The sequence below is a fragment of the Carassius auratus genome, unplaced genomic scaffold (assembly GCF_003368295.1).
Source record: "Carassius auratus strain Wakin unplaced genomic scaffold, ASM336829v1 scaf_tig00014984, whole genome shotgun sequence".
NCBI lineage: Eukaryota > Metazoa > Chordata > Actinopteri > Cypriniformes > Cyprinidae > Carassius > Carassius auratus.
The window spans coordinates 1055-71479 of record NW_020524533.1 but is presented as its reverse complement, the minus strand read 5'-3'; the positions used below and the strand labels follow the sequence as shown (position 1 = coordinate 71479).

Genomic DNA, 70425 nt, shown 5'->3' with positions numbered 1-70425 from the left:
ATGTTAACAGCATGCTTTACTTTTGGGATGGTACTCTGCAGGTGATAAGCAAATAAGTCCAGAGTGTGCAAGTACTTCTTCGTTCTTTAGGTTGGTGTCATTGTCATTGACGCAAGTTGTTTTCAGATGATGCTTAGAATTGAGGTTCATCAGACCAGATTATCTTCTCAGAGTCTGAGGGTCCTTTAGATGTTGTTGGGTTTTTCTTTTTCTTTTTTTTTTTTTTTGTACAAAGTCCAAGTCTGTTTTCATATCTCTTCAGTGAGTAGAGGATTGAGTTTGGCCACTGCCATAAAGCCCAGATCGGTGAAGTGTTGCAGTGATGTTTATTCTTCTGTAGGTTTCTCTCATCTACATATGATCATGGAGCTCAACTATAGTGACCATCCGATAAAACAGAGAAACAAATAGAGACATCATTAGTGTAGCTGCTGTTCCAACAAAGTAAAATTAATTATTTTAACCCAAGCTAAAGAATAAGAATGCACGTTTAATCAGATACGACTGCAGTCACAAAATATGAATTGCATTATTCGAATACTTGCCGAAAGAGATGCGTTTTTAATCTAGATTTAAACAGAGAGAGTGTGTCTGAACTCGAACATTATCAGGAAGGCTATTCCAGAGTTTGGGAGCCAAATGTGAGAAAGCTCTACCTCCTTTAGTGGACTTTGCTATCCTAGGAACTACCAAAAGTCCAGCGTTTTTTTACCTTAGGGTGCGTGATGGGTTGTAGCGTGGTAGAAGGCTAGTTAGGTACGCAGGAGCTAAACCATTTAGGGCCTTATAGGTAAGTAATGATCATTTGTAACTGATACGGAACTTAATAGGTAGCCAGTGCAGAGACTGTAAAATTGGGCTAATATGATCATATTTTCTTGACCTCGTAAGGACTCTAGCTGCTGTATTTTGGACTACCTGTAGCTTGTTTATTGACGAAGCAGGACAACCACCTAGAAGTGCATTACAATAGTCCAGTCTAGAGGTTATGAATGCATGAACTAGCTTTTCTTTTTTTTCTTTTTTTGCATCAGAAACAGGTAACAGGTTTCGTAGCTTGGCAATGTTTCTGAATCATCAGTGCTACAGAAATTATTTTGCAACCTTCCCCAGATCTATGGCTGGATGCGATCCTGTCTCTGAGCTCTGCAGGCAGTTCCTTTGACCTCATGGCTTGATTCTCGCTCTGATATGCATTGTCAGGTGTGAGTCATTTTATAGAGAGGTGTGTGCCTTACAAATCATGTAAAATCAATTTCAATTACCACAGGTTGACTCCAATCAAGGTGTAGAAACATCTAAACAAATTATCAAGAGAAATGGGAGGCACCTGAGCTAAATTTCAAGTGTTGTTGCAAAGGGTCTGAACACTTATGTAAATGTGATATTTGATTGTTTTCTCTCTTTAATAAACTTACAAACATTCCTAAAATTCTGTTTTATCTTTGTCATTATGCTGTACGGAGTGTAGATTCATTAGAAAACAAATTAATTTAAACAATTGTAATCTCAGGCTGCAACATAGCAACATTTATGTAATTTCTGAATGTACTCTGTGTGTGTGTGTGTGTGTGTGTGTGTGTGTGTGTGTGTGTGTGTGTGTGTGTGTATGTATGTATGTATGTATGTGTATATATATATATATATATATATATATATATATATATATATATATATATACTGTATGTCCAATGCACTGTGCTACACATATTATTATTTTTATATATATTTTTTGCTCTGCAGTCAAACATGATTCTCTTCATCAAAATCATCATCAGTTTAAACTCAACTCTAAAAAATCTCAATGCCGAAGTCTCACAGATGAAACAAACCAAGTAACAAACATTTATGATTTAATAACTCTATAAAAATAACATATAGAAAATGAGGACATTAACTTTCTCTGTTTCTCTGCAGGGTTATGGTGTTTAAAACACTGGGGCAGTTTGTGGTTCTTGGTTGCTCCTGGATTCTGGGTTTCTTCACTAATTGCAATAAGGTGTTGGAGATCCTCTTCCTAATCTTGAACTCCCAGCAGGGAACCTTCATCTTCCTGATCTACTGTGTCCTCAATAATAAAGTTAGACATGTTTCCATCCTACTTAATAATAAATCATTTCATTTGTACCACAGACAGTAAATGAAAGAAAAGTAAAGCAGCAGTATTTACTTCTCAAAATTAAAATCTAGTCGTTAAAAAAACCTTTCTGTTTACCTTTTTAATGTAAAAAAAAAAAAAAAATGCAATGCTCCAGTTGCTAATGTAACCAAATGAATGAAATTGCATGAAACATCCTTTGGGATAAATTCTATTTCCTCTGAAAACTGAAACCTGATTTGTTAAAGTTCATGTAGCTGGACATAAACATGGCATTTCTGCCCAGTAAAATGGGTGGGGCCAACTGCATATATAAAGCTGGCACTGCGTGTCATTTCAGAATCTTTCGACTGATGACCAACTGCATTGACTTGCTCGCAGCTTCATAGTATTGTAGACAATTTTCCCGTACTCATTCATATTATCTCAGGAATCCAAGGTTACATTGTAACCAAAGCATTCCATCTCAAAATGCTCTCTCACATTGTGTGAACAACATTTTGGGGAACAATTTCCAATAGCACTGTGCTTAAGAATGGGTGAATGAGAGAGTGCTCCATGAGCCGAGCTCCAGGGAGCCTGATATGAGAGTCCTAATGGAAGCATGAGCACAACAGGCCTGGAATCAGTCAGACCCTCTTCAAAAATATCCTTGACCACTAGCAGGGACACAGGATGACTAGCTGGACAAAATCCACACCTGAAGGGCAGGGACCTCTGGGTTATAAAAGGTAGGTAGACAGTAAAGATCCAAGAGATGAAAAGGAAAAAGATTCTGATGAAATGGCACTCAGTACTGACTTGCATATGCAGTTGATCCTACCCACTTTGAAAGAATAAAATTCTATTTGTTCATGCAGCTACATGAACCATTAACAAATCAGGCGTCAGAATTGGGAGTAAACAGAGTTCCCAAAATGCTTTTCAAAAGGGAACTTCATTTTTGTTCATGAGTTTTGTAAGTCACTCAGCTCCTCTCGTCTCATTCTTGTCCAGGTCAGGCAGCAGTACAGGAAGTTCTTCAGATATCTTTGCAGTATCAAACAACAGGACTACAGCATTATGTTCAAGAAGTAAAAAAGTACTGCAAAAGTGTCAATAATATACAGAAATACAAAGCATAATTAATGTTTTTGAATGTTAGTCTCACTTCTTTTTTGTTAATGCTATATTAAATAAATATATTACTAGTGTACTTAGTAGAGCTGACTAATAATGGCAAAAAAAGAGGGCAACCTTTTCACCTTGAAAAATCTTACTAAATAAATTTAGTTTTCTTAACATAAAAGCTTTGTTTACTGTATATAAACCTAATATTAATTATTGAATAAATGCTTTAAATAAAATACCAATGCTCATATGACTTTAAATACAGAACTGTGTTAAAAGCCTTTTTGTATATTAAAAGGGACTTTGAAAATATGTTTTCCAGCTGAACAATTTATTAAACATGCTGTACTTGTACCTTGTTTTCATGAAAAAATAAATATGGCACTACCTTGACTAAGGTTTATTTCATATTACTTTGTATTATGTTAATTATCTTGTATTCATTATAATTTATTTCAGATATCTTGGTCTTTATAACCGTAACATTGTAGTCAACCAAAGCTGGTAATTTATTGGTGTGGTGCTGTGAATGAGCAGATCTGCAGATTAGAATATAATCTTTGGGCAAAAAAAAAAATAAACAAAAAAACATGTTTCTGGTGATTCTAGTAATATTGTCTAAATTTCTGAAGGATACTGCATGCGTGCTAGTAATGTCCATGTGTACCATATAATTAAATGTTGAAAAGTTTGCCTCCTCTACACCATGTAAGACCACCGCTGTACATGCTCATACTTTTCAGTCGAGAAATCCAAGATTTCTAAAAATCCTTTCTTTGTATTGGTCTTAAGTAATATTCTAATTTTCTGAGATACTGAATTTGGGATTTTCCTTAGTTGTCAGTTATAATCATCAAAATTAAAATAAATAAACATTTGAAATATATCAGTCTGTGTGTAATGAATTAATATAATATACAAGTTTCACTTTTTGAATGGAATTAGTGAAATAAATCAACTTTTTGATGATATTCTAATTCTATGGCCAGCACCTGTACTTTTAAATAACAAACAAATGTCATGTCATCATACTGAGCATGCATTATCTGCAGGTAATTATATTTGCATGAGCTCTTTCTAAACATTTATCTTTAGAATTCTGTTTTTTTACTTTTTGTTGTTGTTGCAGTGGCTCTATAGCATCACTGTTTAAGAGTAATTGGCTGGTGAAGTTGATTTACATATTGTAGAGTTAACAACAGTTATCATTGTAATATTTGAAGGGAATGTCATAACAAATGTCAGTAGACCAGGGAAATTTGTACAAACTTATTTTTGGGCTGTGGAAATACAAATGGAAGACAGGAGAAAATGTACACCGCTGAAAAGGGGCAGAGCTACAATGTCTATTGCAGCTTGATTAAGTGTTTGACAACATTGCCCTCATGAAAATCAACCATGGTTTTAGAATAGTAAGTGTAATTCTCATAAGTGGATGTCTCATAAACGTATCCTAGTTTAGTTACTTGGTGTTTAGTAAGGAAAGGCCTACTTTGCATCAGCAACACAGACTCAGTGACAAATAATTCATTAGAAAACTGATGGCATCTGTATTGTCAACTAGTTTCTGTGTTAATTTATTGAAGACACCAGGGGCCTGTACCATGAAGCTGGATTAGGTGGCTAGCCAGCTATGTTTCAGCTTAGTTTCCGCCAACCTTGGATTTTAGGTACTATGAAAGTAGCTCGGCTTTAATCGGTGTTTGTTGTCATGGTATCTTACGCTGCATGGCTAACCTGCTCCGGGGCAGGTTATGTTCTGGGTTAGAGATCTCAGACTGAAGGTGAACCAATCAGATGTGAGAGAAGTGACACATGTCTGACACAAAGTCACTCCAGTTTATCTTGCTCCAAATTAAAGGTCACTTATGCTTAAAAAAAAAGAAATTAAATAAAATAAAATAAAATATATATATACATATATATATATATATATATATATATATATATATATATATATATATATATATATATATATATATATATATATATATATATATATAAGTCTGGCTTTAATGATAATAACTGAGTCATTTTATGATTTATTTAATTATTGTGATTCATATTATAATTTATCTCTTACACACAAGCAATTTTAGTTTAACAGTTATTATTAATTATTTTAAATAAATATTAATGTATACAGATCATGTAATATAAATAAGCTGTAGTATCAAAAGATTGAACTATTTTAAAAACTTACATGTTCAAGTCTCTATCACTATATGTTTTCAAATGTATAAACTAAGTTCCACTTGTGACTACACTGATAGAGCAAGATCATTTATTTTATTAGTCCTCCTTCATTTTTCATATGACATTTAAATTTGTCATATTTTTCAATCTCTTAACCTTTAGCAAAACCTTTAACCTTTAGTTTTGAATCTCGCTGGGTCTCTCGGGAGAAGTAAATCAAACATGCTTTGTGTTGCAAGCCTCTTGATTGGCTGTTCGCCAGTGATGTCACACATTCATGTGCACGCGCTCCACAAACTCAGGATCAAAGCCTGAATTGACAAAGAAAGTTGATGAACAGCATCATGGTACCAACAAAGCCGGATTGGAGAGATGGTACAGGCCCCAGATATTAACAAACAGAATCACTGAAGGAAGAAATTTTAGGTTACCATTACAGTGGTGAATGTTTAGTTGGGCTCTGGGCCCTTGACTTTTTAACATTATAGTTATCTTATCCATTATAGCCATTCTGTGATTGCACAATATAAATCTGGAATTTTTTGTGTAATCAGACATTTTTAAAAAGCTACTCTGGTCAAAGAAAAAAATATATATATTTATCTGAATAAGCTGTTAGTCATTGTTACTGAGATTCATAAGCTGGTTCTTGATGTCACCATGTGCCTTCTCTTCTGTCTCCACTTTTTTTTATCTGAACAATTAAAAATATATGTATATAATATGAAAATCCTTTAGGTTATACATAAAATAATGTGTGAGATAAGGCTCTAAATGAGTTCAGTGACTTAAATAATGATTATGTAAAAACATAACCAACACCACTCAATCAACTTTTCTCTTGGCTTCTCTAGGTGTAATATCTCAGTTACAGCAACCAAACAAAAGCTAATGTTAAAAAGTCACGGGTCAAGAGTCCAACTAAAGACTGCCATTTTTTAGATTAATATGCTGGTTCTTGGTGTCTTTGTGTGACAAATGGAACTTGAGTTAAAAAAAAATATATATATATGCATTACTTAGATTTTAAACTTTTTTGTCTTTCTATGTGGACACTACAGGGTTTTTCTGTGGCATTGAAAAGGTTAAACATACGATCAGAAGATGCAACCACAAACTAATAAACTGTAAATTAGTTTTGAAACCTAACAGCGATTTGAACTCAATAAAATGAGAGTAAATGCTGAAATTAAGTATCTTTCTGTTGTCTTCAAGAAATACAATTTTGATATTTGAATGATCGTGTTTCATTCAGTTATTTCTGCTTTAAGATTTATTATTTCTAAGTTGACTTAAGTGAAATATGTTAAATGTATTAATGTTCATGATAAAAATATTAGTTTATAAACTTAATAGTAGTTTGCTAATTTAAGGAAGTCAGTTCCTAAAAAATGAAATTAGTTTTAATTTAGCCCATGGTATTTTTTACAGTAGAATACGGTAAAGTAGACTGCAGAAAATAACTGCACAATTAACAGTGACTTGCTAGCAACAGTGTTGCCAGTATTTTACTCTTAATTTACAGGGCAAGGTTTTAGTGTAGATGTTTGACCTACAGTAACCAGACGGCAACAGTGTTGCTAATATATTACTGTAAAAATGTCTGGGAAGGTTTAACAGTGTGAGGCATGAGATGTTAATTTATGTTTATTCACATTAAAAGTATTAGTACAGAGGAAGGAAAGATAATGTTCACTCGTGTTCCACTCTGCCATTTGAAATGATCCCATTACACTGCACAAGTCTGTGGCCCGTTCGATCAGACTCGGGAACCGGAGGAAATCGGGACCACTCTGGTGGATGCTTGTGTTTATACCAGCATGTTTCTGTACCATCCCAGAAGCAGCAACAGATACAGTGATCTGTCATGCCACAATAAAGACTGCCAAAATGCCATTTATTGTTTGAATTTCCCAGTGGAAAAATGATCTATTTGTTCTGTACATCAAAAGACCCGAACCAAAAATATTTGGTACTACGTGTACCATTACACACCTAGTATTCAGTGATGTTAACTTTTTAAAATGTAAAAGATTAGATGGCCAATAATTTTCTCGTATTAAATTTGATAAAAAATTTATAATACTTACCAAAAAACTGTACACAGTACTGTCTGATTCTTTGCAATTATTGAGAAACTATTGGTAAATCATAAACGGTTAATGTTTGATCAAATGACGTCAAACATTCTTCTATTCCTGGGTGGATTTGCATCTTTGATGCAAGATGTAAAGTAGTGGGCATATCTGTGTTTATCTAGTCTGAGCAGAATGGAAATAAAATGATAAGGTTTTTCTCCAGTAAAAGGTGAAGATCTGGGTCCAAAGGTTTAATGCATTAAAAATCACAAAACTGTATAGTGTCAAAGTAAAATGTACAACTACAGTGGTTTATCAAGTCTTCTTATGATCACTTTGGATTATAAACAGAGTGAAATTCACATTCAAATCAAATCAATGATAATTAAGATTATTCACATATAATGTGATCATCTGCAAAGACTTGGACTCTTGGTATCTTGATATATCTCCTGGTGTTTTCAAAATAAATAAATAAATTGGTTCAGTGTTTTTATGAAGACCAGTTTTTGATCACTTTTCTAGCTGAAGTCATTGAAGATGGATGTGGAGCTGTTGTAAAGGAAATGAGCCAAACTGGTCTTTGTATTCCTGTTGGTTTCATATAAAATCATCTTGGTGTGTGTTCTGACTTTGTGCATACATTTGAATACAAATTTTAATTTGAGCAGGAGGAGGCTACAAAATGTGATTCATAAAAGATTCATAAAAGAGTCAAATAGATTCATAAAAAGGCCATATAAATTTCTGAAGCAAACATTTTCAACATTGTCGGGTGAATATCAAATCAAGAAAAACGTACACCAGGTAAGACGCTCTTGAAATACTTAAGTATAAATTGCTTTTAGTTTTCATCTTTATTAGCTGTTTGTGAGGAAATCCTCATTTACAGATCATCTAGCCTAATCTCTGGTATTCATTATGATGATGAACTATCATCATCATTTTCAAAACAATTATACTGCATCATGTGTACTTAATGGATGAATGTGTTAGAGTTTTATTCTTTATATCAAAGGTAATATAAAGTTCTTAATATCGAAGTTGACAGTTTTGTTTTGTTTTAAATAGTGTCTAATTCTGTTATAAGAATCTGCTTCATTGAGAGAGTGAACTGTCACAAACAATTTCAGGCAGTTCTTTACAAACCCATACCATTTAGATCAATAGGCCTAGCTGTTAACGGCTAGTTTTAATAATGGTTATAATTATTTTGCAATGCGGAAATAAAATATTTGTGTGGCTTTCAATTTATTAGTTGCTATAAGGTAAATAACAAGTAAATTAATTTCAATAAACGGTAAAACTACAAACCAGTGTTGATTTCCTACACTATGCTAACCCCCTAAACCTACCCCACACCTGACCCTTACCTTAACCAGTGAAACTGACTGCATGGCAGGACTGGCCCTGAAAAGTCTGGGAATGAAAGTTGCAGTTCAGGTTTATTTTCAACTAGAAACAGTGTTTTATTTGATAATTAAAATTTATTCGTTTCCCCTCTTTAATCTCTAATGAGGGAATGTCCTCTGATTTTTATTTATTAATTTATTTATTTTAGATAAAGAGATAAAACACACTGGTCAGCCAAAATTGACAATGGCGTCTTCTTTTCATAAAGGTGAGTATATTGAAGAAGTGGTTCCCTATCTGTCGGTCACTACGAGTTATGTCGACCGACAAATGGGTCTCACTTGGGAGGCCAATCATCTCTGATTTTAAGAGAAAACGCCAATGAAATTGGCAAGTGGATTAACACACCTGAGCCACTCCCCGTGCCAGCGGGTATAAATAGGGCGACAGGTGCATCCACTCATTAGATTTTTGCTTCGGAGCCGAGTGGTTGTATGAAAGCCGTTATACTCCACAAAGCCATTCATCTGCTGTGTCGGGAAGCTGTTCTGGTTGGCGGTACGGCGCAAACAGCGGTGTCCCTTTCAGCGATTCCCCTGGGCGCTTCAACTAAGAGAGCAGATTTCCTAAAAGAGCAAATCGCGGACGATTCGCATCTTTTTCAAGACGCCGTTTCGTCCGCGTCCTTCTGGATGCGGTCGTTTCCTGTTCTCTGACAACGGCCACGTTCGCTCTCTTCCGTGTCTGGGCATTCAGCACGAAGGCGCGTTCGTGGATGGTTCATGCACGCACTGCGTGTGTGACCATGGCAACGCTGTGATCGCGTCTCCCCTTTCTTAAAGGGAAGGGAGCAGACCCCTCTGTCACTACCCGTTCTGGTTTCTCTGTCTCGAGCAGAGGACCGCCGGCTAGTGCTCTGGGAGATTTGAAGGTGACCGTGAGAGCTTCTCCGCCGGGCCACGCCCCACGGACCTCTTACCCCTTCCGCAGTGTTTGTCCTGTGCAGCTGCTGGGTGATTTTGCTGGGCTGTCTTATGGCAGTCCCAGCGGGTCATTCAGTTTGCCGCCGGAGATCAGATGTCAATTGCAGCATCGGGGGATGGGTTATCGACCTCTGTGGATGAAGATTCGGCGGGGCTGCCCCCCTCGGGTGTTGTCGCCACTGCCGAATTGGACCCAGAGTCGACAGCCATGCTTGCCCGGGCAGCTGTGAGCATCAGGATGGAGGTGAATGCACCGCCAGCCCTGAGTGCTCATGGCTGTTTGATTGGTTCTCGGTGTGGAGCGCGACTCACAACCGCGTTTTACTCTGGTTCCTTTCTTTCCGGATGTGCATGGGGAAGTGATGTAGTCGTGGATGGCCCCTTTTACGGCCGGAAGCAGCTCATTTCATTCCTCCGTCCTCACTACCCTCGATGGCGAGGCAGCTAGGGGTGTGTTGACATTCCCCAGCAGGAGAGTGCGATTGCGGTGCACTTGTGTCCGCAAAACGCCGCCACTGGGAGGGATAGTCCGCGCCCGCTACCAAGGCTTACAGTGCTGCGGGCCAAGCTGTCTCTGCTTTGCATGCCATGGCTATCCTGCAAACCCAACAAGCCAAGGCTTTAACAAATGCACGAGGGTAGGTCCAACCCGAGGTTGATGCAGGAGCTGCGCATGGCGACTGACCTCCCCCTTCTGGGTGACGGAAGTCACAACGCAGGCCCTCGGGTAAGCGATGTCCACTCTGGTGGTCCAGTAGTGCCGTTTCAGGCTCAGCCTGGTCTGTATGAGAGACATTGACAAAGTGCATTTTCTCGATGCTCCCATGTCCCAGGCTGTCCTGTGTGGCGACGCTGTCAGGGGCTGTGCCCAGTAGTTCCTGACAGAACAACAGCAGACTGAGGCCATACAGCACATCTTGCCACGACGTGATCCTCTGGTTGCCACCATTCCGTCGCAGGCAGTGCCTCAGCCTGCTCGTTGCCGAGGGCGCCCCCCTGCGTCCTCCACACCAGCTCTGCCCCGTGCTGAGAGTTCTTCGAGGCCGGCGCGTCGAGCCCCGCGCAGGAGAGCGGCGCCCCCCGTCTCACTCCCGGCTGCAAAGTCCTCGAGGAAGTCGACACGGGCAACTCGGAGATGCGGAGAACTGCTCTTCAGGAGATGGCGGAGAGAGCGCCACTCCCTCCCCCGGAGGAGGGCCGGTTGGAGAATCTTCTGGTTCTGTTCCGCCGCTGGTCGAACGGCCAGTGGCACCCACATTTTCATTGGAAGAGCAATTTCTCCTTCCTCCGAGTTGCAAGGCTTGTGGGCTGACAATGAGCGACGCACAGCTTCCTCATTCTCACCCACGACGCCCCCTTTCGCCAGCGGCCAAGAGGTCGCGGTTTGGAGACGCAACGCCTCTCCACGCGTCTCTGGCCAGTTCCTCCGGGAACACGGGGAGTGTGGTTGCGATGACCCAGGACGCAGTGCCTTCTGGGCCTTCCGGCACGACTCCCCATCGCTGCACCACTGCGGGTATGTCGACTGTCCCTTTGGTGCCACTTGTACGGTATCTGGGAGCGTGGCTTGCGCTGCCCAACCCGTCACGCTGGCTCATCCGGACGGTTCGACTCGGCTATGCGATTCAGTTCGCCCGGCGACCCCCCAAGTTCAATGGCATGCTCGAGACTTCGGTGGCAGTCCAGGACGCCCCTGTCTTGCGCGAGGAGATTGCTGTCCTCCTGGCGAAGGATGCAATCGAGCCGGTCCCTCCAGCCGAGATGAGGACGGGGCTTTACTGCCCTTACTTCATCGTGCCCAAGAAAAGCGGTGGCCTTCGACCTATCCTGGTTCTGCGAGTCTTGAATCGGGCCCTACACAAGCTCCCGTTCAGGATGTTGACGCAGAAACGCGTTATCAAATGCGTCCAGCCCCAGGACTGGTTTGCAGCGATCGACCTGAAAGACGCGTACTTTCATGTCTCTATCCTCCCTCGTCACAGACCGTTCCTGCGCTTTGCTTCCGAGGGTCAGGCATGGCAGTACAAGGTCCTCCCCTTCGGGCTCTCCCTGTCCCCCCGTGTCTTCATGAAGGTCGCGGAGGGCGCCCTTGCCCCACTTTGGGAAGTGGGCATCAGGATCCTCAACTATCTCGACGACTGGCTCATTATGGCCCGGTCCCGAGAAGAGTTGTGCGATCACAGGGACTTCGTGCTTCGGCACCTCAGTCAGTTGGGGCTTCAGGTCAACCGGGAGAAGAGCAAGCTCTCCCCTGTGCAGAGAATCTCTTATCTCGGTATGGAGTTAGACTCGGTGAGTATGATGGCACGTCTCACCAGCGAGCGTGCCCACTCAGTGCTGAACTGCCTGAGTTCCTTCAGAGGCAGGACAGTGGTACCGCTGAAACACTTTCAGAGGCTCCTGGGGCATATGGCATCCGCAGCCGCAGTCACGCTGCTCGGGTTGCTTCATATGAGACCACTTCAGCACTAGTTACACTCCCGAGTCCCGAGATGGGCATGGCGCCGCGGTACACATCGTGTCACCATCACACTGATGTGTCGCCGCCTATTCAGTCCTTGGTCGGACCTTGCTTTTCTACGGGCCGGCGTGCCCTTAGAACAAGTGTCCCGGCACGTTGTTGTCACAACAGATGCCTCCAACTCGGGCTGGGGCGCGACATGCAACGGGCAGGCAGCTTCAGGGTCCTGGACAGGACCTCGACTGCTGTGGCACATCAACTGCCTGGAGTTGCTGGCAGTGCATCTAGCTTTGCGACGGTTTCATCCGCTAGTGCTGGACAAGCACGTGTTGGTCCGCACGGACAACACTGCGGCTGTTTCGTACATCAACCGACAGGGCGGTTTACGATCACGTCGCATGTCTCAACTCGCCCGTCATCTCCTCCTCTGGAGTCAGACGTGGCTCAAGTCGCTGCGTGCTGTCCACATCCCGGGGGAGCTCAATCGTGCAGCCAGCGTGCTCTCACGACAGCTCACTTTCCCCGGGGAATGGCGACTCCATCCCCAGACGGTCCAGCTGATCTGGAGTCGATTCGGGGAAGCCCAGGTAGACCTGTTTGCTTCCCACGAGTCCTCCCACTGCCAGCTGTACTATTCCCTGTCCCAGGCCCCCCTGGGCACAGATGCGCTGGCACACAGCTGGCCTCTGGCTTTACGCAAGTATGCGTTCCCCCAGTGAGCCTGCTCGCACAGACACTGTGCAAGGTCAGGGAGGACGAGGAACAGGTCCTGTTGGTTGCGCCTCACTGGCCCACCCGGACCTGGTTTTCGGAACTCATGCTCCTCGTGACAGCCCCTCCCTGGCGCATCCCCCTGAGGAGAGACCTTCTCTCTCAGGGGCCTGGCACCATTTGGCACCCGCACCCAGATCTCTGGAACCTCCATGTGTGGCTTCTAGACGGGACGCGGCAGACCTAAGTGATCTGCCCCCAGCGGTGGTAGACACTATCACTCAGGCTAGAGCCCCTTCTACGAGGCAGGCCTATGCTCTGAAGTGGAGTCTGTTCACGAATTGGTGTTCTTCTCACCGGGAAGACCCCCGGAGATGCCCGGTCAGAGTCGTGCTTTCTTTCCTGCAAGGTAGGCTGGAGCGTGGGCTGTCACCCTCCACCTTGAAGGTGTATGTGGCTGCCATTGCAGCACATCACGATGCAGTGGACGGCCGGTCCCTGGGGAGGCATGACCTGATCGTTAGGTTCCTGAGGGGTGCCAGAAGGTTACATCCTCCTAGGACACCCCTGATTCCCTCCTGGGACCTCTCTATTGCCTTGGCGGGACTTCAGAGGGGTCCCTTTGAGCCGCTGGATTCGGTTGAGCTGAAGTTCCTGTCTCTCAAGACAGCGCTCCTGATCGCGCTCACTTCCATCAAGAGGGTCGGGGACCTCCAAGCATTTTCGGTAAGTGAAGAGTGCCTTGTGTTCGGGCCGGCCTACTCTCACGTTGTCCTGAGACCCCGGCCTGGATACGTGCCCAAGGTTCCCACCACTCCCTTCCGAGACCAGGTGGTGAACCTGCAAGCGCTGCCCCTGGAGGAGGCAGATCGAGCCTTGTCGTTGCTGTGTCCCGTAAGAGTGCTTCGCATATACGTGGACCGCACCCAGAGCTTCAGAAGCTCTGAGCAGCTCCTGGTCTGCTTTGGAGGTCAGCAGAAGGGGAAGGCTGTCTCTAAGCAGAGGCTGGCCCACTGGATAGTGGACGCCATCGCCTTGGCTTACCATTCCCAAGGCGAGCTGTGCCCCCTGGGGGTGAGGGCCCACTCCACACGGAGTGTGGCCTCCTCCTATGCGTTGGCGCACGGCGCCTCTCTGGCAGACATTTGTCGAGCTGCGGGCTGGGCGACACCTAACACCTTTGCGAGGTTTTACAACCTCCGTGTAGAGCCAGTTTCCTCCCGTGTGTTGGGTAACAGGTAATTGGCGGGAAGGGCTGGCTGGGTGTCTCGCTTGCTGCGCCATTCCCCCTAACACGGGGATGTGAGCGCCTTCTTCTCCCAGTAGAGTTCCCCGGTTGGCGTACCCTGGTCGAGCATCCTCCAGCACCCTCGGCGTCAGACTTGGCGGAGCAGTCTGTCGCCAGGCCCAGTACTGGCGTTAGCATGCCCTGAGCCGGTCAGCCCCTGTACTGGGCTAGGTGTCCATATGGCTGGGTTCCCTACGGGTAATCCCATATGTGTATTCTTCCACGGTAAGGTTTCCCTCTTGGCAAACCTGTGTCTTCCCTTGACAGATTGCTCTGTCAGTCTCTTCTGGCAGCCGTTCCATCCCTACTCCAAGGTAGGACCTGCCTCAGAGACCCTTTCCATATGTAGTACTGCCCCCTGGGTCAGTCCATATCGGTATATCCACATGTCACCTCCCTACGGGTAGGATGTGGTCTCCGTAGCGACCTTTCCTAAAGGCTCGCTTCCCCATTGTCTTGCCAGCTGAAAGAACAAATAGGGAAGATTTGAAGCAATCTTTCACTGAAGGTTGAAATCCCTTCCATTTACTTTATGTGGGCGGAACAGCAGCATGGCCTTCTCCAGCAGCGATGTACTCACCCTTTGGCCCCTTCGGTACCAAGGTCAGTGAATTTGCGCTGGGGCTTTGGGAAGGTTACGACCTTAAGCGTAGCTTTTGTGGCACGCCAAGGCTTGTCAACAATTGCAGCGCCTCAGGGTTGTGACGAGGTTCAGGTTATGGCGTTTTCCATAGGACCCCATTTGTCGGTCGACATAACTCGTAGTGACCGACAGATAGGGAACGTCTCGGTTACGTACGTAACCCTCGTTCCCTGATGGAGGGAACGGAGACGTTATGTCCCCATGCCACAACCTTGAACCATTCGCTGTTGCCGGGACACGTTCTCGGCTCCTCAGCGTAAAACCTAATGAGTGGATGCACCTGTCGCCCTATTTATACCCGCTGGCACGGGGAGTGGCTCAGGTGTGTTAATCCACTTGCCAATTTCATTGGCGTTTTCTCTTAAAATCAGAGATGATTGGCCTCCCAAGTGAGACCCATTTGTCGGTCGACATAACGTCTCCGTTCCCTCCATCAGGGAACGAGGGTTACGTACGTAACCGAGACGTTCTCTCTGCCCTAAAAATTATGACAGAAACTGCATTGATATTATTAATGTCACAATCTCAACATTGCAACTGAATCCAATTTTGTTTTGCCCTTCGTATTTTATAACAGGTTTTACAAGAGCACAGACTATCTTCTTTGTTATGCTGTGTAAGTCTGATCAGTTTTATTGGTTGTGGCTTATTTTTTGTGAATGCAACAAAAACAGGCCCACAATGTGTTAGTTTAACAAATATAATGACTAATTTGATAAGGTGTTTCTGGTCTGAATATTTTACTGTTTAAGTTCTATCCAAAATCAACTAAAATGCTTAATAAGCATTTATTTATTTCTTTATTTTGGACCTGCACAGATCTAATGATCCTACAATGCAATTGATTATTTTCTGGGGAGTAACAGCTTTAAATGAATCCCTTAATGTGTGACACACTTCATTCAGATGCTTAAACTGTGGCTTTAATGTGCTGAAGAGCTGAGAGTTTAATATTTCCGACAGAATATTCTGTTTTAAACATTGCACAATTTACAATGTTTTAATTAACCAGTATTCTTTCTTTTTTTCTTCCTTTATCTCAGATGTCTTTACCTCTATAAGACAACAAGAGACAATCACAGATGGTAATGTATAGTGCTGTGTTGTTTTTGATTTTCAGAGATGTGTTGAGCTGATGTACAAACAACCAGTTTTCTTAGCCCAATGCGATAGTACACTATGGGTCTATAGTGACCCGACTGCCTTTTTATTTTATACACCTTTGCAAGAAATTAATTTCATCATTGAGTATTCCAGAAATTCCTCATTTAACTTATTCCAGGGGCAGCCAACATCATTCCTGGAGAGCCAAACTCAGAGTTTATTTCCAACCCTAATCAAACACACACGAACAAGCTAATCAAGGTCTAAAAGTCACTACAAAGCTACTAGCGGGTGAGTTTTTATCAAAGTTTGGAGCAAAACTCTGGCTCTACAGGATCGACGTTGGTCACCCCGGCCTACACCAACTTTACTGTACAACACCCTGATTACACGGGTGGTGTGACCAATGCATGACAGCTATTCATCAGAGCTGGTCAAAGAGCTTGTCGACTGAATGTGTCAATCTTAATAACTGCTAAAATGATTATTTTAAAAACATGTTGTCTTTTGTTTTTTGTTTTTTATCACATTTGCGTTGAGGTAATTTATTTTACCCGTGTGTATAAACTTGACATAGTGACGCAAAATAAAAAAGTTAAAATTCAAATAATTATTGATGTTCATTGAAAACAATTTATTTAGAATATTCTTGCATAATTTAATTCCTAGATAAGGGAATATTAAATGCTGAAATAAACTGATTTCAAAAGATGTTTTTTTTTTTTTTTTTTAATGGCGTGACATGCATGAAATAACATGTGGGTAATTTTAGACCCATGTTGTTCATTAGAAGGGGTTTGCATAACTTCAGCATCAAAGAATGAAGTCAAAATTTCAAGAGGAAGAAAATTATCTCTGGGTCAAAATGACCCGAACACAACCTGAAAGTTAAGTTTGTTTCTTAGACTAGTTCGGTTTAGTTGGGAACATCACCGGGCATTGGTAAGAATGCACAGAAGTCCATGAGTCCAATCACTGTTATTAATAAAGCCAGCTGACGTTCACAATGCAGCTATGATTGTGTATGGGTTTAAAAAAGGGGTTTGGTTTTCTATATTAAAAACAGAAATACAATAATAAATTTACAGCAATGAATGTCAAACAACACCTATATAAAATAAACAAACACATGAGGAAACATGACTACGTATACATAATAGATTAGTAATGTACACAATCGTCATCTTATAACTCCTTCTCAATTACACATAATCTTATCTATCCACACATATGGCTCACTGACATTTGTACAATGTTTACATTAAAGTTTCCTATTTGGCGCCTAAACTCTGGAATAACCTACCTAACATTGTTCGGGAGGCAGACACACTCTTGCAGTTTAAATCTAGATTAAAGACCCATCTCTTTAACCTGGCTTACACATAACATACTAATATGCTTTTAATATCCAAATCCGTTAAAGGATTTTTAGGCTGCATTAATTTGGTAAACCGGAACCGGAACACTTCACATAACACCGTACTTTCTACATCATTAGAAGAATGGCATCTACGCTAATATTAGTCTGTTTCTCTCTTATTCAGAGGTCACCGTGGCCACCAGATCCAGTCTGTATCCAGATCAGAGGGTCACTGCAGTCGCCCGGATCCAGTACGTATCCAGACCAGATGGTGGATCAGCACCTAGAAAGGACCTTTACATCCCTGAAAGACAGCGGAGACCAGGACAACTAGAGCCCCAGATACAGATCCCCTGTAAAGACCTTGTCTCAGAGGAGCACCAGGACAAGACCACAGGAAACAGATGATTCTTCTGCACAATCTGACTTTGCTGCAGCCTGGAATTGAACTACTGGTTTCGTCTGGTCAGAGGAGAACTGACCCCCCAACTGAGCCTGGTTTCTCCCAAGGTTTTTTTCTCCATTCTGTCACCGATGGAGTTTCGGTTCCTTGCCGCTGTCGCCTCTGACTTGCTTAGTTGGGGTCACTTCATCTACAGCGATATCATTGACTTGATTGCAAATAAAAACAGACACTATTTAACTGAACAGAGATGACAACACTGAATTCAATGATGAACTGCCTTTAACTATCATTCTGTATTAATGACACACTGTTTTCCTAATGAATGTTGTTCAGTGCTTTGACGCAATGTATTTTGTTTAAAGCACTATATAAATAAAGGTGACTTGACTTGACTAAAGTAAAATAAAATACAGTAAAATATGAAATATTATTCGCAATTGATATGTTGGATCAATGGATCATTGCATCAAACTATGGGGGGGGCGGGACTAAACTAAGCTATTAATAATTTACCATCCACCAATAAGAATAAAAACAATAAAAACCAGTAAAACTTAACAAGCCTTTTTAGCTCTACGGTTCAACTCAAGGTTGGCAGTTCTGTTTCCCATACTGTAATAATTTGTTAATTATGTTCATTCTAAAGCTGCATTTCGGAAAATATTTTATAGCAACAAAATTTTCAGAAACGTGACCGTGTCTTTTAAATATTTTCTTAACAGCTACTCTGTCTGACCCCTGCTACAACTACACTGTGCTGGACGATCCATGGAGAGCCACCAATAATACAAATGATTCAGTCAGGTGTGACCAGTCAGTCTCCTGGAGCGGCTGGTATCGTCTCTTCATTAACAACATGAGCGCTCACATCCCAGACACATGTGTTGCACGTGGTAGCTGTGGCACTGGTATTGCACTGTGGATTCATGATGGACACCCAACAGTTCAGGATGGAGTAGTCACTCGAGATGTCTGTGGTAACGCTGGCAGTTACTGCTGCATTTACGGGTCTTACCCCATTAAAGTCAAAGCCTGTCCAGGCAACTATTATGTCTATGAGCTGGTTAGTCCAGCTGGATGCAATTATGCATACTGTGCAGGTAATTATATTCACATGAGTTCTTTCTACAAATTCATGATATTTGTGTCTCTATTCATTAATCACCATTCAACCAAAATTTCAGATGTTAGCAGCTTTAACAGCAGCTCTACAACCATCCCACCAGAAACCATCTCAACTGGTAATGTAACACAATGTGACTCTATTGGCTTATTTTTTGGCCTGATGAATGTGCAGATCTGGACTACTGAATAGATGTGTGAGTGAGCGTGGTTGTGTCAGTTGGTGAAAATGTTAGAAATGTGGATAAGTTTACAATACGAACGGTCTCTGTTTTCATTTTTTTTTCTCTTTGGAGTGTTACAAGCTCTTTGTGCATAGATAAGATCCCTAAAGTTGCAAAGACTAAAGTCTCAAACCCAGAGAGATTTAAATCCTGGGGTTAATTAGGGTTAAATCCTGTAAGAGAGACATCAATAGTTATGCAACTCCAGTAAGTAAAGCTATCAGCTGTTTTATTCACTTAAACATAAAGTGATTATTTTCTCTTTACTATATGATGTCAATGTTTTTTCGGCGAGTCCGAAATAGAAATAAGAACATTACCTGCTTGACGGAAAGGACTGCCAGGTGTTCACAACAAAACATCTTCCCAGTTGCTACTCAAAATTAACCCAAACTAAATGCATTTCGAGGGGGGAGGGGGGAGAGGGGGTCACCCTCTAAAATTCACATTATTGGGGTGGCTTCAACCTGCGACAACAGGGATAATGTAGCCCAATTTCACAGGGAAACCGCGGACTTGGCAACACTGTGGATAGTTTAGTAATGGATAGTAATGTCAATAATGGACACAAGCCCCTGCTAAAAATGTGTAACACCATGTAACCATATAATACTTAATAATGTAGTGTTCTTAATCGCAACAGCTTTGTCCACTGAGGTTTTGGGGAAACAGCTATAATTATTTTTTTTTGTTTTTTTAAGCAACACATTTGTTTAATGTTTTCATAACAGCTTATCCCACTGTTGACCCCTGCTACAACTACACTGTGCTGGACGATCCATGGAGAGCCAACGGCAGTCAGCTATCAAACTCCTACAAGTGTGACACCTCAGTCTCCTGGAGCGGCTGGTATCGTCTCGTCATCAACGGTCTGAGCACTCAGATCCCAGACACATGTGTTGCTCAGTACAGCTGTGGCATTCATATCCCACTGTGGATTCGAGGTGGACACCCAACAGTTCAAGATGGAGTCGTCACTCGAGGTGTCTGTGGTCACTATAACAATACCTGCTGCCATTTCAGCTCTAACCCCATTAAAGTCAAAGCCTGTCCTGGCAACTATTTTGTCTATGAGCTGGTTAGTCCAACTCTCTGTGATTCAGCATACTGTGCAGGTAATTATATATGCAGGAGCCCTGTATTATTTGTGTGATTGGTGATTCATTAATATTCATAACTCTTTTTTTCTAGCTCACACAACAGTCGCTCCAGAGACTGGTAATGTAGCCTGATGTTTCCTCTGTTGATTGTCTTTCGACTGAATGGTTGTAGATCTGTAGAATTTAACAGAAATTAAAATGTATAGTTATATTATAAAAGATGAACATATTTTTTTATATAATATTTTACATTTATTATATATATATATATATTTTTTTTTTTGCTAGGTTTAATGTGTTATTGTCTTCATGCTGATTTCTTTCATTGCAGGTATAAATATAACGCTGCAGGAAGGATGCACTGTAAGTTGAGTTTCTGAAACTGAGGTTGAGTTTAGAGCTTCTATCAATTATAGTGCAGAGAGCAGTGAACTAAGATGTGCATTGTGGATATTCTTTATATTAATTTGACTTTCTATTTATTCTTTATTCGTGCTTAAACTAATTTTCGTTTGCCATTAATACATAAACCTGATCAAAATCATCAAATTCTGCTTTCACAATCATGATTTCAGGAACAGACTACTCTAGAATGTCTTCAAAATCTCTTTGAGCAGATCGAGAACATCACAGTTCAAGAGCTTCCTGTGAATGTAAGTCTTCAAGAGAAAAATGATAAATTAAATTTAAATCTCGAAAGAAAATAGATGATCGACATAGCAGTGCAGTCTCGTTTGCTCTCTTTACATTTACGTGTAAGGTAACTGTATTTTTCTGTTCAATAAATTAGACTGTGATGGACATTTTGAATATGGTCTTCAACACTTCAGAGAAGATTTTAGAGTCATTATCTTCAGCAAGCCCAGCTGAACTAGCCTCCTATGGAAACCGTGTGTTACAAACCAGTGAGAAACTCATCTCTACATTAGTGAAGCCGACAGACACAAATGACAGTGTCAGTTTTACTCTCGCTGCTCTAGGTAAGTGGAGAAACAGTTATTATTAATGATAAAACTGAGATTACATATGATGTCCAAGACTTTTTAATGTCTATAAAGCAGTGGTGGATCACAAGTGGCGGAAAGTAACAATGCTGAATGCAGCACAGAAACTATTTAATTGTGTATCATTATTAACTAATTTAATGAAAGTGCAGGAAAAAAAAAAATTCCTGTATTGTGCTCTGTCCCATTAGAAAGATATCAACATAGGCAGGTCAAGTGACATATTCATGCTTAAAAACATGTTCAAAGGAAATATGACCCAGAGTATATGAAATGTTTCTGAAATGTTTTCCTTGTTTTTTAAACCAGAGGTAGAAGTCTTCATGGTTGGACCACATGTCACCTTAAAGAAAATCCCTCGACTTGAAACAACAAATTCCTCTGTGGACATCGATCTCATTGGAATCGCCAAGAACAACAATTTAACAAGTATGTGAAATGTTATAGACAACATAAAAGATGAAAAATTTAAGAACAAGACATATGTACAACTAAATAATGTAGAGTTTTCCATTGTTGTATTTCACATTACACATCACAGTCCTGTTTCTGTAACTCAGGATCAGCTGCTGTGGGTTTCATGAGCTATGTCACGATGGAGAATCTACTGAAGCCAGACTTCTTCAACACATCAAATGACACAGTTAAAACCATGATGTCCACTGTGATCTCAGTTACTCTTCCCAAAACCACCAACACTAAACTCACCAAACCAGTCAACTTCACCTTCAGACACATCAGAGTGAGAGACTGAAATGTGTTTGTCCAACATCTGGAAACATCTAATATTCAGTGTTCTGATATTTTCTTTTTTTTTTCAGGAGTTTGATCCCAACGGTTCTCTGTCCTGCGTGTACTGGAATATCAGCGAGTGGATTGTAGATGGATGTTCTGTTTTAGAGACCAACAGCAGCCACACTGTGTGTTCCTGTGTTCATCTGTCCACATTCGCTCTCATCATGCAAACCAGCCGCGCACCAGAGGTACTTATCATTTCTAGTGAACTAGTGAACACTGAAGAACAGCACAGATTTGGCGCTCATGTTCTCTGACATGTTTTCTCAGAGTGACTCTCAGCTGGATCTGTTTAATTTGGTGTGTGTGATAGTGGGGCTGGTGTTCTTCAGTTTGGCCCTGTTGACCTTTGCCCTTTGTCAGTGGAGCCCTGGAGTGAATAATGTGGCTCGAATCAACATCTGCATCAGTCTTCTGCTGGCTCACCTTCTGTTCCTGCTCACACAGCAGTTCCTGAATCTCATACGGCCTCAGCAGGTGAGAATGATGAAGAAGCCCTACAGCTCAACACAGCATCACTGAAAATCATCATAACCCTTTTTCTTGATCTTCAGGTGTTGTGTGCAGTGATCTCAGGCCTTCTGCACTTCCTCTTTCTCTCCGGCTTTGTGTGGATGTTCATTGAAGCTGTGCTGCTCTTCATCTGTGTGAAGAACCTATCAAAGATCAGCTCCAAGAAGAGGGAGGTGCTTAGCAGTGGATTCCTGTGTGTGATTGGATATGTGGTTGCCCTGGTTGTGGTGTGTGTGTCTGTCGGTCTGGTTCCTGAAGGCTACGGCAGCGAACAGTGAGTTCAGAGAGTTTTTTCCCCCTCAAACTGTATCATTCTTTCATGAACTCCAAACTGTATCTTCTTCCAAACAGCTGCTGGATTAAAACAGACAAAGGCTTCATCTGGAGTTTTCTGGGACCTGTTTGCATCATACTTGCAGTAAGCATGTTCCATTTTCATGACTTTGATTTGTATTACAAGGATAACATGGTGATTAATTATTGTTTTTCTACTTCGCAGTTAAACGTGATACTCTTTATCTGCATCATCATCTGTCTGAACTTATCTCTCACAAAACTGAACGCTGATGTTTCGCAGTTGAAAAAAAAACAAGTAAAAAATAATAATAATGTAAAATAATAATAGTATTTTTATTATAGCCAATAAAGATACATTATCTCTGCTCCTTTCTCCCAGGACAATGGCATGTAAAACTCTGGGTCAGTTTGTGGTTCTTGGTTGCCCCTGGATTCTGGGTGTCTTTACTAATAACAGTAAAGTGTTGGAGGTCATCTTCGTGATCTTGAACTCCCAGCAGGGAACCTTCATCTTCCTGATCTACTGTGTCCTCAATAATGAGGTCAGACATCACATACTCCACCAAACAATCAGCTTTCCCCACTCAGTCTTTTTCAACTTCTGAAATTAACCAGTTGGGTAAATATATCACAAACAGGTGCAACATTTATTTCAATATTATTTTACAGAAAAATGACTGAGCATTTTATTTTCCCTTTTGGCAAAAAAAAAAAAAAATGTTTTAGTATATCACAAGAGCAGTGATTAATTATTCATTTTCAAAATGACAACATTCCCAAAAGTTAAAGGTGCACTAAGCAATTTTTTCCAAGTTTTTTTTTTTTTTTTGTAAGCACCAAAACAAACACGCACGTACCCCAGCAGGACCTCGCACATATTTTGATATCCCCGCCCCACACGCACGTACACAATCCTGGCATGACATACACTGAAGGGAAGATGACACAAAAGCTTATTCAAACAAACTCAACAAAATCTGTTACTCACCTATCAAAAAGAAACAACACAACCTCTGCGTCCGAATCGAACCCGTCCTGCTCCTTGAGTTCTCTCCACCGCTGGAAAGCTGCTCCAACATTTACACAGATCCTACCTCTTGCCTAATTGTAAACCCTTCTTTTTAACGTCTTGTTCCAACGATATTGGGAGTAATAGCGCAACACATAATCGCCATGGGGGAAAAAATGACAATGCATTAATTTTCCACAGCTTTCCTGCTTGGAGGAGTGACCACGGAGACCATAACATCTGAATATTAATTTATATCGCTTAAGTCAACATTGAACATTGAAAATAAAGGAAATTTCTCGTGTTACTCATCCAAAATACGGGAACATTTCAATATTCATCTTTCTGTTGCTATACCTCTGCTGACAGCAAAAATTCATACTACAAAACTGCTGCATTAAATAAACGCTAGGTCTAACGTGATTTTGCTTACAGATTGACTAGAAATCGTGACCTCACAACAACCACGCTATCTTAAAAAACCCAACATCATGCTAAGGTTGCTTTCAAGTAAGCAAAACGAATCCGATGCTTTGAAAAAAATCTGTTTTGCTGGAAGGGCAAGGAGTAGCAACAGGACAACAGTACAGAGACTTGACAGGTCCGATTGAAGGGGTAACGGGATATTTTACAGGAAAATACTAAAACGGGAAGACAGCGGGAAAAGAGCTCAAATACGAGGGGAGTCTGGAAAAAAAAGCGGGAGGGTTGACAGCTACTAACTACACTTTTGAAACACATAGTTAAAAGTACATGTGTGAATGGTTGTTAGAACTAACGAATCAACGTTACGTGGAGCGCAGCTTACCTTTGTCCAGAATACTGTATTACTGTATGCTGTTTGTCTGCTTTATGATCTGCAGCTCCTGAACCCATCCATTTTTGAACCGCACATGAGACTCCAATGAGCTGTAGCTTCTGAAGTGTAGGCGCTCCCAAAACAAACAAGAGGGCCGAAGATATCTGTAATGCAAAAGTGCGGCAGCAAGTCGTCGTCGGTGCTCCATATGGATCCAAACTGTTAACCGTGCTGATTTTGTCCACATACCGGTCCCTAACATCCTTCTACAGGGATACCCCTAGCATATCCCTATAAATCCCACAACATTTTCGCGATTTTAACATCTTTTTTCTTTCTCCCAACTCTTCTTCTCATTCGACTTGCTGTATGTTTATTCGCCAGGCCATCAACATGGCCGCCACGTCCCAGAATGCAACGTGGCCCCCAAGCCCTATATCCTTGCTGTTCACTCAAATTGAGCGCTCCTACAAGACACGCCCCTTACTGCTGATTGGCTGCATGTGTGTTTTGGGACTCGGTCTGACACTAAAAACACTCAACTTGCTTAGAGCACCTTTTAAGTTTAATACAGCACCTTTTTTGTTGTTGTTGTTGTGAACCTGGATATGTTCTGATTTTTAACCAATGTTAAAATTTAATCACGTCTCATTTTTGTCCAGGTCAGGCAGCAGTACAGGAAGCTCTTCAGACGACTTTTCTGTGGACACAAAAAACACTGAGAACTACAGCATTGTGTTCAGGAAATGAGTGAAGTGCCATTATTATAAAAGTGATTCATCATTATTCAGATGTTATTTTAGTCTCAAATATAAATTTCACTACTTTTTTTTTCTTTTTCATTTTACAAGTGTCAATTCTCTGATATTAACCTATAAAATGATCCATACTTAATGTTTTGGTGAAAGGTCTATTATTATTGTTTTAGAGCCCTGAATAATATTATAGCAAGTTAAAGAATGTGATGTTTTTATTATTGAAAAAAAAAAATTGTAAGTGTAACCGTTTTTCTTATTTTCTGTTAAGCAATCAATTTATACCCTTTATTTTTTTTAAAAATCTTGCACCACAGTATCACACGAAACCAAGTTCAGCTACTGCCTTTATGCAAAAGATTTAAAAGAGAAAATGAGAAGAGTTAATAGAATAGAAATAGTTAATAGAAAAAAAAAAACACTGGGTGTCCCACATACAGTTTAATATCAACAATGTGAAGCAACAAATTCAGTTTCACAGAGACAAACGTCAAAACAATTCATAACATCAGTTAAGTAAACAGAAAAACAGTTCAATGTCTGACATGACTCTTCCTTTTTACTTTTATAAAAAAAAAAAAAAATATCTAATTTCTTCTGTAAAATTGCTGTCCAGGTGATTTCTTGCATGTGCTTATTCACATACTTAGATGAGGGATGATCCAAGCAGGGATCACTTTGGGCCACCACTTCATTGTGAATGACTTTTCATGACGTTACTAAACATCTATATTAGACTCTACTGGAAGAACAATTACAGGCAGCTTTCACAGAAAGCCTTTCCTGAGGGATCACGTTAGAAAAGAAGCCACATGTATCCCCAAACATCACAACATCCTCTACTGTCCATCTCTGGAACAAGTCAATGTAAACTTAGACATGTGTAGTGCACAACCAAACACTGGCCCAGAGGCCACAGCTGGAGACTTTGTGCTGGACTAGACCCAAAGGAAACATGGGTTCATGACACCGATAGATAAACCAGTTCAGTCCAGCTATGTTTCGGTTCAGATAGTCTCTCGGTGGCAGTATGTTATAGAATAACAGTTTTGTTTTGCAGCAGCAAATGGGCAGCTTATTGGGCTGAGCTCAAATATTCATCTTTAAATGCTATGAAACCAAAAATCCCCAATAGCAATGGCTCCAGCGTTGTAATACATAGGCAGCTCAAGGAGATGGCAAAACATTTGCGATAGTGTCTTTGGCACTCTGACTCAACCTTTCAGGAAACATGACCTCGTATTCAACAACCAAGTCCCCGCGGCGCTCTGGGGATTTCGGAAGAGGGAGACCCTCCCCAGTGACACGCCGTTTCATCCCGGGACGAATTATTTCCTGAGTGGTCAACTTAATTTTGCGACCATCCAGTGTTGGGACGTTGATCACGCAACCACAAAGTGCCTGAGAAAGTAGAGAAAAAAAAGGGATTAGAAAGATGCAAAGAGATAACAAATTTAGACTAAGAAACCTTAAAATCCCTGTCTTACCTCTTTGAGTGTAATTTTTGCAGGATATATAACATCTGATCCGTCTCGTTTGTACACGGGATGTGGTTTATCTTTCACCACAAACACTATGTCTGCAGGGATGTTTGTTGGCGTCTCATCACCTTCCCTGGGGAAAGTTATCTTGGTCCCTTCCTTCCAGCCTTTCTTCACCTCCACGGTAAGAATCTTGTCCTCAGTTCGCGTTGTTCTTCCGTCGGGGTTCAGGCGTTTGCGTGAGATCTTCATCTTCTTGGTGCAGCCAGTGAACACTTCATCTAGACTGACCCTCAGGTCGTGGGTCACCGGAGGGTCCTGTTTTTTCTCCAGTCTCCCGCCGTGACTGCGTGTGTTAAAGGAGCGGGGGAAACCGCCCATGCCACCCATGCCAAAACTGGCAAACGGGTCATCGGTTTCCATATCCTCATCCATGCCACCATTGCGTCCGAAAAAGTGTTCGAAAGGGTTCTGTCCTCCAAAAAACTCAGAAAACATTGCATGAGGATCGCCTTGGAAAGTGTAGGTGAAATTACCGCCAGCACCTCCACCGCCGGGGACGCCTCCCTTCAGTCCTGTGTTTGACAAACACAGAGGTCACATAACAGAATTTATGACATTTACTGGTTGCAAAATCAACACTATATAGAGCAAAAAGTGTTCCAAATTTTAAAAATAATAACCTTTTGAAGATATCACTGATCATTTGTTTTACCAAAGTAAAAGGAAACGTCTGTCTTAAGTGAATTTTTCATCTCATTTTTTTTTTTGTATTCATTTAAAATGCAATAAATCTGCTATTATTTTAATTTTCCAATCTGTTACACATCAGTTATTTTTTTTTAATTCATAATTTTATTTCAAAGCCAAATTATTTTAATCTTTTTTATTTATTTATTTATCTTTTTGATTATCTACGATAACATTATAAGGTGTCATATGGTCATGTTACAAATGCTTGCCTCTAAGATGTACCCCACTTCCAGGGCATGTCACATTTCAATTACACTTGTTGAGGGTAAAGTAAAAAATAATAATAATAATTATACACTGTATTTTTGCAACAAATCGACATATTTGTAGTAGACAGGTGTGGAATTACTGAGGATAAGGATTTACACAAACAGAGAAAGTAAAAGTGATAGGTTGTGTCCTGTTCTCCCCTGCATTTTCTTTTGGAAAAGATACAAGTCTAGGGTTGCGTCCAAATTTCTAGAATGGGACTCAACCCAAGGGCGAGCTGGGACTAAACACAGAACTGCTGACAGCACGCAGACGCTCCGCCTCTTTCTACCACGTGACCACCAGAATATTCCAGCAAGAGCGCGCTTCCACAAAGCCCCAGTGAGGCAGCCAATCAGAAAGCAGCATGACAATCGTTTCTATTTACAGTAACTGTACAGATTTATTAACATTACAGTAGTTTCACTTATTGTTTTCTCTCAATCGAGAATATACTACAGTTATCTATTATATTCAATATCGTGCACGTTATGCAGAATCGCATAAAGATTTAAAAAAAAAAAAATCCTAATCCAGTCAGTAAACTCGTATAATCGGATAATCTCTGAACACACACGGACACGACGGTTTAAGATGTGAACTGTTAATTTAACACGAATTGCTAAAAATGTCTAATCTGTGTCATCAGACATGTCAACGCTTTATAGAGTTAGAAGCACAAGTGACACACAAGCTTGCATCATTTTACTCACCTTCTTCACCGAATCGGTCGTAAACGTCTTTCTTCTTCGGGTCGCTCAGCACGTCGTACGCCTCCGCGATCTCCTTGAACTTGTCCTCGGCGCCGGGAGACTTGTTTTTGTCCGGATGGTACTTGAGCGCTTGTTTGCGGTACGCTTTCTTGATCTCGTCGTCAGATGCGCCTTTCTGGATCCCCAGCACACTGTAATAATCCTTCCCCATCTTCACCATTGAGAGTTTCTTTTCTGGTCGATATTCTTCAGAAGACAAACAGCGGGTTCAGAGAAAGTCCTGCTTGCGTCGAGGCGGTTGTTTATCCGTCGAGTTCAGTTCACAACAACTCTAAACAAATCTTTTCTAACAGCTCGTGGCCTGATTTCATCGGAGAGCTGTTGTCCCGTCCACCTGAGGGGTTCTCTGTGCCGCTGTGTGGCTGTGGTTCCGCCCTATTTGAAACGGCGAGGAAAGATCGAGAAGTTTCTCAAAGTCGCTGGCTGTTTTTCACACTCGAGCCACGTGGATGTGCTGCTGCTGTTGCTCCACCCGTAGAGCTGCTGCTGGATAGAAACTGTCAATTCAACGCGTAACTGTTAAAAAATAACAATAATAGTAATAATTTAAAAAAAAACGGTAATAAACGTGTTTGCGTGACGTCATAACGGACGCTTCTCGTTTAAATAGCCATATTTACACAGCTCTGAGCGCGTGACCGTCTCTATCCAAAGTCAGATGGTCGATTCTTTTAGTGCATACTTTTTTTGTCCATTAAATTTATTTATTTAGCTACTTATTACTCGTTATATGTATGATATGTTATAATAGATTTAAAACTTTCTTTGTGCGTATTTAACTTACTTGTTTACCCCTAAAAGGTTTGATGTCAGGTTAATCTGCCGAATACTAACTGTATTTGTAAAACTTTACAACTTAATATATGTTTCTGAGCCTCTGTTTTGTCTTGTCCCTCATCAAGACAATTTGTGAGTGTGTGTATATATGGATTCAAACGATCTATAATAGAGATCAGTGATTCAAACACATTTTCAGTTTGCTATGGACAACTATATATATATATATATATATATATATATATATATATATATATATACTATGCATACAACTGTATAACTCTTTTATATGGAGCCAGAAGAGTCTCAATAAAGATAAATGCACACACTACATTCACATATGCACACACAGGATTCATAGATGCACACACATGATTCATAAATACACACACAAGATGCACAAATGCGCACAAAATTCACAAATGCACACACAAAATTTAAAAAGCACAGAAGATTCACAAATGCATACAAAATTCAGAAATGCACACAAAAATCAGAAATACACACAACTTTTCAGAAATGCAAACAACATTTACAAATGCACTCAAGATTCACAAATGCACAGGACAAGATTCAGAAATGTATTTCTGATGCACACACACATATATCTTGATTCACAAACTGCTTGCGGTCTGTGAACTTCACTGCATTTGTGTGTGAATTTTGAGACTCCCCTGACTTGGCTCGACACACAAATGCTTTTTTTTAAACAGGGAATGATCAGCAACCAATCAGATGTCTCCCTTCTTTTAGCCAATCACAAGAATGCACCCCATGTGGGGGGATTGTTTACTTATAAGCCAATCACATGAACGTGTTCACTAGTGGTGGAAATTATGATTCTTTCTAGAGATTCGTTCATTTTCAGTTCGTTCACCAAAATGATTCGTTCAGAATCGTTCACTGATTCGTTCAGTGACCATTTCTTTGTATTACACAAAATAAGCCAGCAGATGGCAAAAAAAGAGTGTATTATGTATTATGTCTTAAGTCAACGAACGTATTCACTTGTTACAAAAACTGATCTGGCTTTATTAAAATGTGTGTATAATCGCATTCAATATATAAAGTCTAATTAAGTTGTTCAAATGAACAAAGCACAAGGTTTTCTTGCCTAATTAGCATTTAAATTTTTTGGTCAGACAGTTTGTATATTATATATTCACATTCATAAATCGGGGATTAAACGTGGAGTTGCTAAATATCAAAACAAGCGTATGTGCACAGCGCTTTGCATTTTTGCGAGATTGACATGCTAAATGGCAGATTAACCAGGTTTACTCTCATTCATTTCGTTCACGAACGAGATAATGTACCAGTTCATTTCATTCACGAACGACATGTGTGTATCAGTTCAGTCATTTCATTCACGAACGAGATGTATCAGCTCACTCAACTCATTCACGAACCACATGGGTACCAGTTCAGTCATTTCGTTCACGAACGATAAGAGCTAGATCTAGTTCAGACTCATTTGAAACTCGTTCATTGAAGGGCGTATTCGTTCACTACATTCAACAAATCACATACTCTGTCACATCTCATACTCGAAGGCTATTGGCTCGAGGTTGAGTAATTATTTGACAGTATGAAATACCCGGTTCACAGAGCTGCGCATGCCCTGCTTATAGCGCCGCGCTGTTGTGGAGGGAGGAACTTCACTGAACGAGAAATATGAGTCAGTGGATTACGTGAACGAGAACGATTCGTTCACCTAAAAGATTCGTTCAAAAAGAACGATTCGTTCACGAACGACACATCACTAGTGTTCACACAGCAATTGTATTAAATTGTATGAAAATACAGATGTTTAGATTACAATTCAGGTTTATTTTTTATTATTTTTTTTACTAAATATAAATTTAAAAATGTCTCAATACATATAGCCCAGTGACTGCAGAAAAAAAGTTAACCATGGATTCATAAATTTGCAATAGGCAATTATTTCATTTTATTGAAATATTTTAATGAAAGTAAAAAAAAAAAAAAAATGTTTAAACCTTTTTGAATATTTAAATATATCTAAATATTCTTTTGGATGCAATATAGAAGTCACTTTAATTATAATATTCAGTCCCTACATGAAGAGAGAGTCAGTGGTCCGCTGCAAGAGGAAAGTGGCTCTCTGGCTGCGAAAAGTGGGTCTCCGGCTGTCGTTCGCTTAGGAAAGTGAGTTGATCGCTGCGTGAGGAAAGTGAATCGTTCGTTCAACTTCGCTGCTTGAGGAAAGTGAATCGTTCGCTGAGGAAAGTGAGTCGCTCGCTGGGTGAGGAAAGTGAGTCGTTCGCTGCGTGACTCGTGAGGAAAGTGAATCGTTCGCTGAGGAAAGTGAGTCGCTCGCTGGGTGAGGAAAGTGAGTCGTTCGCTGCGTGACTCATGAGGATAGTGAGTCGTTCGCTGCGCAAAGTGGGTCGCTGGCTGCGCAAAGTGAGTCGCCGGCTGTGTGAGGTAAGTGAGTCGTTCGCTGAGGAAAGTGAGTCGTTCGCTGCGTGAGGAAAGTGAGTCGTTCGCTGATTGGCTTATAAGTAAACAATCCCCCACGTGGGGTGCATTCTTGTGATTGGCTAAAACAAGGGAGATATCTGATTGGTTGCAGATCATTCCCTGTTTAAAAAAAGGCATTTGTGTGTCGAGCCAAGTCAAGGGAGTCTCAAAATTCACACACAAATGCAGTGAAGTTCACAGACCGCAAGCAGTTTGTAAATCAAGATATATGTGTGTGTGCATCAGAAATACATTTTTGAATCTTGTCCTGTGCATTTGTGAATCTTGAGTGCATTTGTAAATGTTGTTTGCATTTCTAAATTGTGTGTGTATTTCTGAATTTTGTGTGCATTTCTGAATTTTGTATGCATTTGTGAATCTTCTGTGCTTTTTAAATTTTGTGTGTGCATTTGTGAATTTTGTGTGCATTTGTGTATCCTGTGTGTGTATTTATGAATTATGTGTGTGCATGTATGAATCCTATGTGTGCATATGTGACTGTAGTGTGTGCATTTATCTTTATTGAGACTCTTCTGGCTCCATACTTTTATAACAAATAATCGTTGTGCTCACATTGCTGTTGTCATCATTTCCACCACACACAAGCATTGTTTAGAACAATCAAGTGTTTTCTGCCGCATCAACACTAGGTGGCGCTCGTGTTGTTTATTTAACGCATCTTGGTTCTAATCAGTCTCTGATTGGTTGCTGATAAGGCGTCTCTGATAGGTCTCACCCAATGACGCGCTCGAGCGCAGATCTCCGTGTCTGTCTTCCGCTCTTCTTGATTGGGCCTCGCGCTCGTCTCTCACCTGACCTGGATAAGCCATTCAAACTGCAACAATGAAGCATTACGAGGTAAGACATTGTTACTGGTTTTTCAGATTTCATCAAATCGCATTAGCGTTCAGAGACGCTTTTCCTGATGCGCTTCAGATCGAGAAATGATCGTGCTGTGTGGAAATGAATGAACTGCATGCGTTATAATGACACGACTGAGGCTGAAGATGGGAGAAACAGCCACAGTGTGACAGCACTCGGCCTGAGAGGAAGAATAACGAATCAGACAAGAAACGCGTTAGATGACAGATTATACAGAGTCTCAAACAACCCCTGTCCCAGATTACAACACAATGTGCGCAATAGGAATCTCGCTTGCGACATAATGCGTCCTCGAGGGAAGTCTAAAAATCAACGGCCTTTCACAAACGAGATGTATTGTGAATGGGAACCTCGTGCACTTGACTGACTCATTCATTCAAGCCTAAGCACCATTAAGTTATGTTTTCTGACTGTGGGTGTCTGATTGTAGAGAATTAAATCACAGCTCTGCTCTCCATAAACCCGGAAGTAGTGGATGCTTCTGTGTTTAATTTACTATTTGTGCACATATAATCTGGCCAGTGAATATGACACGAATGGCTAAATGAATATGAGTAGTTTTTAAAGACATTGTACACGGTGATGCAACTCTCTTGGCTTGCTGAACATGTGGAACAGGTTCGGTCAAAGTCGCGTTGATAAGACTGACATGAGCTGTGTTTGAGATGATCACGAGAGGGCGCAAAAAATACATACATGTCTACTACTAGCAAAGTGAACTCACGCGCTTCTTCAGACAAACAGGGATCCTGTCTCTAGTGCGGTATTTCTCTTAAAAGTATACTTTAAAATGTATTCCAACCACTGAACTATTTTATAGATAATATAGATAGATCAGTGATTCCACCCAGGTCTCTCGGTTGGAGTTTCTCTCTTTGGCAGTGGGTATTTATTTCCTCCAGTATCATCCGCTCGTGCCTCCCTTAAGTTATTAATAATCTCTCTCCCCCTTAAAACAGCACGCGCTAACGACATTGCAAATATTAATGAATGACGATTTGTGCATTTGTCATGAAATGGCCTAACTGATATATTTCATTATTTGTTTATTATTCTGTTTAACAATTTTAGTCATGTTTTTATTTTTCATTCAATAAAACTGCGATTGAGTTATTTTATATTTTATTTTAATTTTTTTTTTAAATAACAAAGAATGCAGCAAACTAACACAAAATTATCTGTCTTTGCCAATAAACACTTAATTATTATATTATATAAAATATTTGTATGTATATGTTCCCGGGTAATTTTTTTTTTGAGAATAATTTTTACATAATGTCACTGTGTGTGTGTTGTGTGATGTTGTTGGGTTTGTGTAAATATTGGTTGTCTCTACATGAGGAGATGGCTGGACTCTGTTACGTGTGTGTGTGTGTGTGTGTGTTGGGGCGAGCTATAATTAGCACATACTGGGATGACTGGTGAGGGGTCCTGTTTCCTCTGGAGGTTCAGAAGTAAAATCGAAAAAAAGAGAATAAAGTTAATGTGAGTGAGGGAATGAGATACCAGTTTTGTCGATTTGTTTACATGAGTTTTTAGGGGGTCCGGGGGGCATATGTGTTGATGAATAACAAGAGGGGGACAACACAGACATGGGAGGGTCGAGTCAAAGAGAGAGAGAGAGAGAGAGGGGTGGGGGCACAGACAGAGAGATTTATTTCCACAGCTGACATTTAAGCTCCCGTCCCACACTCGTTTTTGGAGGTGAGAGGGAGTAAGAGAGGAAAGAAGTGAAAGACTCAGAGAAAGTGGACAAATAAAACCGACAATATGGACACCTTGGCTCTAGAGGCCACGCAGCCCAAAAAGGCTCAGAATGGAGCCGTGTCACTCCTGCCCGGACCCCCCACCCCTGCCAAACGCAAACCTGCTAAAAAGACTAAGAAAGCTGTGGTCTTTTTCGAGGTGGAGATTCTGGACGCCAAGACGAAGGACAAGCTCTGCTTCCTGGACAAGGTACGAGAGATTTTACCCTCATTTTCATTTACAAAATCATCTTACACTGACATTACATTACATTCATTTAGCAGACGCTTTTATCTAAAGCAACTTACAGTGCATTCAGGTTCCAATTATTATTTTTTTTAAACAATTTCACCATAGCATTAATACTCTATAGTAATTTTTAGTATTTATTAAAAAGTTTTTGTTATGTTTAAAGTTTCAGTAATTTTGCTGTGTTTTTGTTTGTTTTAATTAATTAATTATTTAGTACTTTGACTTCAAATAAATTAAAATTAGAAACATAGTCTTGGCATCCACATGAAATAAAATACATTTAAAAAAAAATAAAAAAATATTTCATGTTTAAATTGAGAAACTGAAATGTTTTTGCATCAGTTTTATTTAATAATGTGCTGCAGAGCAATTTATGAAAATTGCAATTAAAAAGCTCAATTGCGTTTAAAAAAGTGTGAATAACTTCAAAGAAATGTTTTTAACCTCAAGACAGTGTTGGTTATCAACTATCCATGTACAGAGATTGGCTGGTAACATTAGCTTCAGGTCCGTTCTCTCTTTAATAACTCTTGCTCATGTTCAAATGAAAGCACATGTTTTTCCCGCTGTAAGACGCTCATTCCTCGAGCGGTGCTATCTATAGAAACCCAGCGTTGTGATGTTCTTCCTGTGAGGAGGTGCCTGTCCTGAATCCTCTAGAATCCCAGGATTATTGAGGATCGCACACGTATGTCCTCGGATTAGCCGCCGCTTCCCCTGTGATGTCACTCTGTTGTCATGACATCACAGAGGGAAAGATTCCTAGAGTAGCTCCAAACAACTGAAGATTTAAAGGATTTTGGAGGGAAAATGATTTATGACTTAAATTTATACTTGATGATAACGGTCACAGAAATTGCCATTGCATTTATTCATGATGCTTCTAAGTGTATTTTATTCGGAAGTTGTATTTTATGATGCATTGTAAAAAATAATAAATTGCAAAGTGTTAAATGCTATTTCAGCTTTTCTGCTTCAAAATAGCTCTGTGATGATAGCTTTTTTTATAGTGTTGAAATTAGCTTACACTTTTTTTTTTTAAGTCTTTTTTTTTAAGATAAGTAAGTAGTCACATTTTATTATTTGTATTAAGATAAATGCATTGCTATGAATATTCATCACATCACATTGCTTTACATATCATATATAGTCTACAGAAAGACACACACAATCATAAGATAAAGCAGTTTTTTTGAAGTCTCCTGGCTGTTTCGGGGACCTCTAAAGGTCTTCTGGGAGATCTGCTCAGTTGGCTGTGTTTGTGTTGGTGGGGTTGTTTGTTTGTTTGTTTGTTTGGTGTTTTGAGTCTGTCAGAACAGCTGCTGTACTAAAGCCACATCGCCTGGGGATTGTAGCTAAATTTACCCTCATCTCTCTCTCTCTCTCACACACACACACACACGCTCTAAACGGGTGTCTGTGTGTTTGTTGATGGCAGGTTGAGCCCAATGCCACCATCGGGGAAATCAAGTCCATGTTCCACAAGAGTCGTGAGTATACCTGAGTCTCTGATCTTCTCTCAGCTAATGAAGCGGTGATATTTGATACGTTTAAGCTGTTCATAAGAGCCTAATTTAACAAGCTGATGTATTATTCATTTAGCGAGGGAAAGTCACTGGGAAAATGTGCTTCCTTGTTTTGAAAATAATGTCACGGTGAAAAGATTGTAATAAAATAGGTGAACCCTGAGATGTACACTACCATTCGAAAGGTCACCCCCCCCCATTTCAAATACATAACATTTTTTTGGTAGAGATGCTAAAAATGTTAACAATATGTCATAGTATTACAGTTTTTTTTTTTTTTTTTTTGCTGATTTTTTTTTATCAAATAATTGCAGCCTTGGTGAGCAGAAGACATTTTTGAAAAATATTAAAATATCTTACTTTACCAAAGCATTTGAACAAAAGTGTGTTTAAAGTGAGTGCGTGTGTATTTTCAGTACTGTAATTGTTTTCCTGTATTTCTTGTTTGTTTCAGACCCTCAGTGGTATCCGGCCCGGCAATCCATTCGTTTGGATCCCAGTACGTATTAAAATGTTAATATGAGTCCAATATCTGGACGCTATCTTCTGTAGGATTCATGCGGTGAAGTTCCAGCTGTTTCTTTAAGAGTCTGCAGGTTGTTTGTGCTGCAGGTCTCAGTTTTCTTATTAACAGCACAAATCGAAACATTATGGGTCTTGTGGTACACACTTAAGACCTCTCTGTTAGATGTCAGCAGCTTCTGTTGTTTGGTAGTGCTGATGTGTTGTGGGTTTGTTGTGCAGAGGGGAAATCACTGAAGGACGAGGACGTGCTGCAGCATCTGCCTGTGGGAACCACAGCCACCTTCTACTTCAGAGACCTGGGGGCCCAGATCAGCTGGGTCACGGTGAGAGACCACACACACACACACACACTCCACCAGATCAGTTGGGTCACGGTGAGAGACCACACACACACACTCCACCAGATCAGCTGGGTCACGGTGAGAGACCCCACACACACACATTCTCCACAACTCCTGCAAACAACAAGCTACAGAACAGAAGTCATTTATTTCCAGTGGAGATCAGTACTGAGTCTGAGTGCTGGTCATGCGTTTGGATAATTTTGGATCCAGTTTGAGTTTAGGTTACATTCATACATTTAAACCTTCGTGACTGGAACATGTGCAACCAGGTATGATGTATTCAAATCAAACTGAGCACGGGATGTGAGTTATCAGTATATTTCCACTTTAAAACGATCATGTAAATACTATTTCTGTGAAATGATGGTTAATGTATGGACTAATTATGACAGAAATAATTACTACTTTATCCCTAGAAAACCAATTTGTATTTTTTTTTTTTGACGTTCTGATGTCATTATTGTATTTATGTACAATTTGCATGATAGCTAAACATGCTAACAACTTGTTAAACATGCTAGCGTTATGGTAGTAATGTTAATCATGCTAGTAACATGCAAGTAACTTGCTTGTGTAAGAAACATGTTAGCAACTTGCTAAACATGTTAGCATTATCCCAGTAACATGCTAGTCATGCTAGAAACAGCCTAGCAGGTACACTAGCATAGACTGTAATGCCTTGAAAACATTCCAACTTTAATCTTTAAAACTATTTTAACTTTCAAATTACTTCAAACTCAAAACTTTCAGACAGCAAGCCATAATTCAAACTACTTTAAATGTTCTGGCTAGGCTTTTTCAAGCCAACTTAAAGTCTGTCTTGTCTTTAGACTATACTGATCTAGTTTTAATATAAATCAAATCTCCAGTCTCTCTCATTCACGGTGAATCCAAACACACGTTCGGTGTGCTTGGCATTGATTGCGTTATACGAGTGGAATATATTTGCAGCACATCACATGATTAAACAGAGGCAGATTGATGTTCTGGAGATCATGTGACACGAGTGTTTTGATGTTTCCTGCTGCTCTCTGAGAAACTTCAGCGAGAGCTCTGTGAATAACGTCATAGTTGGACTCCGTTATGTGTATTAAATGTGCTTAATGTCAGTGTTTATCCGGCTGTGTTAATCTGTCTCTCTTAACCAGTGTGTTTAGTGTCTGTCACATTATCTCTGTGAGAGCATGAGATATTTATAACCTGGAAACATGAACGCAGAGGAGCTGAGTGCATTATAACGCTTCTGTCTCTCTCTCAGGTGTTTCTGACCGAGTACGCCGGCCCGCTGCTCATCTATCTCATGTTTTACTTCCGAGTGCCGTTTATTTATGCACCTAAATACGACTTCACCACCAGCAAACACTGGGTCGTACAGTAAGTACAGAAGCAGTATAACATGCTTTTCATTTAACATTTTACGGTTTGTAATCAAATCGTGACAAAGCAACATCTTCGATGCTAATCATGACAAAAGTTAGCCTTCTGTGTAAAGACAGTTTGTTTGGTGTCTCTTTCTGTAACATTTTACACAGTAAAGTGACTGACAGCTTCAGAGGGCTGATGGGTAATTGAGTGTTTGTATCTGTATAGTTTGGCGTGCATGTGTCACTCCTTCCACTACGTGAAGAGACTCCTGGAAACACTGTTTGTCCATCGCTTCTCACACGGGACTATGCCTCTCCGCAACATCTTCAAGGTGAGAGAACCGGCTTCTCGTAATGGATTTAACTAAGTAGATCTGTGCAAATGAATCCTAAAAACTGACATCTTTCTTTAGATGTTTTATAGACTGTCAAATATAAATGCATCGTCAAAGAGGGAATTACTAATGACTTGCTTTATGCAAAACATGTGCTTTTATTCTTAAATTTGCTTTGAATTTGTTCCAGACAATAACAGACCGCACATAACCATAAAAAGAATTGATGGCTGTTTCTAAGAAACACTGTAGAAAGTGCTGGCTCTGGAAATGAGTCTTCCTGAAACTGCAATTATTCATGAGCACAGACGAGTCAATTAATCACGACTTGTCACATGGAGAGAGAAAAATATGTTAGAAATGTCAGCCACCCAGTCGCTTCTAAGACGTGATAAATGCAGATGGACCTTTGCAGTAATATTTCGGTGTGTGTTTTGCAGAACTGCACGTATTACTGGGGATTTGCAGCTTGGATGGCGTATTACATCAACCACCCACTCTACACACCACCCAGTGAGTCCAACAAATGCAAAAATGTGCTTTTATTCAATTGCAATAATATTTCACAATATTATTTCTTTTGCTGTACTTTTGATCAAATAAAGTGAATCAACGACTTTATAAAAGATAAATTCAATTCAATACACTTTATTGTTCCCAGTGAGGAAATTTGTCTTGGACACTTGAGCCTGCAAACACATACACTGATCGAAATCACATTGCATAGTAAAAATTCACACAAACAGGGGGTTACATGTATTCGCATGTTTAAGATTTGTTAAAGCGGTTGACCGAGTGTGTGTTCAGCTGCGTCTCGTGTTTGTGTTGCAGCCTACGGAGAGCAGCAGATCCGACTGGCCCTGACCGTCTTCCTGGTAAGAGCTGTTTATACAGGATGATGAATTATGATAAAGATCAGGTCTAATGATCTCTTTACGGTCCCAGTTCTGTCAGATCGGAAACTTCTCCATCCACATTGCTCTGAGAAATCTCCGACCGCCCGGTACGATCCCACAGCCCAATCTGTATTTTACACTTAATCTGTGATTAGACTGGCAAAAGACCTGCTTTTATTCATCTTTCTGCAGGATCTAAGACCAGGAAGATCCCATACCCGACGAAAAACCCCTTTACTTGGATCTTCCTGCTGGTCTCCTGCCCCAACTACACGTATGAGGTCAGACACACTCCGCTGGAGCCGACCGCTTTATCTGCTCTCTTGAGTGCTGATCTAGCTTCAGTGTTTCTTTTGTGTCCTGAAGAAGATCTTCAATCATTATGCTGAGATGCTCTTATTCTTTATGTTTATCATAACCCTTAGTACAAATGAAATCTCACAAGTCAAAGTTTGGTTCATAGACAAACTCAAAAAAGCGATGCTCAGAATCAGTCGATTATTTTTTATTAAGACAAACCTTTAAAGGGTCATGAATTCAGGAAATTCATATTACTCACCTCAAAATCAAAGAAAACTTGCATTAATGCAATCAATGTTTTTTTTAATGCATTGTGAAAATGCATGTTAAATATTATATGTGAATAATTATTGTAATGGTGTGTGTGTGTGTGTGTGCAGCTGGGCTCGTGGCTGGGCTTCACTCTGATGACCCAGTGTTTGCCCGTGGCCTTCTTCACGCTGGTGGGCTTCATTCAGATGACCGTGTGGGCGAAAGGAAAGCATCGCAGCTATCTGAAGGAGTTTCGTGACTACCCCACGCTCCGCTCGCCCATCCTGCCCTTCATCCTGTAGGACAGAGTCACGCAGTGTTCCCCTCGTCTTTTAACCTTTTCCTCTTCCCTCGTCCTCCCCTTCTCATCTCTTTTATACTGTGTCATGTCCCGCCTGCATTGGTTTCACAAGCGTGTTTCCTGCGTTTGATCATCTCCTGGAGGATCTCCTGACTCTGAAGATTAAAGTCAGCTCCGATCCAGAACCTGCTGAAGCTTGGCTCTCGTGGCTCCACATCGCCCTCTGTGGGCTGGATGATGTCATCATCTGGGGACACCTCGAGAGCACGTCCGGATCACAATCCAGTCACCCAAAAGATATAAGAACATAGCAACAATGAAAACCGAGCACATTTTAGGACCATGATCATGATCAAACACCCTTTCATGTCTCTGGACAATGCAATTTCCCCCCGTAACATTAATGAAGGGAGATTGAAATGTCAATACCAATCCTTTAACAATCTTTAATAGTCATCTACTTACAGCAAAATCATTTCCCCCAGACATGGACGTTTCTTCATTAGATCCTTGTCATGTTACATCTCAAAGAGGTAGTTCACCTAAAATTTAAAGTCAATTCTTCATCATTTATTCACCCTCAAGTTGTTACAAACAAAAGAAGATATTTTGAAGAATTCAGTTGTCGGTAGCCATTGACTTCCATAGAATGTTTTCCCATAAAAGTCGATGGCTACCAGCAAGTATGTCAGTTTGATTACCTTAATTCTCCTCAATATCTTTTGTGTTCAACAGAAGAAACTCAAGGATTTTGAGTAATTTTTGGATGACCTACCCCTTTAAAAAGCTCTGAAGGGAACTGGTTTAACATGTATTTACAGTATTTCCTCCTCTGTATCTGGTTTGTGCTCCGCTGCTGGGAATCCTCCTGTATTTCGAGTGCACTACATGTACTGAGATCGCTGATATGCTCTGATAAAGTGACGGCTGTGACTTTAGTGAAGATGTCTAGTTCTGCTTGTCACTCAATAACTAAAACACTAACAACAGGACCTGAAGTAACCGCTGGAAGACCAGCGCCGCAGAGACACATCTGGAGCTGAAGGTAACCTGGCACAGACTGCAGAACTGTTTTGTTGACCTAACAGTTTATATAAAATAAAAAACACTGTCATTGGCTTGTGCTCTGTCCGTTTACAGTCATAATGCATGTTGTGGAGTTCAAGAAAAGTGCTTAGCTTTTGATTGCATTCTGCTAAATTGGCTGTGCATCATAACACTGTTCAGTTCTTGGATAAAAGTCTTTGCTCTTATCCATCCGTGTGTGTTTTCCAGGTGTTAACTGTACACCATCTTTCATACACTTTTAAATATACTCATCATTCATAGAACATACACAGTATTTAAATTATAAAACCAATCAGTTAATATCAAAATATTTTTAATTTATTGCTCACTTTTTTATTATTATTATAAATTAAGTAATTTCAATTGTATTGTAATTATGTTAACATTTCCTTTATATGATATCCTGAACTAGTATATCTTTAAATAGTGCAAGTACATTACCACTTTTTCCACATTAAAAACATAGGGTCTCATTCATGAAACATTAGTAAATATACGAGTAAATAATTGAGTGATTTGCGCGTAAAGAGAACTTCCCGAAAACTATTCTCCTGATTCACAAAAACTTGGTAAACGTCAGATGTGATAGTGAAATGTGTGTGTGTGTGTTAATGAATTCCAATCAGTCGTAAATGGGACGCGCGTGCACGCTCACTCTCAATTACCATAAATCCCGCCCATTAAATCCGACTGACAACTATATATGAGCATCATATTATGACACCAAACATGTCTTCTCAAAAGCGACTAAAAAAGAAACATTTCTCAGCTGCAGAAATTGAAGTTTTATTATCAAAAGTTAATTCAAAACGTCACATTTTATTTTCAAGCGTACAAGTGGCGTATCAGGTCCTAAAAAAGGAAGTTTGGCAGCATATTACAGATCCTTTTAGCTACTGGCTCTCATAATAAAAGTTAAAAGACAAACCATATGTAATTAATATATATATATATATATATATATATTTTTTTTTTTTCAAAATGTATAATACAATGTGTTATTAGTGCATTTATACTTCATAGTAGAGGCACACTAAATTATAGGTCTTAATACATTTTTATTCAATTTTTCATTAAAAACCAAATAGTTAATCCACTGAAATGTAAAGTGATCATAGTACACTTTAAAGTAATGCAATTATATGCTATTAAGTGTATTTATATTAGATATACTGAAGTAGCACATTTGGGAAATATACTTCTAACTACTACATTACTAATATATTGAAATTAAATCAACTGAATTTAAACTTAACTATATAAACGTGTACTAACATTGAACATTATTTTAAATCATTCAAAGTACACTTTTAAGGTAAAGAAAATGCTCCATTCACGTTTTGAGAGCTCACAAGATCATCTTTATTATTGAGAGCGCTGTATATTTATATATGTACACACAGAAGCAAGAGAAAACTGATGGAGAACTGAAGACGTTTATGCTGCTTCTGCCTCGATCCTCTTTTTCCTCAAGTTCAGTCTCCTCTCTCTCTCGTACTCTTTCATCCTCATCACATAACTGCAAAGAAGAAGAGAAAACACACTCATTTTGAGCAAGAAAATAAATAAATACTTTGTGCATAACTGGTGATCACCACAGTATGAAACATGATTTGATATGTTCATGATGGTTATGGACTTACTTTTACACCTCAAGACAGGGCTAAAAGAGATAATTCAATTAACATTTATCATGGTTTAATAATTCAAATATTTGAACTTTTAAGACTCGTTTTATTAAAATGTATAAATTATTACGCTTTGTGATGAAAGTAAGAAAGGATATATATTTATTCAGGGAAATGTTAAAGCTTTCTAAATCTTTGCTCATCTAAATAATTAATCCAGCAGAAATTACGATTTCATTTAAGATAAATTTAATGAGATTACTGTTGGCATGAAATATGCTTTCAATGTCAGATTGTAATGGATGAAATCATTAAAACATCCTGATGGAGAAAGCAGTGACACTTTCCACCAGGTGCAGTGAAACTGAACGAGTGCAGCTTCTCTTACTCCTGATGTTCACAGTAGTCCCAGTCGTGTCTCTCGTGTTTGCAGGCCAGGAAGTTGGGGAAATTGTCTCTCTTGCACTTGAGGAGTTTGAGCAGGTAGTGTGCGCAGTAATCCCGCTGCTCCACCGGCAGCATGGCCAGGTTCATCTGCTCCTGCGTCGCCACCATCTCTGATAAAAACAACACAACGAACACAGGTTCAACAAGACACGGACTACAACCATACATCCGGTCCATCTCTGTGGTACTATTATATTACAGGGTCAACAAGATACGACAGCTCATATATATATATATATATATATATATATATATAGTCTTATATTTTACCTGATTATTGTCTGTTCAACAGCTAACCATATTTTAACCATGTTCATATTGGCTTTATACTTGTACTCTGCACAGTGACAATAAAGTTGAATCTTATCTAATCTTTTAACTGAATAAATGTAATTGTTTTCACAATAAACAGATTTATGGTGATTCTAAGCAATTGGAATAAATGTATTTTCAACATATTAAAATAAATAAACAGAAACAAAAAAGTATGTCAAGTTTTATTTACTTTTAAATTCAGAAATATTGTGCTTTTCTTGCCTGTGGCATATATTTATGACAAATTAGCATCAGATTACTAGTTTATATTAAGACTGCAATGCAAGTTGGAGGAAGTTTGATGTTTTTAAGAAAAAGATCGATGCGATTTAAATACTTTTTTTTATAAACTGCTTAGATTAGCCTTAACAAGTTATCTTCATTCTATTTGTTTTCTTCAAAACCGGTAAGAAGTTTTTCAAATCAGTTATAAAGACACAGATTGGCCTGATTTAAGTCAATAACTCAATATCTTACTGCTGGTTAGTCTAAACAGTGCAAACATGGTGTCTGTGTTCATACACTGGCCCCTGAGTTATAATGATCCCAGCCCTGCAAGAGCACAGGTGAGAACTGTCATGTAAACAGACTCTAAACAAACACATCTAGGCGCATGTTTGGTCGAAGCCTCTCGATTGGACCTGAAGTTCTAACTAAATCTGTTCAGTTTAGAGACTCAATCACGTGTGAGAGTGAGGGATGAAGTGTCACCTCTCTCTCTGCGCTCCGGGAAGCCCAGCTGCGGGTCATATTCAGACGGTTTCCTCGGGTCTGGCGTAGTGTCTCTTTCCGTGATGTAGCTCCGCACGAGGTGGGACCCCATTCTGGACGCAGAATATCACCGCTGCCTGCAAAAATGTGTAATGTCCAATCACTGACAATAATAGTTTAACTTATAATGGAGAAATCAAAACAAATCTGCACACTGCCATTCGGTCACCTCCAGAAAACTTCTGTTTCCGGTCTGCGCCGGAAGTAAACACGTGCAACGAGTGACACACCCCTAAAGGTCCTCGAGATGGATTACTCCGTACCGAATCGAGTCTCCATAAAGGTTGTCAGAATTTTAACTCAAAATCAATAAAATCAATCACTTATATTGCTGTTTCATAATTTCATGAATTAATTAGCTTTAGATTTTAATTTATATATCAACATAACATATTCTTCGCTTCTCTCATTTATAAAATTAAATAAAACCAGTTTAGTTCGATTAATAAATTTATGAACAATCAGGATAGTATATAAATAAAACTGACATATACTTATTTTTTTTTCCTTCCGCTAAAATCCGCGCGCGCGGTGACAGCCAGCCAGAAATTCAAAAACTAACGGTCAGTCAACATGCCCTGATCCATTTCATTTATTTGATGGATTAATGTGTGTATTTATGATTATTAACAGATTAATAACATTGTCAGGTCTAATTAAACAGAACTGGGTGTGGAAGTGAATGTTTTGTTTACTGATGGACTAAAACAACTGGATTCATGTAAACCTATACGCAAATTCTTCAGGTAAGTTAAGTTAGGCAGCTACAGTTACTTAAAATATTAAAGTTAACTGAACGTTTAGGCTAAGTTTGAAAATTGATTTTCTTGAGTAAGTGTCTTCTACTAGAAAAAGGGAAATTAAAAGTTCTTTATTACTGTCGGGTACACATTTCACATTTCTGTAACTTATGTCATTACACCTGAGAAGAGATGATGCTGACCCTCAGAGGACCTCAGATGATGCTAACCCTGAATCAACAAACAGAACTAACAATTATTGCTACATGTGTGACTGTATCATATAATAACTTAATTAATAATATTGATAGTTCATCGTCTAGCTGACTACGTCTTGTATTATTATTATTATTTTTATTTTTTCTAAAATCCTGTCAAATGTGCACAAACTACTAGCTACTACTAAATATTGTAGAAACATAATTTTCTGTAAAGTTGCTTTGTAACGATTTGTATTGTAAAAAGCGCTATACAAATAAACTTGAATTGAATTGAATTGAATTATCGCTGATAGACCAACGAGCAAATCTCGTGGCTTCTTTCAGATCTCAGGCACTGGGTCATAATCAACATCCTGGAAACAGGTCTGAAGGTATGATGGACAGGTTTGAAGTCACCATGATACTTGTGTTTTCATTATATAAGTGCACAACACAATATACAGTATAAAAAAATGGAAAACCTGGGATCAAATAGATTTATGATTAATTTAAAAGTGGCTGCTATAGTTGATGCTGACCACTAGATGGCACTGGTAGGGTCTGTCTTTGAGGCTTTGAATCTCTTTTTGTAGAGTTAGGAAAAAGCCTCTAAAGCTTCACAGGGCTTCATCTGCCAATCTCTGTAGTCTGATGTTAAGACACATCAATATGAAGCTGAGGGCTCTGACCTATCATAAATATGAGGAAAAGATACATATGGTCTGCTCAACATGAGAGGATTGTTGTACAAAATCTGACCTTTGATTAGTGAGACATAAAATAAAATAAATACAATAAAACATTTAATCAAATATTTTAAAACCGCAAACAAAAATCTTACAATAATATAATACATTTGGCTTCTTCAGCTTAAATCACAAACCAAGCCTGTATTTTTCAGATTGGCCCAGTAAATGCACAAGCACATTGTAGGGTAAACAAATAGAAAAATACTGAAAGGACATTTGTATATGCACGTGTGTCCATGAACCAGGATTTTAACATTCTCTTCAAATCAGTCTCCAACCCACCATGGTGCAGTGGCTTTTTCAGTCACATACGCACTAACCACAGCAGTCTCTTTGCTTGCTCGGTGCTGTCTCTCAGCACTGGTCTCTTATAGCAAGCTTACAGGTCCTCCGACAGATCTCAGTCAGGTCTGCCGAGGTCTGGGACAGATATGCCAGGTCTACATCCTGAAAACACAAAGAAATGCACATTTAGTGATGCTTTCTTGTGGAAATGCATGTATACATAGGTTGTGTGTAAATTAGATTTCTCTCTCAGGTCGATAAAAATAGGCTAATAAATCATGGATTCAATTGTGTGTTTTGCGTCGCTGTTTACCTAATCTCCAGCGAAGGCCTTCTGCACACAATAAAGAAAAGCCCTGCTTGAGCACGCAGAGTAATGAAGCCACTGGCTTCTCCTGATGTATTTGCGGATACATCTTCCTGACCTGAACATGCAAGTATGCATCTGGGAAAATTGAAAATAATTTGAGTTTTATTGGGTCCATTTGGAAAAAGCACATTTATTTTAAATGTTTAAGGCCACTGATAATGAACCCGTCCAACAGTTTCATGTTGTTGGTGCGAATATCTTATCATTTCTAGAAGTCAGAAGTCAGTTAGTTAGGCTTCTGTGCAGTCAAGTGTGCGTATGTACCATTGATGAGAGAAGAACGCTGTTGTGAGATGTGTGTGGTGATTCTTGTCTTCACCCTGATGGCTGTGAACAGGCTCCAGCATCTCTTTAATCTGAGCCAGCTGTTTAAGACAAACCCGATGTCATTCAGACGCTCCTCCTCCTCATCCTGACACCATCAACATATGACATCATGACGTGGTGCGGGCAGTGAAATAGAGAAACTGTACAGGTATGATGAAGTCACTCATACCTCTCGTTTGATTGGTTCTCCCTCACTGTGGATGATGTGAGGGGTGGGGTCTGTTTCTAATTCTTTAAACTCCACTGCTCTCATCTGACTGGGAAAATATCAGGATAATCTTAAAACAAACTACATTGTGAATTTGTAGTTGTCTGTTGCAGTGTTGGTAATCATAAACGAAAATTATTCTATTAAAGTAGTGTCTGTTAATTGAGTTAAAGCAATCAAATTGTGAAAATAATATATATGTTAACTTGGGAACTACCTGAAAGCTATCAGCAGCAGATAAGTCCTCTATAGGTTGTTACAGATGACCCTGTTCATGTCGTCTGTGAGATCACTGCCTCCACTTCTGGTCTCATAACACCAGTGTCTCCCCAAACAACTTCAGTTAGTCCATTTTAACCTGTAACACTCATGCAGGGATCTACATGCACATGTTTGGGATACCAGTTTGAAACAATGATTACTTCTGCAGTTTGGTGCTGCTAGTGATATAAATTAAACACTGCAACTTCATCTCTCTATCACTTCCACACACAGATAGATTAACCGTGACAAGCACAGAACTGTTGTCCCATTGGTGGCTTCGTCCACGATGACTTGATTCGGTCGAATCTTCTGCTTCAGAATAGCAGTGGAGAAATCCTCAGACTTTTGACTGTTCAACACCCGCACACACATTATATCAACGCTCAATCCAATTTTCCACAACATTAATAATAAACAGTGAAGTACATGCACAGTTCTTCATAAAAGCCAAGTCAGCTTTTGTTTTGCTGCATCTTTCTTCACAATGTATTTATATACACTCCAGAGATTTAGAAAATCACTGCATATAAATTTAATGATAGCCTGCATAGGAATTTTACACTAAAACAGCATCAAGACTGCATGAAACATGATGTATTTTTTAGCTTACAGTTACCTTCTAATGAACTTAAAATTTAATGAACATTCAAATTGAGCCATACTAAGGTTTAAAACCCATTTTATAATCGTAACTGAGTTTTAATGAGGGTGAAACATAAAAACAGTTCTTGGTGGAACTATACTGTGAAAACAAACCCTATACACACACTGCTGTCTGGTCTCCTGGTCTCCACACACACACACAGTTAAACTCTCTGTGAGGCTCCAGCGGCAGGCATTGTAGATCAGGCTAGAGGTGTTTAACTGAGGAAAAGAGCCTGTTCTTGGACAGAGATGATCCGAAATCAGCCTCCATGCCTCGAGAATGTGTGTGTGGCAGCCTGCACTACTCCCTGGACGTCTGAAACCCATCCCCACACATATAAATATGATTCTGACACAACAACCCAAGTACGCAGACAGTGAGTATTTAGGAATCTTTTTCAGTTTTCCATTGTTTTCAAATGCATTTGCACTCTTTCCTGCCCAGGCATTGAAATTCCCAGCCAGCTCATTCCAGACACTCACAAACATTTGTAAATGTGCATTGATGCAGTCATCTGGAATGTCCTCTTTAATGCGAGTAATCAAAAAGACATACAGAAACAGTTCCTGTTCATTTCAAGAAACACATGGACATTCAATAACTTACACACTGATTGGACAATGCATTATTCTTCTCAAACCCTTTTTGAGTCACTCCCAGCATCTTCGTTCATCAAGATGGATGCTGGCCTCATGTTGTACCTTATGGCTGTAATGTAAACCTTTACCCTGATGGCATTGACTTTCGGATCCAAAACCAACCAACAGCTGTAGCTCCTTGTTTTTTGCTTTGAGATACTGATTTCTTGCAGTCTGTTAATGTATCTATTACAAAGACTTGTTGAGAACACAGAAAAATCCTTTTAGGTGTTCGTTGATATTCCACTTCATTAATAAGTCAAAGTAAAAAGAAATTCATCATGAAAGTCATAAACAGAGAAACTGCTGGCATTATCAACGTTTCAATGAGCTCCAGCTTTTACTTTAGATCTAGTTAACGTCATAAAAATGAAGATCATGTTTTATAAACAAAAATTCAATGAAATAAATAAATCAGGAGAGTTTGATGAATTCAAGGTGCTAAAATTGTCAGGCAGAACAGAGGTGTCTATAATCTGAACTCAGACTGACCAATGGTTTCTTCACAATGCACATGATCCTGCCTGTAGTGACAGAATCAGTAAGAGCCCATTTACAACTGTGATGGGTCAGTTTAACCTCACAAATACACTGGAGCTAAAGGACAGCTTAACAAAGATCCAGTTTCCACATCCCTTCTCTCTCACGTCAGTCTTGTAATCAGTTGAATGGACCCTTACATTATTATTTGATTGTTTTACACAAATTATTGTCTCAGTTCCCACGATATTCATCTGTTGGGCTGATGCATATATATTTCACAAACGGTAAAGTTCAAGAGCTGCATGGCTTCGGGGCTCTCTGTGCTTTTGAGGACATTCAGACACTTTCTTCAACTGCTGGTGAAGGAATATCGTCATTGCTTCACAACTTGGAAAACTGATATTTACAAAAGTTATGCTCAGTTTTCAGTGGTGATGATGGAGCCAGAAAGTCAAGCGGGCAAATCCCAGATTAAAGGAGACAAAGTCGCCTTGAAGGGAGATCCTCGGTGAGATGCGCCCACTTGATTGTGTGCAGGAGATCTGCAGAAACAGTTTTTAATTGTATTTCTTTCTGACATAAGGGTGCAAGAGACAAAAACACTGGAAGGAACAATAGACATTCAAGATCATTTCAGTATGTCAGGAAGAAATGGTTTAGTCTATCGCTGAGAGAAGACGAGGGCTTCAGTCAATGTCAAGAACTTACTTATTTAAAACTGTAGCCAGACAGGTTTCTTTTTTACATTGGTGCAACATTTTTAACAAAAAGTTCTCTGTGCGGTGGAGACCCTCCATCCTTTGGTTTCAATAGCAATCATGAAACCAGTGAGGTCACACAAAAAAAAGATTTTCCGCCCCCTACTGGACTGGAAAAAAGAAAAAATCAACTTGATGAAATGAATTCAGGGTCAAGTGTCACAGTCCGAGCAGTGGTATCCATCAGAGCAGCGTTAACTGCACAGAACTGCAGTCATTTCAAAAAACGGTGACGCTTCTTCATTTTTTTTCTCCTTTCAGTCTTCCCAAACTTACTCCATTCTTCTACTCAGTTCAGTTCATTTTACTCACTTTTCCGTCCAAAGTTCTTTCCAATAGCTGCAGGATAACTGATTTAAAAAAAATATATATATACATTATTGTGTGAGGAAAACGAAAACTCCTTCAGAGTCGTATTGAATGTCTTCAGGAATGTCTTCAGGAATATGCGTGTTCTGGGATGAGTAAATATTGTTTGGTATATGTACATGCAAATTACTTTGTCATGTACAATAGCTCAAATATATGCGTGTGTGTGTGTGTATCAGCAGAAAGCTTCGTCCTCCTGGAAATGGGTCCTCTGCAGAACCTTCACGTGTCTTTCATAGATCTTTAGGGCGGGACCGAGTTTGATTGACAGGCCTGTCAGCACGTCATTCCTTTGCATCAGAAGGAGGGACTTCCCGTCGATCTCCTGTCAGGAACAAAGATTCAGTTATCTATAACACAGCTCGTCTCTTAAGTCCAGTGAAGTAGCGTCTGAACTGTTGAAGGGTCATGCGGTTGAGTTCAACGCACCTGTGTCCTGAAGGCGAGCGCCTGCTCTGGGAATCCAGCCGCGGTGAAGTAACTGACCACGTCTGCTACAGTCCAGTCCACCGGGCTCATGCCCCCCGTCTCAAACTTCAGAAACCCACCTCTGAGACCGCACAGAAGAAAAATAATTCACTTTTATTCATATAAAAAAATTCAAAGGTGGAGACACCAAAGAACATTTAATATCGTGACTCAAAGACAACCCTCAATCTTCAGTTTTCATTTCTTTCATTATGACTCACTTCTGCCAATTCCTGTTAGAAGGTCAGTGGGTGTTTTACAAAGCCTTTTCTCTCTCTCTCTCAGTCTGCTAGTACTCACATTCCTTCATTCATCCCTCGTTCTTCAGCCGCTCCTGGTGAGGCAGAGGGAGTCAGCAAACATGACGAGACTCCCACCTCCAGCTTACAGTCTGCACCTGACGGACAGACAACACACAGCTATATGACACTAAAATAACACACACAACTTCAATACAAGAACACAGAATGACACAACCCTACCTTTCAGACTTTTTTGTTTAGTAAAGTCTGTTTAAAGTCTCTTAAAAATATATAGTCTAAACAGTAATGCTGTTAAATATAATTGAAATTTGAAGTCACTTTTTTTGTTTGTTTTAATATTCTTTGCAATTTATTCCTATGATCAAAGCTGTCACATGATACTTCAGAAATGTGGAAAACACTGCATGTATATATAAAAAACAAATCTGTAAAACATAATGGCCAGGCACACACTGCAAGTTTCATCAGTGAAAACCACACTTAAATGCTGGAGTGAGTAAACCATCGTTCCCTGAGTGTAGGGAACAGCAGTCACTTTCACATTTGTAACCATAGCAGGAGTGAAGAAGACATTTAGCCATTTGATATCTGTCATTTGTTGGCTAAACTAAAGACAATTAATGAGAACACCTCTGATAGACGTGATGTGTTCAGTTAACGCTCGAGAGACTGCTTTAGAAAGCGCTGTCTTACAGTGTTGCCATGTGATCTTATCTACAAGAGCTTACCCTATAAAGATAGGCACTTTATGAAGTTTTATATTTTTTATGTTTTTGTGCTTTTCCTTGTGTGTGTGTTTTTTTTTCTATGAATATCTTGCAACAAAAAAGGTTAAGACTTCTTTCACTGTTATTTTCATGCATCTCACATACAGACGAAGACACATTTCTGATTCTGATCATTAACACATACACAAGAGACAGGGCACACTGGAGAAGCATTTGGACGTTTAAGTTTTTTTGTGTATATATATATATATATATATATATAAACTGGGTCGCTGGGTGGATCCGTAACAGCCACAGCATCAATGGCGGACTACATGCTTATGTTCCTGCTGCAGAAGCTACTGAGTATCAGCTTTACTAACTTTCCTAGCTTTTCTTGTTGTTGTGTTGGGCTTGTATACAGTATGTAAGGTTTATGTGCTTGCTCCAAGTCTTCTCCATTTTTAGTGTATCTCTGGCAGAATTACAGCGCCACATACTGGTCTGGACTGTATACTACATCGTTTGGAGTCAGTTTCAGTGGTTTCATGTGTACGCAGATATTTCTTGAGACGATGCACGTTTACAGAAGAACGAGGAAAAGAAAGATTGCATTGGGAAAGCTCTGGCTTCGTGTGGTTGAGGCCTGGGAGACACCAGTACATAAAGATATGGACACACTTAATCAGAACGTAACCTAAATTTGTTCAAAGGACTTACAGTTTCTTAGAGGTATTGACGATGGAGCCTTTACGGTCTCTGACACCACAATCAGCCGATCCTAAAGGAGATAGAACACAAACAACACTTTTTACAAAACACTCCCATTACACTTTTGTTTGCCATTGCCAATAATTGATATGTCAGGCCACTCGGACAAACTGAGAGCAATGTTGTAATAGATCCACACTTCAGGAAGTCATTCTTTGAATGGCCTACATGTCTCTACACAATAAACTGGAACAGGAGAAAGACCTCAGATATTAAAACCTTCAGTAAACTGTGAACATTACCTCAGTGCTGGGATGTAGCTGATCAGGAGCATCTGTGTTTTTCTCAGCATCCTCGGGCTCCACAGACACGGTCTGCTCTGAAAGTGTGTGTGTGTGTGTGTGTGAGAGAGAGAGAGAGAGAGAGAGAGAGAGGGGGGTTTTAATTTTAATACCATAATTTCTTGTCATGACACTAGACTTCAAACATAGACATTTGTCACACACAGAAACAATTCCCCATCTTCAGCTGTAATGCCATCTGGACGAAGTCTTGTTCTTAATGCTTTGGCATAGACGGATTTTCACAAACTTGATTAAAATGGGATTTTTGGAAATACATTCAGTCTGAAACTGTAGGTGTGATGTGGCACCAGATGTAGAGACAGCAGATATTGTCTGTCCAAACAAACAGATGTTTCCATCACATACCCTGGGTATGGAGAACAAAGGTGATTTACGTGCAGTGTGAACAAACACCCCTCAAAAACACTCACAGTAATACTTTCGTCCTCCATAGCGTTCAAATATTTAAAGACTTGCTCACAGGTATGTCCCCAGTTTCAGAGTTCTGCTCCATAATCCAGAAGGACTCCCCCTCTGGAGAAAGTGTTGTCTGAATTTATAAAAAGCATGAGCAAAAAAATCTTCTGAATATATTTTTGATAAGGGCTGTATTAGGTCAACACTTCAATCTGAACGGAGCTGTGCATCAATAAATTCCACTTCCTGTCCCTCAGATTTAACTTCCTGTGAGTTGTGGCCAGAAGTGCCACCACACAAAGATGTCTGTTGGAAACTCTGCATGTATATATAAACCAAAATTTCATACAAAATAATCAAGTTTCAGGAGTGAAAAACACATTTAAATGCTGGAGTGAGTCTCGTTGTTTTGGTCTTAGCTCATAAAGATGTTTTTTTAATGTTTATGTTTTTTGTGCTTTCACTGTTATTTTCGTGCACCTCACATACAGACGAAGACACATTTCTGCAGCACGTTCAGATCTGTCATTAACAACTAGTCCTCCAGCTCCGTACACACTGAATTGAATATCTGCAAATGTGTTTGTCACTACCTGTATTTTAGTGAATTATGTGAGTTGTGGCCTGTTTAATTCAAATCCTAGCTCAAATTTAAAGGGAGCCCACACGTAAACACTTGAAGATCTGTTTTAACTGAGTAAAACAAAAGAAGATGGTGAGATTTCACAGTTTATTCCCATTATATTCTTACATTGCTGTAAAAACGTCATTACAATATTGTTATGTATGGAAAGGAATGATGAATTTGGTTATTTTTGTGTTTTTGTCACCAGGGCTGGGCTTGCTTATTTAATTTTTAATAACAGAAAACCCAAAAGTTATATTTTTGGTGACAGTAAAGGCCTTTTCACACCAAGAGTGAAATGACTAAGCCTCAGGCTGAAGAAAATGCCTCTGCCACTGCACTTCCTCCCAGTTTCTCTCAGCACAGAGACAGGACAAGAGTCAGTGAGTCAACAGAAAAATATATGCATTGAATGAAAAAACTACACATATTTTCTTTAGTTAGTTGAAAAAAAAATTATCTGATTACATAACTCACTTTACCCCAACACTGAAAACAAGAAACTAATAACTGTCCAAGGGACAAAAAATGTAATGTAATATCTATACTCCATCATATTCATATTCTTATCTTACGTTAAGCATGTTTAGATGTTTTACTGGAAAAACCAGACAAAGAAACGGTTTCAGAGCACAAGTACCTTCACGTCCTCCCCCGTCTACTTCCTGTTGTAAGGAGCACTGGTCTGAGGTCAGCGGTGGGTCGGTGCCATTATCATTCTGCACCTGGGTGTCAGGTGAGGCCTTGACACCTGCGGGACCTCCATCAGTGATGGGAACATCCTCCGCTGAGCCCACTGTGTCATGCTCCTCGCTCTCCTCCTCCATCCTTTCTTCTGTCTTCACCTCCTCCTGACCAGCAGGAATAGACACAGCGTTTCTGAGAGCTCTAATGGACTTTACACCAACATGATGGAGCATTGCGTTATATTTCAGATCTCAGTGACTGGAGTGGAATTGATCGTGACTGTACCTTACATCACAATAGCTGCAGATGTACGGGGAAGAAAAGAAAAGGAAAAAAAACTGACTCTCCACGCTATTTGAAAAGGCCAAATATCGGCCAGTTTCTGTGCGTGTCCTCAGTCGAATTGCGTTTTTTTTTTTTAGAACAACACAAACTACCCGAACACCTCCGCAGTCTCTTGCCTGGGATCTCGATTAGATCAGGACAGCGATTTGTCAAGTCTGTCGGGTTCATAATCAATTCGACCACAGTCTGTAAGTGAGCGGGACAGTGCTTGAGAAATCTGATCAACGCGGAGACGATAACAGCGCAAAAAAAAAAAAAAAGAAAGAAGAAAAGAAGGAGGAAACGCGACGAACGCTCATCGCTCAAACTGAGTGGATGAGCCGCACGGAACGGAACTAAGAGGCTTATAGTGCGCGCTCCGCTTTGGCTCGTCATGCAGCGAATTTCCGCCATCGCTTTACCTCGTCTGACCGAAGTGTTGCACTGAGCGACGGCTCGCCCGAGAAAACAGACGCGAGCCTCGGGTCCCTCCCTCCGTTTTACATTTTCCGTGCGCGTCTAACTTAGACACCGCCTAGTGAAAGATATCCAGCACAACTTATAACGCAACAATAATCGTCGGCCCTGCCTGTGAAAGCCTAAGAGCGCTCTCGCGCAGTTCACGCAGACATCAGTGTTTTTCAGCACACGGTGCGCGTCTGGTTCTCGACGAGCGCGCTTTTGTGTAGTGGAGCAAGAGAAGCGACGGTGTCTCACGCACGCGGGCGCTACCGAGCCCGAGCCCGCACCTTTTGTGAAGTGAATCAGGGCACGCAGACAGTTGCGTGTCTAGCGGAAAACACGACCGAGGTGTCACTTCTCCCACCGTTTGCACACAACACGACCTCACAACAAGCACAAAAACACGCTGTTTGCCGCAGACACACACAGTTGAGGTGTTCTGGCGCACAGTTGCACGCGAGAAAAGAGCGGAAATCGGATGGTGCGGGGATTTTTTTTCTCCTGCTCTTTTTTTTTTCTTTCGCTTTTCTCACATCACGATCATTTATTTATACGGATACGCGGTGTAGCGCTGCGCGCTGCGCAGGACGTGTTGGAAATATTAAGTTACCTTCTTCGCGAGACGTCTGTCCTGCAGTGCGCTCTTCAGGAGCCGCGAGGACGGCTTGGCCGCCCCCATCCCCCGCGCGGCAGCAGTGATGTGGCCCAGGCGGGTCCTGCGGAGTCGACCCCTCTCGATCTCGCGCTCCAGCACCACTTTAACCCGGTTGCGGGTCAGCTTCTCCCCGGGCATCCCTCGCTGCGTGCTGAGGTAGTCGAGGATCTCTTTGAGCCCCGGCGGCGCGTGGCCCCGTGTTGCGGCGGAGCCCCGGTGTCTCTCGGACAGACTTCGGACCGCAGAAACCAGCCTGTCGCCCAGATCAGCGCTGCTCTCATCCGGAGAGTCCGAGCAGCGCGTCCCGGAGCCCTTTGCCCCCTCCTTAAGTTTGGGTTTGGTGGACGCGGGGGGCTTGTTTCTCGGATGCGGACTGCCGGCGCTTGAGCAAGTTTTCTTTTCTTTCTCATCACCATCATCATCATCATCGCTGCCCTCGTGGCCGAGCGTCACGTCTCCTTCAGCCCGCCTGTTTGCAGCATCGCGGTGGAGAGAGGAGCCGGTTGCTCCCGCCTCGGCGACCGAGCTCTTGTCTCTCGATGCACTTGCCTTCACGCTCCCGGCGGAGTGGCCCGATGCGCCACAACTAACAAAACTGTTTCCGCTAGATTGTGGTAAAATCTGCTCTTCCTTTACAAGAGCGGAGGGCGAGGTTTGAGGCAGGGGGTCAGGACACGGGCTCGCCCCGGGTTTCCTCGGGCTCCTTGTCCTCGCACTCCTCTTGGTCCGTGAGGCTGAGCGCGCTGTCGTTGTTATTGCATCTCGCGCGTTTGTCGTGTTCACCGAGCGGCTCGCAGCTGTCGGTGGTTTGCTCCGTTCTCTTTCTGCATTTCCTTTGCACTTTAGCAGCGTTCCTGTAGGAGATGGACCCCTTGTAGCTAACTTTCAGCACAGTTTGCTCTTGGATCAGTTTTTCTAGTTCAGCCCTGGTTTTGTCCGGGTCTGAGCCGTGTCTTCTTCGGACCATTCGGCAGATTCTTTCCAGGTCCGGTCGGGCTTTTCTCGAGCGCAGGGAAGTCGATGGTTTCCAGGATCCATTCTCGGTATTTCGGCTCCGACATGTTGCAGGACTGGTTCCGTTGGCTTTGGCCGAGCGCCTCTCTCTCGCCTCCGAAGTGATCCGCTCCGAGCCCGGCTGGGAATGAAGCGGAAGCCTCGCTCTACGCCTGCGTTTTACCCTCTATGTGCGCTTAAGGTGGACTACATTCCGAAGAGGAGCATCCGCTGCGCTCCGTGCTTATTTAAGGTGGTATTGTGGAGTTGCACGTTTTGCGCACCTCGTCGACGGGCTTTTGTTCACGCTCGCGCTGCAGTGCTTTACATCTAACGCAACAGATTTATCATACACAGTCTCGATGCTAATTTAAATAACAGTTTAAAACGCGTCTGATGGTTGGATGACAGATATGGCTCGCTGGTCGATAGTAAACTGGATGAGTCTAGTCTTATTAACTCCTCGCGTCACTGCCAGCTCTAGATAACATCGAATCAAAAACATTATGAAAATCTACAAGTAAGAATAGAACAGATCAGAAAAGTTTCAAAGTGCCATCTATTATAAATCACACCGTAGTTGTATTGATGAAAACTAAAAGATTTGGTTTATATTTCCGAATAAATCTGGCCTAAAATTAGCAGCGCAGTTTTAACAAGCAGCGTGAAGAAACTGAGTGAAGATGACCTTGAAACCGCTTGTGTCACAGACTAAATGAGCAAAAAAAAAAAAAAAAAAAAAGAAAAAAAAATGGAAGCCATGTAGGAATATAGAGACATGATTTGAAGAATCATATTACAGCCATTTCCAAAATTCATACAGCTAGCCTATGTAGTTGGAGAAAGTTTATTACCTTCCACAAACAACAACATACCAGACAGTTATTTAATGATTCTGCTGAAATGTGAAATGATTAACAAATGCAAAGCTATCTTACACGACCATACATCATGGTATACTTGACTTGTTTTGTTGGTTCTGGAGCAGAGAAATAGTCCTGTCTTCATTAATGGTGCTCATGTACAGTTATATAGATCTCAGTACAATGTTAGGTGTTTCCACTGTTACACAAAAGGGACGTAAAAACTTTTGGTATTTATAGTAATACTTTATTGGAATGATTCTTGTGGTGCAAAATATCACAATTAACTTGAACCATGTCCTCAGGAGTAAGCACTGGTATCCACTGAGTTCACCTCCAGTTTAGGAGATATTTGCGTGTAAGAAATTCTCACCCAAAAAGGATCCAGATGCACTGCACCCATTCAGAGAGAAGACTTTGCCTGTTTAAAAATGCAGAAATGGAAGAATAAAGGGGGAAGAAATGCCAGAGAGCGCCGTCCACGAGGCTTTGTGTGCACCTTCATCAGGCTTTAGAAATGTATAACCCAATGAGAACCGTAACAAGAGTAATATTAACAATACTAAACAAACGAAACTAAAACATACATCCCCTCCTCTGCACGAAGGCTGTGGGCCCGTCGTCGTATCTGTCAGCTATCGTATAAATCCCTGGAGGATCTCATGGCACATTTCAGAGGTGAAAGTTCATCAGTGAATATTTTACCGAGCGCGGTGGACCTACAGCTGAAATAATAAGAGGTGCTCGTTTGATGAAATCATGGCTTCTTTCACTTTCTCATCCCTTCAGTGCATTGTTAAGAATAAAGAAACACATGACAGCATACAGGACCAAAAATATTTCGGTTATTACACAGGAATACATTTTTTTTTTCTTCATTCGTTCTTTTTTTTCTATTTTTCAGTATGTTTGTTATGGTGACCTATGGAGAACTTGCACTCAAGATTAATAAACGATAACTAACCCCGTCTGTCTTTGTGCGGCAACAATTACACCCCATCAAACCCTTCATGATTAATATCACGTGAACAGATAAAAAAGAGAAAATTAGAAACATGGTAAAAACAGAGGAGATGATAAAGGCCTCACTGTTGTCCCTGGAGGTCTTCTCTGCTCTCTTGCGCTGGTTTCTCTGCTGGAGGAAGGATCGGTTTTAAGATTCATGCACTCTTTCTCTCCACTTATATATTCCTCTCTCTCTCTCTCTCTCTGATTTCTGTCTCGTATTAGAACTCGGCAAACTCTTTCGCACACTTCTCCGTGAACGACACGCGGATCTCTTCTTCCTCGTAGTCGTCGAAGTTGCTGGTGTCCCCGGGACCTCTGCATTTAGGCACGAACGGGGCCTCCACCTGAGAAATGCAAAGAAGAAGACACAATGTTTTTGCTCATCTTTGTCATAATTTCTGATCGATTAACCCTCAACATGCATTGTCAAATATTTTCCTTATGGCCTTATACAAGGTATTACATGATGCAAAACATATTTTTTTAAATATATACCAATGTATATTAATGTGAAGTAGATCACAAATGTTGCTTTTTGTTCAAATGATGTTATTGATAATGCAATTTAATTAGATATTAACATTAATTCAGAAATTTAAGAATGGAGTCCAAAGTTCTTCATATTAATTTCACACAATAACTTATATTAGATTATGTTAATTATATTAAATTGTATTATGAGGTTACAATGAATATGATATGCTTCTGTTGATCCAATACAACATTTGTCATAAATTATGCTTGATTTACCATTTTACAAAATGCTTTCATTGAAGATTAATGAAGAAAACGGAGTGAAAATATGTTTAAAATAGATACAGATGTATTTAAAAGTAAAATAGTTCACAGATGTTGATATTTGCTGTAAACCATACTCTTATTCTTATTGATACTCAGACAATTATTATTCTGAAGTATGACATAATAAAAATAAAATAGTTGCCTTTAAAAGTAATGTGTTACAATATTGCGTTACTCCATTAAAAAGTAGCTAAGTAAGTAACTTTGTTTTTAAGAAATGCATTACGTTACTTAGTGGCGTTACTGATTTCTCTCAACTCATGGACAAGAGAGCTGTCGGTCAGTTAATGGGAAAACAAAGTAACTTGTGTTGCACATTTGAAAAAGTAAGTGCTTTATATTTTATCTCATAGAAAACGACTGAAGAAGATACTCTGCATGTTTGTGAAAGTTAGTGACTGCTCTTATGAATAGAGAAAACAGGAGGAAGTACCAGAGACGGGAGAAGCCACAGGATGACAGCGTGGAAATAGAAATAGATAAAGTGTCTACAACTCATTCAATTCCTAAAACGTGTGTGCCTTTGTAACCTTGAGCAGAAACATGGCAGATAAGAGACGTTCTTTAAAAAACAGACAGCAGGTGTTTTACACAATGAGAGCAAGCGTTACGAAAGCTGATAAACAGCTGTGGAAAAGTAATGACGTATCAACAAGTCTTCTGTGCGCTCACTGGATGGCTTTGTTGTCTTCTTGCAACAGTGAAGACTTTTCTCCACAACATAACTCTCTTAACTTCTTGTTCATTTTAGTACTTCAATAGTTACTTGAATAGTAATCGGATTACATAACTCACGCTACATGTGATGCTTTACTCCAGCATTGCTAGTGATAACACTAATGTCATCCAGGAGAATCTGAGCTCTTCCTGACTGAGCTTTGTGTGCAGACACTGAATATCAGTGTGTTTCTCACCCTCCGCTGGTAAATGGCGATCCAGTCAGTAGTTGAGAACCACTTGTGTCCTTTGATGTCGTTAACTCCGTTTTTAAGGTTTCCGTAGCGTTTGGTGAGGTCCACCTGCAGCAGGTTCCTCAGCAGGTCCTTCAGGTCGGAGCTGAAGTGAGACGGGAATCGTACCTGTGAGGAAAAACTGGGTTTAAACCAAACTAAACTCACGTGAGACCCTCAGATCCTGCAGACACATCGGACTCATTTTCAGTCTGAAGGCTGTTGTTTTCTGATGTCCTGGTGAAATTACCTTTCCTGAGACTATCTTTTCGTAGATCTGAATGGGCTGATCGGCAAAAAACGGAGGATAACCGGCAGCCATCTCATACATCAGCACACCCAGAGCCCACCAGTCCACAGCTTTATTATAACCCTACGAGAGAAAACACGTCAGGAAGAGTTAAAGCCTTCACACGCTGCATGTTTCAGCAATAGAGCTACAACTGCGTGTATTTATGACAAGAATCAAACGTCAGCGAGAGATCAGAAACCTCCAAACTGGTTTAGATGTACACTACCTGTCAAAAGATTCAAATAATTGCAAACTTTAATTTAAAATAATTGTCTTTTGCTCACCAAGGCTGCATTTATTTGATCTAAAATACAGTAAAACAGTAATATTGTAAAATATTATTACAATTTTAAGTAGCTGTTTTCTATATAAATATGTTGTAAAATGTTATTTATTGCTATGATGCAATGCTGAATTCTGAGCATCATTCTTCCAGTCTGCAGTGCCACATGATCTTCAGAAATCATGAAAATATACTGATTTCTGATTATTATCAGTGCTGAAAACAGCTGTGCTCTTTCAGATTTTCCTGGAAGTCATGAAACACCAAAGATCAAAAGATTGGTGTAAGATTTAAAAAAAAGAAAAGAAAGAAATTAATACTTATTAAAATAAGTTTTCAAATAAATGCTGTTCTTTTGAACGTTCCATCATCAAAGAATTACACTCATGTCATGAGACACTGAAGACTGGCGTAATAATGCTAAAAATCCAGCTCTGATCACAGGAATAAAATGCATTTTACAATATATTCAACTAGAGAACAATTATGTTAAATTGTAATATTTGTATCATATTTCTTGATGAGCAGAATAGACTACTTTCAAATAATCCAAAAGTTCAAATCTTAGTCTCTATTTAAATATCAAACTTTGCTTGTTCAGTCAGTCTGTCGAGCACAGAAAGCATCTGTCAGCTGAAAGCGTGTTGCATCATCAGACGCTTCATTAATTAGACTGGGACTGCAGTCGTCTAGCTGCGTTCACTGTAGACGCTCCTCTGTCAGTTTGGAGAAACTAGGACAGCACGGCTCACCTTGCTGAGGATGATCTCTGGGGCCAGATACTCCGGGGTGCCACACAATGTCCACGTGCGACCCCTTGACCCGCTTCGCAAAGCCAAAGTCTGTCACCTGAAACAAAGTCCCGCAGATGAAGCTGTGGTACATGCACAGGACAAGCATGCCTTGAGCCAGATGGTACTATCAAATCAGCCATGAGGGGGCAGTGATGGAGAGAGTCTAGCTGCTTATATCACACACACTCACACACACACACACACACACACACACACACACACACACACACAGACACACACACACACACACACACACAGACACACACACAGACACACACACACACACACACACACACACACACACACAGACACACACACACACACACACACAGACACACACACACACACACAGACACACACACACACACACTTTAGCTACAGATGCACTGCAAATGAATGGAGACCAAATCAGGGTATTTAAAAAAAAAAAAAACTTGTGGTGCAGATATGTTTATTGAGTTACAGTAAAATCACACTGAATTTGACATTTCAGATGTAACATCTGTCATCAGTTGTGCTTGATTTATGCTCAACATGATTGTTAAGGTTTCTTCTAAATGTACTATAGTAATAATGTGAATCGAACTATAATATATAGTGGATATTGATTATAAAGTGGTCATTACCTGTATATAGCCCTGCTGATCGATGAGGAGGTTCTCTGGTTTAAGGTCTCTGTAGATCAGGTCGAGGGCATGCAGATATTCAAATGTCAAAACTATTTGTGAAGCATAAAACCGTGCATGGGGTTCACTACGCAAGAGAAAGACAACGGGAGAAAAAGAAACAGAGAGAAAAGATACTGTTACAGGAAAGTTGCTGAAAAATAACTCTTACAGTAGGACTAAAGCCATAGAACAGATCTAAGCAAATGTGTTTTGTATAAGAGCAGAAAAAAAGTATATTTTTTCATCATTTAACACGAGATATAGAAAGGAAGAAGATGAAAACACCAGCAGTATCAGTCGCTTTGATATTTCGTTGTTATCTGATGAAACAACATTCATGCATTTTTAAATGCAGCTCTACATGTTGATGCTGCTAAGTGGATTATTTTAGTACACTAGCAAATAAATATTAAGCATCGAGCGTCTTTATACAGCCGAGATGAAACCACAGTCTCACATTATGTGCATTAACACAGCTCTCAGGACAAGCTTGGGGCCAATCTTTCGGTTCTGGTTCTGCTTGTTTTCTATCCTGTGTGTTTAGACAAAAATGAGCCAAAGAATACAAGCACAAAAACACAGACTGCTGGGGACGACCTGTTTTTATTATTATATCTCATTTCTATGTCAACTTCTTATATGAATATATAAAAAAAATCTATTTAGCATATCAGCTAAATTACATACGATGATCAAACGCTGCATTTGGAATCAGGTTTTAGAGTGGCCTAAATAAAAAAGGTGAAGTCAGGTTTTCTTTCTTTTGCAACAAGATTCAGTCTGTGGCACAACAAATACATGAAATAAAATATAGAAGTATAAATTCTGCCTGTTTTCATTCTAAGCATTTAGACTTTTATAATTACAAGCCAGAAGTTCACACACTTCACAGACTTTATGTTTAGGGATATTAATATTAAAAATCGACTGAACCAGATAGTGAGGAAAAGTATGTCCATCATATATGTTAAATGTATGTTTAATAAACAGCTAATAATTAAAATAAGTCATTTTTAAATCAAAATAAAACACTATTATTTGATTTGTTTACTGTACCTGCATGTCATGTGACCATTAACCAACCGTAAACATGCAAATCTGAAACTTATTTACTAAAATATTTATTTTAAAATATATTTCACGACTGAATTACATATAAATAAGGACTAACATGAATGTGTGCATTTTAATGCAAAAAAGGTTGCTCAAAACAATAGTATTACATGGTTAAATAACCTTCTGAGTGATAATTCAAATAAAAATGTATGTGTGTTTTAAGAATCTGTTTACATAATTCAGAAACATGTAATCAGATACTACCCAGATCGGTATACTACTAAATATATACAGCTATTTGTGCTCGGTCTGTTACCCTCTGTTCACGGTTTCCTTCAGACACCAATAAAGCACATCTGTTGTGTAAATATATTCACCTGAATCTGCCGATTCTACGCAGGTGTGAAAACATCTCTCCTCCCTGAACGTACTGCATCACCATGTAGAGATTAGTGTTGTCCTAAAACAGACACACGTTATTAAAGGCGTCCCGTGCATGCATTGAGCTGTCCGTGTTTCCGACAGTATTCACCTTGAAGGAGTATTCCAGCCGCACTAGGAAGGGGAAGCTGACGGCCTGCAGAATCCGCTTCTCGTTGAGAGTGTGCTCGATCTGCTTCAGCTTCACAACCTGCAGAGAAACCATGAACGTCATGACATCAGCGGGTCTCACGGTGATGTCACGGCTCAGGCATTAGCCCCGCCCACCTTCTGTTTGTTGAGGATCTTCATGGCGTAGTGCTGCCCGGTCTCTCGGTGTCTGACCAGCATCACGCGACCGAACGAGCCCGTGCCCAGAGTCTTCAAGCGCTCGAAGTCCTCCAGACTCGCCGTGTTCTGAGGGACAGAAGAACCCTTAAAACACCCAACTACAGCTCGTCAGGACTGCTTTCCAAATACAGTTTCTAGTAGCAATGGGTGCTTTCAAACAGTGCTATTTTTCTATATTTAAGAGACTTTTATAGATTTTGATAATATTTTGAATCAGTATTTTTATACATTTACATCATTTAAGTTTTAGTAACTTAGCTTTTTAGCATTTATTGTTGTTAAATGTCTATATAGTTATTTTATTTCAGTTTTAACTATTTTAGTGATAGTTAAATAGTTAATCAAGTTAAACGAAATGAAAATGTTGCCTTGCAAACTAGCTGAAATAAAATAAGTATTTTTATTTTTTATTGCAGTTCACATTTCATTCGCTTCAAGTAACTTCATAAAAGCCTAGTTTGAGAGTGTGGTGACAAACGCTTACACTGCATTATTTTCAATACATTTACTGCTAAGTTTAGTGCGGCGCAAATAGATGAGGTGTAGCTAGAATCTGGTGGCCATGACAAAATCACATGAAACAGTCATTCATTTTTGTAGAAATTGATTTAAAAAGCTTCATTTATTTAATCACTATTCTCTAGAGTATTTATGGTAAAAAGAGTCAAAATGGTTTATCATCTCCCTGACAATTCTCAAGAGAGCTAGAAACTCTTTCAACGCTACTTGACTTATCCTAAATAAAATAAAAAAAATAAAAACATTGTTTTTCTCTTTATTTATGCCTTGCCTTTCTAGCTTGTACTCATTTGAACAATGCCTGAAACTAGGTATTAGGAGCACTTCCTGTGTCTGTCTGCCTCTTGAAGAAGAATCTCTTTACGTATTCCCCAATTAGAAGTGGCTTTGGATAAAAAGTGTCTGCTAAATGACCAGGTGCCACTCATTTAATAAAACTCACGGTAAACACAGATCTATTAAATGAAAACCCAGACCTCACTTCTGTTTTCTCCTTCTCTTCTGGAATACTTCTAGTCATCTACCTGTGCAGGATTCTCCCATTTCCTGAGGAAATCTTCTCTGGCGAAGGCCCAAAAACTCTTTGACTGTGGGAAGAGACAGAAAGCACACATAACTTTACAAGCATCGATGTCATATTTGTTTTCTAAGACCGCTGAATGATTCTGCTTGTGCACGATCTATTTTGAGGAACGTTTTGTTCTGTTCATTTCTCAGTCAACATCGCAATGCACCGCATGGTGTGTATTGATATATTTTCATTATAACAGACTATAGGAGCCGTAATGGTTTGATGGATCAAATATGTTTCTCATTACAAAAATCGTAAAAAATCTAAGGTTAACATTTTATCTAAAGGTTAAATATATATATTATTTCACATGTCAGGCATCAAAGGGTTAAACATGATCACATGCCAAACTCAGCAGTGCACAAAGGTTTACACATCAGTGCTTTCAATGCTTTGGTTAACTTCATGATAGCCTCAATAACAGTGCAGTATCTCAGCTCGATTAATTTCAGCATTTTCAAATCCACTCCGCAAAATTTTCCCCCAAACTTGGTGCAGAAAAAATAAATAATAATAATAAGGCAAGCAAACAGAAAGACTGATTTAAAGGGAGTAGCACAACAAAGCCGTAGCATCACATCAGGCCAGCTGCTGTTTTCCTCACGGGGTTAAACGCCTTCTGTCGAGCCACAAGTCAAACTTATTATATAACGCTTTTCACAGTTCACATGGTTTCAGTGCAACTTTACAGAAACTGTTTCAAACGTGCATTTTTAAGGGTGTTAACACCGATTTAGCACTGCCAAATGTATACTTTACACTGAGTTGTTTCAGACAAGCCAATCGTAAACTAAAGGATTCTTGCCTTGTTGAAGATGCATGCGTTTCATAGAAGCCACAGAAACTTTCAAGCGCCAGCATTTGAAGGAAATGGTTCAGACCGTGAGCAGTTTTTGTTCCTGTTTTGACACATTTCATACCGAAACAGGAAGGTTGGTGGTACATATCGAAGGATTCATCTAAGATTAGTGTCTTAACATGAACACCATGGCCACTGGTTTAAATAACATCTGTGAGACACCATTAGATCCTTCAATATTCAAGAGTGCTTTTTATTGGACAGAAACGATGGAGTCAATACTTTTGGTTGGTTTTCCAAATAAGAAAGACTCTTTAAAAATGTCAAAGATTCATGCATTGGACTACTGTGAATCTAACAAGATCATTATTAAATCAGACTCCTTCAGATTCATGGAACACTGTAAATATGAAAAATTACAACGTCATCCTGGGGTTTACACAAGTAAAGCGCGAAATCTCAAAACTTTAAATGGTAAACCAGGGTTAGTATAAACAGTGTGAAGCGTGGGTCAGTTAATCCAGGGTTAAACAACTCCAAGGTGTGAAAACCCAACAGTTGAGACACCAGCAAAGCCTTTACCATCACAGACGCTGAGAAGGACACACAGTGGTCAATAATACAGTCGTTTTCAATGACAAGATTGTTAAATGGCTATATTTAGCCTTCACATTAGATCTCAGCATGTAGGTTTCGGTTCTCCCCGTTTTCTTCAGCCCTTCCACACATCTGTCTTTCCCTATAGACCCACCAGACGTGCACAAATAGACCCTTTTCTATCTTTCGGCATGTTATATACAGGGTGCAGCATAGAAACGCGCGCGCAAAGCCCTCAAACGAGGCGCAGCTCGCGCTTATCAAAGCATCAACACATCGCTTGAGCCTGAGATCGCCATGACAGCATCAGCACCATCTCCGGTGAAGCCTGGCACATGCACGACCATACCCCCGAAGAGCATCCGAGGATCGCCATGATCGGAGATAAGGATGATGACTAAACGGAAAGACTGGGACGCGTTAAAGACACCACCGCTTTCCATCTCGTTGCCCCGTTTGGCGGCCGGCGTGTTGCCCATGACTCGGGCCCGTCAGGCGCTGGAGAGCCGCAGGGAGGGAGGGATGCTCTCACGCTCCGTTCGTGCGATTGACGTCCACCGACCGGCTCTGAATGTGAAACGGGGGACGTTGACGCGTCCGATGGCTTCTCGGATAAACGGCGATCCCTTATGAATGCAGCAGCAGCAGCAGCACCCGCGTTTAAAGGGCGGACGGGCCGCCAGCATCAAACCGGACTCGGGCGTCCTTTCCTGGCCTGGCTCTTCGCCGCTCCTCCGCGGCCCCGCAGTCCTGTCTGTCGCCTCCCCGCGGGGGTGTTCCGTGAGCGGCGCTCGCAAAGGGAATCGCGGCGGAAAAACACGAACGCAGCTGCGCTTCCCGTGGCCATCGACACTGACACCGCCCCCCCGGACTGGCCCCGCCCACCGCGGCACCCCATTGGCCAGGAGGAAGAAGACGGACAGATGTGAGAATGATTGACACTTATGTAGCCGTTATCTCGATATCGAAACAAAACATGGCTCATTTTTTTTTCATGTTCCCAGACGGACGGGGATTCAAATTGCTACATTTTACTGTGGTATAATGTAAACATACAGTATGTTGTACGTGTATATCGCATATTTCCACTGATGTTGTCCAATAATAAAAATACTGTTATTTAACACATGTTGGCCCCAAAAGAAGGAATGTTATCATTGATCACATTTTAAACTGGATTTTATAGGCTTTTTCCCGAAACAGCTGAAAGGTAAAATAAATATGAAGCACAAAACTTTTGTTTTTAAGAAATGCAGCAAAAAGCAAAAGGGCTACATACAAAACCTTACTTAACATAAATTCTTACTTCTTAAAGTCTAACTTGATCAGAGATGTAAAAAGCACTTCAAAAATATACTCAAGTAAAAGTATATATACTCAGTTAAAAGTAAAAGTATCTTGACAAAAACATACTTGAATAAAAGTAAAAAAAAAAAAAAAAAAAAAGTACAACTTTAAATTGTACTCAAGTATTTAAAAAGTTGAAAGTAAAAATTTATTTTCACTTTAATTTCAAATAAAATTATTTCTTATTTTCATTTAGTTTAATCTGAAAATCTACACAATATTCAAATAAGTACCTTACTATACAGGTCTATGTACATTACTGAAACAAACTTGAACATTTAAAGATCCAACAAATTATAAAAACCATAAAGTATTTCAATGAAATTAAAACTTTAAGACAATTTGACATGTGTACTAAAAGAACTGAAATTGAAATAAAAAATAGAGACCTAAAAAGCCACACACACTTACAGTATATACTAAAATAGAAGCAAAATTAAAATCAAAATGAAAAATTATATAAAGACATATAAAACTATAAAAGTAAAAGTGGAGTTTTAAAACACTCCCCGTCCTGTAAACTATAATAATCTAAAAAAACAAAAACTACATACTCAACCTTTTTTTCTAATTTTTGTATTGTTTTATTTAAATGTTTTTCTTAACCTCCATCACCTGTCTCTTCATCTAGAAGCACAAGATGCCAGGGTGTTTGGTTTGGTTCAGTCTGTGCATATTTCCACAGGCCCAGATCAGAGGACAGAGAGTATGAGAGCAGAGGGAGGGATGGAGGGATGGGGGATGAAAGGAAGAGTAGTTGTCTGATGTGATGTGTGGATCAAAGGTGGAGCAGCCCAGATCTCTAACAGCTGCTGCTTAGCAACATCATAAACACACACACACCTTATAAAAGAGCCAGAAGATGGAGAGAACACCAAAGACAAAAGTCCAGTTTTATTAAACCAAGAGTTTTCATAAACAAATATTACAAAAGGCAACAGAAGAACCAACTTGGATTCAGTTTAGAACCAAACGAAATCATTTTATAAACAATCTGACGTCCCAAGAAAACAGAAACAGAGCTGGAATTGTAATGCGTTTCAAAATATTAATCATATCAGAGGAAAATATTCCCCAAAAAGTTGCTCTAATTTCTGACCATAAGGGATGAATCTCACAAAAACATTTCAAGGTCTTTTTTTTTTGGTAAATCTATTATTCTCAGTGATAATCCTCATCAGTTATTTAATCAACACAGCAGTGATGAAAGGATACTTAACCAAACTTTATTTTTATATCATTATTATAAACAATTTTGCATTACAGTAATGAGAATGAGCTGTTTTTTTAGTTTTAGGTTTTTTGATTAATGACAGTTTGGGGGAAAACATTTGTGAACAATGTCAAAACGCAAACGTACTAATCGTCCTGCAGTGCTTCCTTGTCTTTATGGAAAATATAATTTGTAAGAAAATGTGAACAGAACATGTTTTTATGGGATTCACCTCACCACAACCAGAAGAAAACAGTCCATGTCTGCTGGTGCTACTGTTGTTCAGGACAGGGAGCACAAGACATAGTCCCACGACTGCCCG

General features: G+C 40.1%; 6 protein-coding genes, 1 long non-coding RNA gene and 1 pseudogene across 9 annotated transcripts in view; 4 read left to right on the top strand and 4 right to left on the bottom strand.

Annotated features, from left to right (window-relative positions):
• The window catches only part of LOC113074516 (adhesion G protein-coupled receptor E3-like), a 133064-nt gene extending 129147 nt beyond the window's left edge, over nt 1-3917 (top strand). The window contains exons 28-30 of the mRNA XM_026247358.1: nt 1744-1835; nt 1918-2080; nt 3095-3917. Coding sequence (XP_026103143.1) covers nt 1744-1835; nt 1918-2080; nt 3095-3175 — 336 coding nt within the window. The 3' untranslated portion in view covers nt 3176-3917. The remainder of the gene's footprint in view (nt 1-1743; nt 1836-1917; nt 2081-3094) is intronic.
• Nucleotides 3918-8263: 4346 nt separating this feature from the next.
• On the top strand, nt 8264-15537 carry LOC113074521 (uncharacterized). Its single transcript, XR_003280661.1, has 3 exons — nt 8264-8289; nt 9044-9103; nt 15499-15537. It is a non-coding gene; the product is annotated as an uncharacterized LOC113074521 (long non-coding RNA).
• A 4976-nt stretch (nt 15538-20513) lies between these two features.
• LOC113074520 (adhesion G protein-coupled receptor E3-like) lies at nt 20514-25993 on the top strand. The gene is made up of 12 exons (XM_026247360.1): nt 20514-20600; nt 20813-20890; nt 21028-21217; nt 21551-21670; nt 21802-21983; nt 22063-22224; nt 22307-22513; nt 22591-22823; nt 22901-22967; nt 23049-23131; nt 23226-23388; nt 25317-25993. Exons 1-12 carry the CDS (start codon nt 20547-20549, stop codon nt 25374-25376), a joined length of 1599 nt encoding a protein of 532 aa, XP_026103145.1. The 5' UTR covers nt 20514-20546; the 3' UTR covers nt 25377-25993.
• On the bottom strand, nt 25838-29147 carry LOC113074514 (dnaJ homolog subfamily B member 1-like). Its single transcript, XM_026247357.1, has 3 exons — nt 28606-29147; nt 26897-27465; nt 25838-26810 (listed from the first exon to the last, which is right to left on the bottom strand). The coding sequence occupies exons 1-3, from the start codon at nt 28823-28825 to the stop codon at nt 26577-26579; spliced, it is 1023 nt and encodes a 340-aa protein (XP_026103142.1). The 5' UTR covers nt 28826-29147; the 3' UTR covers nt 25838-26576.
• A 3489-nt stretch (nt 29148-32636) lies between these two features.
• On the top strand, nt 32637-41902 carry LOC113074513 (very-long-chain enoyl-CoA reductase). 2 transcript variants are annotated; one of them, XM_026247356.1, is made up of 12 exons: nt 32637-32784; nt 34714-34764; nt 36245-36296; nt 36787-36831; nt 37077-37180; nt 38460-38575; nt 38792-38897; nt 39341-39413; nt 39732-39775; nt 39846-39903; nt 39989-40077; nt 40477-41902. In XM_026247356.1, the coding sequence occupies exons 1-12, from the start codon at nt 32770-32772 to the stop codon at nt 40648-40650; spliced, it is 927 nt and encodes a 308-aa protein (XP_026103141.1). In that variant the 5' UTR covers nt 32637-32769; the 3' UTR covers nt 40651-41902. The 2 variants fall into 2 exon arrangements, with proteins under 2 accessions (XP_026103141.1, XP_026103140.1); XM_026247355.1 differs by lacking the exon at nt 32637-32784 and having other exon boundaries at nt 34411-34764.
• Nucleotides 41903-43055: 1153 nt separating this feature from the next.
• Nucleotides 43056-45140, bottom strand: LOC113074512 (NADH dehydrogenase [ubiquinone] 1 beta subcomplex subunit 7-like). 2 transcript variants are annotated; one of them, XM_026247354.1, is made up of 4 exons: nt 45048-45140; nt 44819-44955; nt 43734-43902; nt 43056-43236 (listed from the first exon to the last, which is right to left on the bottom strand). In XM_026247354.1, the coding sequence occupies exons 2-4, from the start codon at nt 44928-44930 to the stop codon at nt 43155-43157; spliced, it is 363 nt and encodes a 120-aa protein (XP_026103139.1). In that variant the 5' UTR covers nt 44931-44955; nt 45048-45140; the 3' UTR covers nt 43056-43154. The 2 variants fall into 2 exon arrangements, with proteins under 2 accessions (XP_026103139.1, XP_026103138.1); XM_026247353.1 differs by having other exon boundaries at nt 44819-45085.
• Nucleotides 45141-49180: 4040 nt separating this feature from the next.
• On the bottom strand, nt 49181-57720 carry LOC113074511 (atherin-like). Its single transcript, XM_026247352.1, is given in 9 exon segments — nt 49181-51240; nt 51345-51465; nt 51684-51780; nt 53074-53134; nt 53367-53443; nt 55091-55301; nt 56534-57268; nt 57270-57593; nt 57595-57720. Coding segments are annotated over 9 exon segments (1821 nt in total). The 5' UTR covers nt 57640-57720; the 3' UTR covers nt 49181-51090.
• Nucleotides 57721-58659: 939 nt separating this feature from the next.
• Nucleotides 58660-68471, bottom strand: LOC113074510 (cAMP-dependent protein kinase catalytic subunit alpha-like; annotated as a pseudogene).
• Between the last annotated feature and the right edge of the window lie 1954 nt (nt 68472-70425).

Coding starts and splice junctions, on each gene's coding strand:
- LOC113074520 (XM_026247360.1), top strand. CDS start 20,547: ATGCTGATTTCTTTCATTGCAGGTATAAATATAACGCTGCAGGAAGGA. Junction 22,225..22,306: donor AAACCAGCCGCGCACCAGAG/GTACTTATCATT, acceptor ATGTTTTCTCAG/AGTGACTCTCAGCTGGATCT. Junction 22,514..22,590: donor ATCTCATACGGCCTCAGCAG/GTGAGAATGATG, acceptor CTTGATCTTCAG/GTGTTGTGTGCAGTGATCTC.
- LOC113074514 (XM_026247357.1), bottom strand. CDS start 28,825: ATGGTGAAGATGGGGAAGGATTATTACAGTGTGCTGGGGATCCAGAAA. Junction 27,466..28,605: donor CGACCGATTCGGTGAAGAAG/GTGAGTAAAATG, acceptor TGTCAAACACAG/GACTGAAGGGAGGCGTCCCC. Junction 26,811..26,896: donor CAAAAATTACACTCAAAGAG/GTAAGACAGGGA, acceptor CTACTTTCTCAG/GCACTTTGTGGTTGCGTGAT.
- LOC113074513 (XM_026247355.1), top strand. CDS start 34,579: ATGGACACCTTGGCTCTAGAGGCCACGCAGCCCAAAAAGGCTCAGAAT. Junction 38,576..38,791: donor AGCAAACACTGGGTCGTACA/GTAAGTACAGAA, acceptor GTATCTGTATAG/TTTGGCGTGCATGTGTCACT. Junction 39,904..39,988: donor GAGAAATCTCCGACCGCCCG/GTACGATCCCAC, acceptor ATCTTTCTGCAG/GATCTAAGACCAGGAAGATC.
- LOC113074512 (XM_026247354.1), bottom strand. CDS start 44,930: ATGGGGTCCCACCTCGTGCGGAGCTACATCACGGAAAGAGACACTACG. Junction 43,903..44,818: donor CCCGGAGCGCAGAGAGAGAG/GTGACACTTCAT, acceptor TGTTTTTATCAG/AGATGGTGGCGACGCAGGAG. Junction 43,237..43,733: donor GACTACTGTGAACATCAGGA/GTAAGAGAAGCT, acceptor TCTTCTTTGCAG/TTATGTGATGAGGATGAAAG.